The sequence below is a fragment of the Bidens hawaiensis genome, unplaced genomic scaffold, assembly GCF_021521415.1.
Source record: "Bidens hawaiensis isolate Kalapana, Puna unplaced genomic scaffold, B.hawaiensis_p1.1 tig00002236_1, whole genome shotgun sequence".
Lineage (NCBI taxonomy): Eukaryota > Viridiplantae > Streptophyta > Magnoliopsida > Asterales > Asteraceae > Bidens > Bidens hawaiensis.
The window spans coordinates 1,878,476-1,943,247 of NW_027491119.1; the positions used below are offsets into that span (position 1 = coordinate 1,878,476).

The 64,772-nt window shown below is 35.1% G+C and overlaps 5 protein-coding genes across 6 annotated transcripts; 3 read left to right on the top strand and 2 right to left on the bottom strand.

The window, feature by feature from the left end:
* Window positions 1–12,707: 12,707 nt before the first annotated feature.
* Window positions 12,708–13,359, bottom strand: LOC143612151 (germin-like protein 9-3). The gene has a single exon (XM_077086205.1). The coding sequence runs from the start codon at window positions 13,357–13,359 to the stop codon at window positions 12,733–12,735; it is 627 nt and encodes a 208-aa protein (XP_076942320.1). The 3' UTR covers window positions 12,708–12,732.
* An 11,776-nt stretch (window positions 13,360–25,135) lies between these two features.
* Window positions 25,136–27,428, top strand: LOC143611045 (protein HEADING DATE 3B-like). The gene is made up of 5 exons (XM_077085363.1): window positions 25,136–25,369; window positions 25,496–26,319; window positions 26,525–26,576; window positions 26,657–27,102; window positions 27,212–27,428. Exons 1-5 carry the CDS (start codon window positions 25,136–25,138, stop codon window positions 27,426–27,428), a joined length of 1,773 nt encoding a protein of 590 aa, XP_076941478.1.
* Window positions 27,429–27,835: 407 nt separating this feature from the next.
* Window positions 27,836–29,728, bottom strand: LOC143612160 (putative 2-oxoglutarate-dependent dioxygenase AOP1). Its single transcript, XM_077086212.1, has 3 exons — window positions 29,382–29,728; window positions 28,500–28,821; window positions 27,836–28,252 (listed from the first exon to the last, which is right to left on the bottom strand). Exons 1-3 carry the CDS (start codon window positions 29,726–29,728, stop codon window positions 28,007–28,009), a joined length of 915 nt encoding a protein of 304 aa, XP_076942327.1. The 3' UTR covers window positions 27,836–28,006.
* Window positions 29,729–41,933: 12,205 nt separating this feature from the next.
* Window positions 41,934–49,512, top strand: LOC143612860 (elongation factor G-2, mitochondrial-like). 2 transcript variants are annotated; one of them, XM_077086738.1, is made up of 17 exons: window positions 41,934–42,335; window positions 45,853–46,074; window positions 46,154–46,275; window positions 46,375–46,525; window positions 46,621–46,692; window positions 46,885–46,980; window positions 47,066–47,154; window positions 47,248–47,314; window positions 47,388–47,426; window positions 47,514–47,684; window positions 47,783–48,048; window positions 48,141–48,266; window positions 48,338–48,458; window positions 48,641–48,741; window positions 48,835–48,895; window positions 49,023–49,076; window positions 49,185–49,512. In XM_077086738.1, exons 1-17 carry the CDS (start codon window positions 41,949–41,951, stop codon window positions 49,284–49,286), a joined length of 2,247 nt encoding a protein of 748 aa, XP_076942853.1. In that variant the 5' UTR covers window positions 41,934–41,948; the 3' UTR covers window positions 49,287–49,512. The 2 variants fall into 2 exon arrangements, with proteins under 2 accessions (XP_076942853.1, XP_076942858.1); XM_077086743.1 differs by lacking the exon at window positions 41,934–42,335 and adding an exon at window positions 44,243–44,291.
* A 5,797-nt stretch (window positions 49,513–55,309) lies between these two features.
* Window positions 55,310–59,337, top strand: LOC143612172 (uncharacterized). The gene is made up of 7 exons (XM_077086221.1): window positions 55,310–55,440; window positions 57,605–57,653; window positions 57,739–57,982; window positions 58,539–58,691; window positions 58,784–58,889; window positions 58,975–59,089; window positions 59,273–59,337. Exons 2-7 carry the CDS (start codon window positions 57,606–57,608, stop codon window positions 59,309–59,311), a joined length of 705 nt encoding a protein of 234 aa, XP_076942336.1. The 5' UTR covers window positions 55,310–55,440; window position 57,605; the 3' UTR covers window positions 59,312–59,337.
* Window positions 59,338–64,772: the final 5,435 nt, after the last annotated feature.

The following is a 64,772-nucleotide window of genomic DNA, read 5'->3' on the forward strand; positions in this document are numbered from 1 at the left end:
ATCGACATCCGACTGAGAACATCATTGGCGATCCGTCCGCTGGCATCCAAACACGCAGTACTTCCGGTAACATTAACAAATGTCTTTTTGCGTGTTTTATTTCACAGGTGGAACCCGAGGACTACAAAGCCGCACTGAAAGACAAATCCTGGGTAGAAGCCATGCAAGAAGAGCTGTTACAATTTAAGAAGCTAAATGTTTGGAGGCTAGTAAAAAAACCAGAAAATAAAAGGCCAATCAGAACGAAATGGGTGTTCCGAAATAAAAAGGATGACAAGGGGGTGATCATTAGAAATAAATCCCGGCTTGTTGTACAAGGTTTTTGGCAATGTGAAGGTCTTGATTACGATGAAGTCTATGCACCAGTAGCCAGACTAGAAGCAATTCGTATCTTTCTGGCCTACGCCTCATACATGAACTTCAAAGTGTATCAAATGGACGTGAAGACTGCTTTCTTGTACGGGAAAGTAAAAGAAGAAATCTATGTCAGTCAACCACCAGGCTTTGAAGATCCATCTCATCCTGATCATGTTTACCGCCTTGACAAAGCACTTTATGGTCTTCACCAAGCACCTCGTGCATGGTATGCCACACTGGCTGATCATTTGGTGAAAAATGGTTACAAGAGAGGAATCGTTGATCAAACTCTTTGTCAAGAAGGTCAACGGTGATTTGATTTTGGTGCAAGTTTATGTCGATGACATCATCTTCGGGTCCACGAATAAGGATCTGTGCAAGGATTTCTCTGAGGTCATGCAACAGTGATTTGAGATGAGTTCCTTAGGGGAGATGACTTTCTCCCTAGGCTTACAAGTTGAGCAAAAGAAGGACAGGACTTTGATTCACCAAGAAAAGTACGTTCAAGACATTGTTCAGAAATTTGGTTTCAATGACTCATCATCTTTCATGACACCAATCGCCACGCGACCCGTTCTAGCTCTTGATCCATCGAGAAAACCAGGCGATCAACACCTTTACCGGTCAATGATTGGTTCCCTGATGTATCTCACTGCAAGCAGACCGGACATCATGTTCCCTGTGTGTCAGTGTGCCAGATATCAGTCCGACCCAAGAGAATCCCACATGACGGCTGTCAAGCGTATTTTCAGATACTTGAAGGGTAGACCACGTTTGGGTCTTTGGTATCCAAAGGAATCTTCCTTGGAACTTCATGCTTACACCGACAGTGATTATGGGGGATGCAACTTGGACAAAAAATCTACATCGGGTGGATGTCAATTCCTGGGAGATCGGTTGATCTCATGGCAGTGCAAGAAACAAGTCACCGTGTCCACCTCCACAGCAGAAGCCGAGTACATTGCCGCATCCAGCTGCTGCTCTCAAGTGATTTGGATCCAGCATCAGCTGCTGGATTACGATTTGAATTTCTATGGATCCACGATCAAATGTGATAATGAGGCGGCCGTTGCCATTGTTAAAAATCCGGTCCAGCACTCAAAGACTAAGCACATTGACATCCGAATACATTTTATTCGTGATTGTTATGATCGTAAGCTTGTCGACATAAAAAGGGTCCATACTGATTACAACTTTGCAGATCTCTTTACAAAAGCTTTCAGTCGTGCCCGATTTTTGTTTCTCGTTGAGTCATTGGGCATGATTTCTTTTGAGTAATTCTTATCTTTTAGGTTATAAAACTGTAAATATTTTTCAAATATGTCACAATTTTAGAGGGAGAAAATGTGTTAATCTTAACTCACCAAAAAGATTTTAAATTTACTTTTAGAAAAACAAAAATCAAGTCACTTGACTTAACAAAAAGATTTTAATTTTTATATACAATATTAATTTCATCCTTACTTCCAATTAAGAAAATCTTAAGAAAATTCAAAAAGTGTTGTCCCGCTTAAAGGGAGCTCCTTCATAAAGGGAGTCGGTTATTTTAAATTTGGAAAGTGATAGTACGTTGGTATGTAATAATTCTAGCGCGTTAAAAGAGTATAACAAAAGGCTACAAGATCATTCATAGATGTGTAGGTAGGCTTGACAAACAAGTAAGTGTCGGGTGATATAAACTTAAATTAATGTCGTTGCCAGTGGCTATCGTTTAAGAAGCGGTTGCATGATTCCGTGAAGTCATATTCATAAAAAAAAAGTAATTATACATGTCATACCCAAGCCTCTCTTTACCAGATTACAGTTTTCTTATGAAAGTCAGTGTCAATTTTAAATTTTCATTGAGTCAAGAAAAGAGTCAAGAAATCCAAGAAAAAGAAAAAGAGTCAGAAAAGAAGTTAGTCTTAGGAATTTTAACTTCTGCTTTATTTCTTCATTTGTTTTCGACTCAAGCCTTGGACTTTCTACGTTTGTAGTCATACAAGATCTGATTGTTAAGGCCCTGAGTCTTCTGCTTTGTTTTATTTTCTTTCTTTTGTTCAAGCCTTGGATTTTCTCTGCACGATAATATGGTATTATCCGACCTGATTGTGAACTTCTGCTTTATTTTAATCTTATCGAGTCAAGTGTGCAAAGCACAAAGTGTCATGAGTACAGTGTACAATAAGTCAAGAATGTTAATAAGAGTACTGTGATCAACTAAGAAAGGTTTAAGTCAAGTTGAGGTGATATGTTAACACAAAGTAAGCCTGAGATATGATGGAATCAGTAACATGTCTGATTAAGTGGGGACCACATAAGTATCATGCGTAATCGAACCTCAAATGTATCACTCTAGCATCAAAATACCTGTCAAGTTAAAAAGAAGGACAATATTTACAGTCAAGGATGAACTTGTGTCATAATGATTTCAAAATGGAAACATGATCTAGGGCTTTGCAAATAAATATGATTCTATGTTGTGATCGTTCTTTGTAAATTAGATAAAGAATAGATCTATGTAAATTAATTCTATATTATTTTTAAACTCAAAATGTTTTAAATTTTTTTAAGTTTACTTTGTTTTGTTTTTGTTTTCTAAAATATTAAGTACCTGTACAGTTCAATATTTTAAGTTTTATTTTTTTATTTTATTTTATTTTTTTATTTATTTTATTTCATTTTCATTTTATCTTATTTTTTAATCAAATTTTACTTTATTTTATTTTGTTTTGTAAAAGAAATCAATTCTGCAAATGTTGAACAAGTTACAGACCGACAAAAGAAAATTAGAAAAATAAACAAGTGCTCGGATTTGGTGGGTAAATGTTTTTCGGGTTTGAAAATGTAAATATTTTTAAAGACTGAGGACCGAGAGTGTATTTTTAGGTGAATACTCGCGATGTTTTGACCTTATCGCGAGATAGACTGACCCTATATAAATGGGAAACCTAAAATATCTTTCACTATTCACCAAACATTGTTACTTTTCTCTCTCTCTCTCTCTCTCTCTTCTCTTTCATTTTCAAACATTCAAACCCTAAAATCTCTTAAATTCTTCAACAATCCGGCCTTCATTATCAAACATACCTCTGAATCCTGATTATCCTCCCTCGGTATAACTCTTTGAACATCACCGTTCATCAATTCATTCTTGTTTCTGTGTTCTCACGGATCAAGACGGTGGTTCATATGAACCGTCGGCTTGATCTAGGACAGATCTTCATATATGGTGTTGATATTTGGATTATGAACTGTTATTAGGACTAGATCTTGTTGATCATCATTGTTAATTAGTTTTTTTTTTTTTATTGTGCAAAGTTTGTAGATCTAGGTTTTTGTTCAGATGTTCAAGGGTCCGATTGACCTAGTAAACCAGAAGGGTTTCTTTTCAAAATCTCCAGAAACTTAATTCGCGTATAGACGACCATGTGGAAAGAAAAAGGGGATCAAAAAGGGCTAAGTACAAGTTTTCGCATGGATGGGTTTTTCGCTTCGCTTGGTGATGCGAAGCGAAACATATTTCGGTTTCACTTCGCTTGGGCTCACGCAAAGCGAATGGATTGTCTGTTTCGCTTCGCATGACTCCATGCGAAGCGAAATAAGACCTCATGCGAAAAACCAACACTTAGCAAAATTTTCAGAATTTTGAACCTGAGGCTACTGGACTGTTTTTGAACAAGTGAACTGTTTTGACTCTTGGACTGTTTTGGACTTAATCTTTGTACATTATGGACTAATTAACTTGTGAATATACAAAAATTGACTTATCACCTTATTAAAACTAAAATATACATAATTTTTATTATCTAAAATTAAATATTTAAATTATATAATATGTAAATACTTAATGCTTATGTATATATCTTATTTGTTTTGTTTATTTCTTACTGATGATTCTCATAATCTTATGGCTTAATTTCAGGGTCATAATAACTTATGTGCTCTCGGGTTGCCAAAGGCAAGAGGGGACAAAGTGTTCACATCTATGGTCAAGGGGCTTCAGCAATCACCCCTTGTACATGCTATTACAGCCAACCCGGCTATTTATTACAAATGGGTCCTCGACTTCTGGGCTTTTGCTGAAATAGTTGATGATGCTCTATCTTTCTCCACCAAAGTTGCAGGGAAGAAGTTAACTATTACCGAATCAGATATCAGAAGAGCCTTAAAGATCAAAGACGAACCGACCTATGCTTATGAAAGAGGTGATAGGACTAAGTTGGAAGATTTTGTGAGAAGTATGGGATATGACACGGAATGGAAGAGTCTGGATAAGAAGCACCTACCACCTTACTGGAGATTTCTCTTCCATATTGTGACCCATTGCTTTGCTGACATACGTGGGGGTGTTGACAGTATGAGAGTGGATTGGGTTCGTATAATGTTTGCATTAACGAGACGGGAAGAGTTCAACTATTCAAGGAGGATATTTCTATGCATGTTTGCTAATGCTAAGAACGACTCCATGTGGCTTATGTACCCGAGATTTGTACAGATGCTGCTTGATGATTTGATCCCAGACGTTCCAAGGCCGGGGTCAAAGAAAGCCAAGGACAAAAATCCCTTCCAGAGCCCTTTTACGTCAATGAGATCAAGACTTCTATTTTTGGTGTGTTGTTAAGCACCAAGACCAAGGGACATCAATATGAGGGACCGCGACCAGGTCCTAAATTTGGGTTGTTTGAGGAAACGGAGCCTGCTGGGGATGAGGCGTCCGTTGAAAGTGAAAAGGAGGATGTGCCATAGGTCGGGGCAGAACAAAATTCTAGTGATGAGCCGGCCGAGGATCGAACAAAGGCTAAGCACGACTTGAAGAGGAAGGAAGCCGAGAAGGGCAAAGTTATAGAGCTTGAGGAGGAGGAAGAAGACCAGCCGCCCCTAAAGCGTTTAAGGAAGCTTGGAGACTCCCAGAAGTCAACCAAGTTTCTTGTCAAGACTCCCTCACAAGACAAACCATCTGACCAACCAAAAATCACCAAAGAAGCCCTGGCCCAAGCCCTCAAGACACTAGACGTAACCAAAATACAAATCCCTGCCTACAAGACACCAAAAACCAGAAAGAAAACCAAAGCCAAGAAAACCAAGACCCTACTCCACGACTCACCAGAATCCTCACCCGAACCTTCAGCAACAGACCAACCCATGTCAACATACCTGCCTCAAATACCATCCTTACCACCCTCACCACCACAACAACAAACCCAACCCGAACCTTCTCAAATCACAACACCACCTACCCAACCAACCTCCTCCATATTCACTTCATCAGTTTTCAGCTCACCAATACAAACAACAAGCTTATGGAGCAAAACCGTTATTACGTCCCCAACCCAAACCGTCACACCATCTATAACACAACCAACTCCACCCACCACTACAACTTCACCAATCCTTACCCAAGACATCACCCTACCTTTGCCAACAACCTCACCACCCATAATGTCCACCACCCACCATCCACCATTATCTCACCCAAACCCATTTCCCGAGGAATGTCTTCGACACCTCCAGTGTATGCCGATCCTATCCTCGATTGGACTTGGAGGAATCCAACACTAAAAGGGCGGAACGAGAGATTGTGCTCCTCAAGTTCATTAAGGAAATGAAACAGAAGGCGTTGGAGGATGAGGAAGAGAAAGCGGCTCTAAGGGAAAGGATTAGGGTGTTGGAAGAGCAAAAGGAAGCAAGCGATGCGCTTGCTGAGAATCAGAGATTATTGACCAACACTTTTCACACCCGAATCCAGAATCTGCAAGCGCTTATGAATCATGAAGCCTCTGAAAACGCAAACTTGAGAGCAGATAATTCAAGACTTGGAGACAAATTGGCCACTCTGGAAAGAAATTTGCCATCTACGAGTGCTCTCAGGACAAGTCTTAACAAGAAGATCGAAGATGCCACTCGGAAATGGGATGTTGAGAATGAGGCCACAAATTCAAGAGTTACAATCTTGGAGAATCAGCTCGCTTCATCGGCTTCCCTCGATTCACTCAGGGCCGAGATGGAGGCTATACAAGAAAAGATAAAGGAGCAAGATCGTCTGAATGAGCTACAACTCAAGACAAATGAGGACATGGTGAGTAAGTACCAGGCGGCCTCAGACCTTTTGGGCATTCAAGAAGATGAATTTCATGGTCTGGAGGATAGGCTGGACACAGTGTTTGGGACTTGGAGAAGGTCTTGTGAGACTTCTCAAGTCGGTGGTTCACAGCCTGCCGCAGGTCCATCTGTGACTATGCGAGGAGTTCAGGCTGTAGCATCAGAAGGTGAGGCAACTGTTGGTCAGTTAGTACAACAGGGCGGCCAGTCTAGCGGTGTTAGTGGTGGAAATGATGATGATGATGAAGATGAGAAAGAGGATGATGATGGAGAAGAAGATGATGACGACGATGAAGTTCATGATAGCTTTGATGAGAATGATGATAGTGATGATGAGGGCGGAGACGAGGGAAACGGAGGAGCCGGAGCAGCAGGAGGTGGAGGTGGAGATAACACTCAATCACCTCCACACACTCAATATGAAGTTCAAGACCCTGCTGCTCACGACTCGGCTGGCAAAGTCAGGGAGCATGATACACAGATCACTGACATGTATAAAGATTTGTTTCCTGATGACTTTGCAGGTGTTATGGATGACTTTATTGAAGCAGGAATAAACTTGGAGCATCTTATTGATAAGAATACAGAGGCGAGGGTTGAAGACGACTACATCAACTACTCACCCAACCCAGACACTCCTCCTGCTCAAGTTCAAGCTTCAGAAACTCCCACTACTTGTAACATCCAACTTTTTGTTAAATAATAAATGACGGAAAGTTTTGTTATTTAACTGTGTGTCGTTAAGTTAGCCGTGTGTTAAGTGTTTGGATAATATTTGGATTTGGAATTGTGAATGGGTTGTGGGGCCCATGGCCCCCTATATAAGCCTAACCACTCCACCTTTTCACCACTTTGTTACCTTGCACCCCCACACACACACTCAAGAACACACACACACACACTTTCTCTCTACATTCCGGATCCAAATCCGTGTAAAAAGAGGAAGAATCTCGTGTGTAGACATCATCAAATAACAAGAATCATTGTCTAGATCTACGTATTGTCCGGATCTGAACTCGAACCCGAAGCAGAGGTAGGTTTCGGTTTAAATGGTTAAGTTTTATGGTTAGAATCGTCATGCAAACAGATATAATGATAGATCGGGTTGTAAAATGTAAGAAAAATGTAAACTTGTTAAGTGATAACCTCTTGGGTACACTTAATATGAAAAGGTGGTCTTGGACTATGAGAGATATGGGTTTAGGATCAGGTGCATGGGGTTAGAATGTGTCAAAAGTTGGGAAAGAGTAAAAATCAGGTCTTGAGGAAGAGCCACGAAGTAAAATGGCTTAAAAATGGTAAAAGCGAATAAAGGAAGGCATTTCGCTTCGCTCAGCCATGAGAAGCGAAACAGGCATTTCGCTTCGCTTAGCCATGCGAAGCGAAACAGTTTCATGCGAAGCGAAACGCTTCCATGCGAAGCGAAACAGTCCCATGCGAAGCGAAATTCTTCCATGCGAAATTTTATAAAATTCATTTTCTGATGCATTTTTGTTAAAGGACTGTTAATGAAAATAAAATTTTTCATTATTTTCATTTTTGCGAAATAGTCCCCTGGCAGGCTCAACCCCCGCCAGGGGCGCTGCCCCTTGGACCCTGCTAGGGGCTGCCGCCCATAGACCCCGCTACCAGGGGCGTTGCCCCCGGACCCCCGTTAGTTGAGGGAGTTATTGACTTAGATATAAGAGGTAGTAGTAATGGATATTTGACACTCATAATGCGTTATACAGTTAGACGTGCACAGCTAAAGAAGGGCATTACTATTAACGGCAAGAGAAACCGACTTCAGGTGAGTTTCTAGCCCCTTTATCCGTTATGTTTTTGGGGCTGTGTGCATACTCCTTTGTGATAGTTGTTAATACACTTAACTTGAATGGTAAGTGTATGATATGTGTATGTTATATGTACGACTAAGTATTGAATGTTATTATGGAATGTTTATACGTATGAATATGTACATATACGTATATCCAGGACCAAGATATGTAAAGTATGCATGAATGAAAATGAATGCATGAACGAGTGACGTGACAGGTATGGTTATTGGAGACAAAGGGACCAGAACCTAAAAATATCTGAAACAGAAAGGACCAGACCCTGATAATATCTGAGATAGAAGAGACCAGACCCTGATAATATCTGAGACAGAAGGGACCAGACCCTAATAATATCTATGATGGTAGAGATAGAATAGCCTATGGTAAATTACAAGGCCTTATGAAAGAAAGTATGTAAGCGTGTGTGCATGTATATAAAGTTTGTATGAAAGAAGTAAGAGTAAATAAGGTATGAATACGTATCTTCGGATGCGTATGAGTAAAGATATGAATGTATAGTATGTTAAATGATTAACTAGAACTCACTCAGCGTAGCTGACTTTTAGTATGCACGCAGGCAAATAGATTGAGGCAGCTGGCTTGAAGAGGGACACAGGGCATGGACGGAAGAGATTGGCATCTACGAAGAAGTGTTAAGACTGTTTTAATTAATTATTTATGAAAAGACAATTTTCATGTTAAGACAAGAATGAATGTTTTGTAATGTGATGTTTGAAGTATTTAATTATTCCGCGAAGTTTTTAATTCACTCTGATTTTAGAACTGTGTTTATGAGTAAATCTAACACCAAAGTAGGGTTACCGGGAACGGGGCCTTACACTGCTGATCCCGTCTCCAATCCAACTGACGACTTGACACAGGAACCACCAAAGAGGAAGAGAAAGAATCACATTGTGTCAAGTCGTGCATGTGCCCGTGATCTCATCTATCCTTACCACGATGATTCACTGATTGTATATGCAAAGTATAATAGAGAGAACGTGTGTTGGGCTATTAGACAATTTAGTGGTGATCTGATTTATCTCAACCACCATGAGCTGAAGTCACTACCAGAGCTTGACCTCAATTATCTTCGAAAAGCTCTAGGTCATGGTGCTGTTGGGAGTACTTTGGATAGTTGGATCCCCAATTATCTTCATCATCAATCGAAGGTCGACTACAAAGATTTTGAGCCGAATAAGGGTAGGAAATACAAGAACCCAAGAGAGATGGACCCAGCCACCGGAGAGCCACGAACAATGTGGAGATACAGGGCACCAAAGAATTGTCATATCATCTACCATGGAGAGCCCTTTATTCCCAACATCCTCTGAGACTTCATGGGCTGGGAATTTGACAACACAACAGGGGAGGCCGTCATACGCTGCAAAGATCTGCCTGAGATACGCGTATTTGACGAGCACGAGCTAATGGGGCTGCATATAGAAGATATCAAGAAGCTCTACAATTCACCCCTGGGAACCGTCGAGGACATCGGTCGTCAAAACACAGACCGGATAGTGGAAGCCTTCAACAAATATGTTAGAAGAGTTGTTGAACTTCCACTACCTGAGGACGGCTGGCTGGATTACGACACCGACGGATTCCAATACTAAAGACTAGAGGGAGATTGTTAGGTCACTTTTTGTTTATATTAGTCTTTTGTATTAGTAATCATGTAATAGGTCATTTTGTTTACTTTGTATTTTAGGCCCAAGAGAAAAAGTGTAAAGAAGCCCATTGGGCATTTGATGTATCCTACTTCTCATGCATGCTTCCCTATAAATAGGAAGCATGCCATGAGAAGTGAAGTCAGTCGTTGATATTCAAAGAGAAAAACCTTTGTTATAACTCTCTCTTTTTCTCGGCTTTCTCTCTTTTTCTCTCAAATCATCGAAAATAACATCTCAAGATCCGAGACCGCTTAGGTGGCTTAGTGTGATTTCCGCTAGCACTAAGCTCGGTTGATCCAAGACCATTGTTAGATCCACCCACGTTGGGACCTACAGAGATAACCAAGCGAGTGAGTAACCCGTCAGTTAGATCCAAATAATAATTAAGAAACATTTTGCTTTATATTATTAAAGTGTTCAGTAGTCATTCGAAGTGGAATTTATCTGTAATCTAACAACAAATAATGTTAAAGCCAATTATCAGTGTGGACCTTACGCTTACGTATACATGGCCACAATTAAATATCGCAAAAAATAAAAAATAAGTACCAATATTATTTCAGTGTATTTTGAATCAAACCAATTAAAATTTTCATAATGACAAATATTCCAGGTGATTGGTCATGTTTCCAACTCATCGATCGATTTTTATACCAAAAAACCAAAATAACTTTTTAACGGTATAACTTTCATTATTAAAAGATTAAAAAAATAATTAAATCAATCTTTATATCGTATATTCGTATAAATTTAAACAAGAGTCTCTATTTTACCCATAAGAAACCCAATGATTTTATATCCTTCATAATTCTTTGTACCATGAAGACTTTGTTTCAAATATAGTTTTGTTTTTGCCTTTCAAAAACAAGTAGTCATGATGACACCGTATAGAGCTTTTTTCCTTCTTATTTGCTAACAGATCAACTTCGTGTAACAAGAGAAGGTTCCTAACAGAGAGCACATATATAGGAGGCATTTGACACCAAGAATTAACGAAGGTCCATACCCGATTAGCAACTTGGCAAGACGTGAGTAGATGGTCCGTTGTTTCTCGAGACTTGTAGCAACTTGTTGCAACTTGTATGTTCCTACTTGATCGGGTGTTTTTTATTTTTCTTATCATGGATAATGTAATTTGGTGGTGCCGCTAGCATCTGGCTATGTCCATGATTACACGCAATAAATAGAATTACAGAAACTTAAAAGTTAATTTCTTTTTATGAACAGCAAAAGTTGATCCTATTGATGTAAACAAAACAAGTCGAGATAGCACCCTTTCTAATAAAAATTCTTGGGATTATCATTATTAAATAGAACGTTATTACCAAAATTATGATTTGGGTTAATACGAATTATTGTTAAGAATATCAAGTACCATAATATCAAAGTAGTCAATTTATGTGGTTAATTATTATTATCTTTTAGTGATCATTGTCATGTGATGGGTAATGCTAAAAGACATGAACTATTTGAAAAGTTGGTCTAGAGCAATGAAAAGTTGGTGTAAAATTCAACAAGGTCATATGGTAATATTGTGGTATTAGAAAGTGAAGTTACATTAACATGACTTGTTAATGTTAGGTTCATAGTGTAGTCTCGAACTCTCTATTTACATCACGCTATGCACGTGAACCGTTGTAACTCAATAAACATGTTCGTTATTGCTTTTCATTTGTGTTCGATTGGTTTGTGTGTGTGGTGTCAGATCCTAACACTTAAATGATATATAAGACCAAGTTCTGGCTTAAGTAGGTGATAAGATCACCTAATGGGGGTTAAGTTGTCATATTGCCAAAAATAGAATTATGAAAAAAAAAGGATATAAAATAATAGAAAGTTTGTATGTGGTGCTCTTGACCAAAAATAATATAAAGTATCTGCGGGTGGTGCTCAATACAACAAAAGGGGCCCAAATTAGTAGCTAGGTATTACCATCAAGCTAAGGAATCAACTAATTAAGTGTTATATGTATAGAAGTCCTCCATTTGTAGGTGTTTTAGAATATAAAATAAAAAAAATTATTAAAAAAAAAAACCTTCAAATGAAGTAATTTACTTTTATCGATACCAATTGCAACCAATACTTGATGTCGATTACTTGATGAAATATATTCTCCAACTCTCGAGTGATTTAATCAAAAAAGGTGACACAGACCTATTAGGCCCCGCACCATGCCCAAGAATCAAGTTAGGGTTAACCCAAACACAAGCTCGCAAATTCCTCACAATTTTGTAACTCCTATATCTGTTGAGTTGTGTGAGGGTTACACTTCCATCTCCAAATCCATCAGCAAACATCATTTTAATTTCTATAACAATCCTTGACCACTACATCTTTTTTTGTCTATCCAGGTCAATGTTTTCTCTCATTACCTACGTCACAGGCTTGATGCACTTTTAATTAACCTACAACAGTCTTTTAAAAATAAAATAAAAAAATAATAATAATCCACAACCGATAGCATAAGAAAATGTTGAGTTCTAAGTGCAAACTCAGGTGTGTTGATAGTCATAAAACACATGGAAAATTAGAAAGATGCTCACAAATTAATACTCATCAGGAAAAACAAAAAGAAAACGCATTGGCTGAAATTAACTCATATATCATAAACTACTTGGGCCAATAACAGCATATGGGCTTCTGTTGGGCCGAGAACATTGGGCTGAAATTAACTCATTTTCTTATATTAATTTCTTATCAAAATGTTATAAAACTTTATGGTACACACCACCATTTTTATTCTACATGATTCAAGTCATACCATCAGGACCACAAACACATACAAATGGGACATGATCAAACACCTAATGCTTGAGTCCTAGCTCGATTTTCTGAACAGTCGGAACGTCGGTTTTAAACGACATTGCTAGCACATTTTCATCAATACCGGTGGTGAAAACCGACTTTGGCACCGAAAGCAAGCCCGCATTCGCACTTCCAAAAGCAGAAACCGCAATCGCTGATTGATTGTGGTTCCTATTGTACTGGAAATGCACAAGCCCTTTAGGAAACACAAACATGTCACCTTCTTGAAGCGTTTGGTTATACAACACGTTTGCGGTATCAACAAATCCAACTTCAAGTGTACCCAACATCACCAACAATAGTTCAGCCGCACGAGGGTGAGTATGTGGTGGGTTCACACCGGCTGGTGGGAACTGGAGGACCGCATATGACACACTTTGACCGTATAGTGCTGGAAACTGGGACATGGACGCTTTGAGGACCGTGAAATTTTTGGGGTCTTCGTTGTAGAATCCACTAAGTCCGCTATAGGTGAAGAAACTAGCATCCAAAGTCGAATTGATCGGCTTGATGAAGTCGAACAAGACGTCGGGGTCATTAGCTTGTGTTGTTGATGAAATGGCTAGAATTAAGAGTAGTGGTAGAAGTAACATATGACTTGTAGAGGAACTTATAGTTATAGCCATTTTGTATTTTATTAATTTGTTAGTGTCTGTTTTGGTAATGAGTTTATATAGAAATATTAGACAACTAGAAGTCTAGAATGACTTTGTAATTTATGTTAAGTTGTAATTAATATGATATTGTCAAAGAACAAGAAAATGGATATACTAAAACTTATGATTTGTTTAACCGGTAAAAACAATATATGTGACAGCATGCATGCGCGTTTGAGATTTCGATGATTAATCGATTAGAACATATACCGGTCATAAATGGTTTTAAAGAAACTAACGACATAAAAACAACCTTAGAGGGCGCCGTGGGCTGTGGCTCAGGTGGACCGGCATGTAGGAAGAACTTCTTTAGAGCTGTTTGTCCACTTAGCCACGAAGGTACCACTCTTGCAGTGGTTGAACTGACGTAAATAATTTATACTGATTTTTTAGTCATTGACAGTTGTAACTTTATTGTTGTTGTATACAAAGCAATCTCACTCGTATGATCATTATAGATTTCCATCCAACTTCGCTAATAATGAATGTATGTATGTTTTCATTTTTGATCAGAGTTTCACTCATAATTATCATTTGAGCGAAACCGAGTGGAAAATTAAGTGTAAATATACAATGCTTATATATATGAGTGCAATTGCTCTTGATCAACAAAAGAGAAAATTCAAAGCATCATTGGTTACATTGTTGATATAGACTCATCGGATGAGTAATATTAATTTGAATTATTGCACCATAAAAAAACTAACATACTTAGTTTATGTTTTTTTTCCCGTAAAAGTCTATTAACAATTTTTTAGCATAAAAACCAACATACTTTATATATTTTTTCCCTGTAAAAGTCACTTAACAATATTTTTCACATAAAAGTAACTCAACATGTTAAATTTGAGAAAATAATAATATCACTTAATTATGATTAGAAGATATCATAAAACATAATTTGCTAAATTACATTATATTAACGATAAAAGAAATCATTTGTTCATAACTTTCTAGCAATTTTAAATTAAACAAACCATTTCTATAGGTTTCTTAGTTTTGATTATATGCTGATTACGTCATTTATGATCAAGTATTTAATTTTAACTAGGATTTAGGATCCCGTGTTCGTAACATGACCACTAAATCGAACAAAAAAACATAGTAAAAGCTTGAACGCGTTGCGAGTCGACGCGAAGTCAGTCTGCATCAGGCTACGACATTGGAACTAAACAAAAGAAATAAATCCGTCAATGCCAAAATACAACAAATTATCATATGTAGAACCAAAAAAAACAACACGTTACAACTGCGAACCAATGCAGATTCGGTTAACATCAGCGTTGCCAACACAAAATCGTAAACATAAATTAGTACGCCAAAATAAATATTTTAATGCGTGATATCAAACGTTGAAGCGTGGATATAAAAGCATGCGACGATAGGATATCTTTTAATCATAAAAAAAGTTTCGTCATTATAAAGACGGACTATAAAAAATAGGAAAGCAAAGTTGAAATCATTTAATCGATAGATAAAACATGTAAAGTCGGCACTTGCTCAAGTTTAATGTTTAAAATGTAATTTGTTAAATATTATAATTAGTCGAAAGAAAAGTAAAATAAAAAGAGAGAAAACCATTTAGTTTTATTTGTAGGCTTTAGTGGTAAACTAATTAAACATTGGAAAATTAAATAGTAATTATGTGAGGAGGACTTTTTAATATATATAATAATGTTTTTCTTTTTTCAGAAAGATTATTTGTTATAAATAATAAACTTGTTGGATCAAAATGAAAAGGAATACATATATTTGTTATACAAACTTTTAAGGTTTCCATATGTTCACTTCATACTAAAAAATCTAGTAGAGCTTGTAGCTCACCTACTAAAACTGTATTTACGAACAAACTTGCGACCAGATATGCAGTTAAAAATTAGCGACCGATTCGCAACCGAAATCACATCAGTAACAAAATGATAACTACCACTATCAGTCCGGTCGCAAAGCGGGCAAAGTTTGCGACTATTTAAATTTGGTAGCAAATCAGTTACAAATTTTGTAAAAAGTAAGCAAGCTAAAACTAAATAGTAAATAATAAAACTCGGTCGCAAAGGTAGTTGCAAAAAAAAACAGAAAATTAATAAATGAAATTAATTTTATCAGCAATGTTTGTTGATTGTTTATTGGATTACATCGAAACAGAAGGCAAGCGGGCAACAAGCTGCGCCGCTACCCCTTTTTGAATCGCAAAACCCAATCTTTTAAAAACTATATTTGCTGATCTTGGAGTCATACATTACTATGCATGACCCGTTGAACACGGGTAAGTAGCTTCACAGCTTCAAGCGCGAGGAAACCAAAAGTGTCAAAAGCAAAAGGAATAAATACATGTTGGTTGTCAAGACACGCCTTTTCATGTTTTGCCACCTTAAAGCAGCTTTTAATGCGGCTTGACCGACAGCGAAACCACTGCTACCTAAACCCACCAAAGGAGAAATACTAAACCTCTGTAACTAAAGGATTTTGTACAAATCGGATCCCCTACCCGAACCATTTCATCCTCATCCTTCATCGTCATGCTTACAATTTCAATTTTGCTTTTAGGGTTCCGAATTTCAGTTTTGCCTTAATTGTTATCGCTGAAGGAGATGCATCATTTATACAATTCGTTGGTCTCCTCTTTTATCAGATTACTGCACCATTCTCGAGCATCCAAGTAATACAAGCTCCTACAGCAAGAGTTTGGCCTTTTCCTGATCTGAGAGGTGTCGACGCTTTAGAAAACATGTCAACAACTTCAGGTAAAAGTTTGAATTCATTGCTTAATGTCAAAATAAGACCCAATTCAACATACTGGATAATTAATTAGGATTTACAAAACATACCATATAATGTTTTGAGAATATTATATTTTTGATACATAGTCTTTTTGGGTGTCTTTAGTGAAACTTATGTGAACCTGGATTTTTGCTCAAATTTTGATCTGTGATGCTAATATGTTTGGACAATTTTAATATTTATGAGGGGAATTTATGAGTATGATTTGATAATATATGTTTTATATAATTATTTTTTATACATTCATTTATGCTATTCTCAGATTCAATCTCCTATGACTTTCTATATAATTGTTTTTTTAAGTAGTTGATAGATGACCTTCCAGTTTTGCGGATCTTCGTATGCACGAATTAAGATCATGGTACTGTATTAATCCCACGAATCTTTCACAATACTATGTCCATATATGGTTATATCAAGCATTTTCATCTTGATCTTAATTTCATTGACTTATTTACATATCTCTATAAATTATTTAAAATTCCAGGTAGACATGATACTTCTTCATGATGGAAGTCATGTTCTTGGTCTAGGTGATCTTGGAGTTCAAGGAATGGCAATACCTATTGGAAACTGGAGATGTATGTCAATGCTACTCGAGTTAATCCCGAAAGAATATGCTCTTATTATGCCAAAATTTTATCTTTTTTTTTTTAAATTAAAACAATCATGTTCATTGGATTACATCGAAACAGAAGGCAAGCGGGCAACAAGCTGTGCCGCTACCCCTTTTTGAATCGCAAAACCCAATCTTTTAAAAACTATATTTGCTGATCTTAGAGTCATAACATTACTATGCATGACCCGCTGAACACGGGTAAGTAGCTCCACAGCTTCAGGCGCGAGGAAACCAAAAGTGTCAAAAGCAAAAGGAATAAATACATGTTGGTTGTCAAGACACGCCTTTTCATGTTTTGCCACCTTACCTGAAGCAGCTTTTAATGCGGCTTGACCGACCGCGAAACCACTATCCCTAAGCCCACCAAAGGAGAAACCCCTGTTAAATCCACACACACGTGTTTCCCTCCTATCCATCCAAACACCAAAATGTCAGCCGGTCGAAGAGATGATCTTCCCTCCGACGGGTCAGTCAGGAAATTCACAGGTGCTTCTTTTTAACAGAAATTCCAGCACGCCTGAATATATAAAAGAGCACATCCCTAACCAGATCGTGTCGGTACTTGAACCCCAGGAGCTCTTTACAGTGCACTGCGTGCTCCCCATATGAGTCTAAACACGCTTTACGACAAACAGGACATATCTCATCAACCGGAAATAGAGGAATCATAAGGCGATACTTAAGGATACTATGATACTCCACTGGAGACATATGCTGACCTAAGCCATCTATAGGGATAGCAAGAAGAAAATCTTGAGCATGTGGTGCTTGTAGACACTCAAAAATGGCTTTTTGTCTGCTTGTCATGTTAAAGTGTGACTCCATGTCGTGAACAATTTTACTAAAAAGAGTGCTCGCCAATGCATGCTGGGCTTTAGAGGGGGCGGTCTCTTTGTTAGAGAAACTGCTAAAATCGAAGCTTGGAATCATATCACGAAGACAAGCCAGAGCACAAGAATAATCAGAATCCATCCCAAATATACCACTGTTTCGCAAAATGTGATCCTGAAGCACCCACGATTGGGCTCTCGAGGCCACAAACGCATAAGAGGAAGCCTCTACTGCCGAATACAACCCCAAACCCCCATTCTTAATGGGTAAGGAAGCAAGTCGCCATTGTAGGTCTCCAAAGAAAGGACCTCCACAAACTACAATGTCCTCGATCGCCTCACGCAATCCCTTGTCAAAAAACACCGCTGCCTCCATCATGTGTACAGGTTGGCATGTTCTCAAATCGAAGAAAAGTTTAGCAATACCCATACATGATCGAAGCAAAAGTAACTCACTCTGCGGGTCACCAAGTTTTGGGAGAAGACGCATCAAATCAACAGCATTAGTAGCTCTTTTCTTTGCCAAACCCTTAATAAACCCGGTGTCTTTACTAACAGCTCCTCCAAAAAGCTTCACCCCTAATAATGGTCTCCCAATGTCAGCAGGGAATAAACCGTCACGAGACTTCGTACCATCACAAGAAGGCCAAAATAGCTCAGTTTTCTTAATATTCAGTTCAAGACCCAAAGTTGGACCCGTCACCTTAATGATATCCAGCACTTTAGCCACCTCCATTGAATCAATGACTGTCCCATCATCAAGATACCAGGCATGAAGAAGAAGCTTGCAATTGTCTCGAATCTGATGCACAAGCGGGTGTAAAACCAAGGAAAAAAGGAGTGGTCCCAATGGGTCTCCTTGTTGAACCCCTGTGGCGGACCAAATTTTATCATCCCTAAGATATAGTCTTGATGGCTGCCCATATAAAAATTCCACCCACAAGGAAATAGAAGAGCATCTGATCCTTACCTCATGAAGTAAAGCTGATCTATTCATCATATTAAATGCATTAGAAAAATCAACTGATCCTAAGGATCCATAGGATTCATTGTGGATCCAATACAAAAATAGAAAGATTTGAGTTGTTTAGTCTTCGAGTTTTTATTTGAAATTTTTTTAATCCCATATGACCAAATATATCTGACAAGTCGCACTATATGTCAAGCCAAGATGCATCTCCCTCTCCAGGACTTCGAAAAGGTACTTTTGGGACACCAATAGGCATTAAATGAAATAAAAAAGAACTAAGTACTATATTTTACTTTGATGTGGAAACGTGTAAGCATTGCAAGAGACCCATCAGTGTGGCGCTCACTCAATACCCTGTTGGCGCTATGTAATATGGCCTCCGCACCACCTGACACACCAACCCCAAACTGGAAATCATTAAGGTATTTGGTCATTTCTTTGCCAACCCCTTCATAGCCACCTTAGAAACCAAACGCCTCCATATAGTACCCACTGCAATAGGTCGAATCCCGTTGTCGGGTTTTAAAAGCGGTGTAAGAGGAGCAGACGCGACAAACTCTGCCAAAGTAGACGGACATCTCCCTCCTAACCATAAATTAACCACTGCAGTGATAGCACATATGAGGTCAGTGGCAATAGCCGACCCTTCTCCACAAAAAGCATCCAAAATATGTTGCGCTCTCAAACCGTCCCTCCCACACGAAGGTCCTTTGGGAAACGATTTAATGCAACCAAGGACACTATCAACCTCTGCCACAAGAGGAGGCTCGGAATAAGTCATGTTCGGCATAGTCGGCGGCTTCTTGTACGGGTGTTTAGCTTCTAAAGCCTTTGTGGTATCAGTATTGTAAGGTACAACACCAGATGAGCATAACACCTTTACTGCAGCAGTAAAGTGACCATCCGCAACTTTTCGAAGACACTGTTTAACGTTATTGTTGACAAGATCCCCCTCCTTTTGAATATCCATGTCACCTTGGCCTAAGGACCTCAAACCAGAACCATTTAACAGATTTTTAATTAACATGGTAATACCGTCAACTTTCCCCCATGTAGCTAAAGAACTCATTATTGAATGATGTTGCATGGCTTTCCTATTCCCGGACCTGCTTTCGTGCCTTTTTGGATCTGAACACCTGTAAAGTGCAACGAGGAAGAAGTAACAGCCTAACCCACGCATCAACAGAATCTGGTTGAGCAACCACTTTATAGAGTGTTGTTTTCAAAGCTTGCGAAAAGGCCATCCGACAACTATAAGGGATACTCTTGACGGTAACGATAGGTGCCTTAAGTACACGATCAAGGAGGGAGACATCCAACACGAAGGACTCATGAACAGTTGTCTCGGGGCCCTTGATAAAAGGTTTCGAAATCCCAATAATGTGTGTATCCGAGTCAATTGCATGATCATTAAACTTCACAATGCCATCAGGGTGATGACAAGCACGTTTCAAGCTCTGAAGGTTCATGCAATCCCCACACAACCATTGATCCAACACCTTCAATGTTTCATCCACTTTCAAAAACAAGCCATGGTCTTATTTATGTGTCATAATATTTGCTCAAACTCGATTTTTTTTTAATCTTTTTTACTTTATGGTTTGATTCGATAGGCATGGTTTTTTTTTTCTGCGTGTCTATCTGACTCACCAAGTCTTTCTGAATAGGTAAAACGAAATTAAAATTTAAAGTAGAGAATTTTGCTATTTCAGTATTTTGTCATGTATTGATTCATGTTTCATCTTTTCAGTGGATATAGTGCTTAGAATGGATTTGAGTGGTTTTATTGATTCTATTTCATGTTTTTTCATTGTGATGTTTACCTTTTTCATGAATTTGGTGTTGGTTTCTTTGTATCATTTTATTTTATTATGATTGTAGACTATCATAATTTGGATGTGGCATTCGAAAGTAATGATTAAATTAAAATAATCAGATTAGATAATCAGTTATAATGGTGCTAAATGTTTAACTATTTGATTCTTCACAGAACTGTTAAAATATACGGTGATAAGGGTATATAAGTAATTTTGCTCTTATAATTTTTGCCTTAATTTTGTGGTTATTCGAGTATTAGTAACACCAATTTCATGATTTTGGTAATTAAGAAAAAAGAGAGTTGGCAATTATGATCATTTACTCATGTATGATCAATTTGTTTTTTTACATGCAAAAAACTAACCATAACTTTTCTTTACAGCATCATTTATACTCAATCATCAACGTTGCCATCGATTCATAACTAAAATCATTTGGAAATCATCACTGTAATTAGTTCATTAGATACCATCTTCAATATAAGATTTGTATCTACATGCCTTCATTATTGAGTGCTCGAATTAATATGTTTAGTTATTTCTATTCCCAAATCCTCTAGTTTGATTTAATGTTAACATATGATTTTAACATGTATTTGTTGGTTTTATGACTTTTATCATCCAATGATATGAGGTAAGTTAATTGTTACGTTTTCCTGATATATTACGTTACATTTTATACTTTAACAGGCCAACTTAGTCGAAAACAAATCTAACTAATTATCATCTTCATATAACAGCAGTTAGTGGTTAAACAGACCTTACATGGTTTTTAATTCCTTTTGCAAGTTTGGACCAGAAAAAAAAGTACTCTAAAGCATACATGATATACGAGATCAGTGTTAGTGTTAGTGTTAGTTTAATAATCGATAGTTCATAAGCTTGATAACTTACTCTAGCAGGGTGAGTTTTGCTTTGATTTGTTTTTGAAAATTGTTTCATATTATTGAATTATGGGTAGTATTTAGCTCTATGCTTGATTACATTTAAGCAATCTGTATAAGAAGATTATGTTTCTATTGTATTGTTTATTTATTTGGCACTCCATTTTACTGTTATTGTTGTTCTTTTGTTGAATTGTACTGTTTATTTATTTGATACTCAAGTACCAAATTAGTTCTAATGCATTTATGTATATAATGTCATTAATTTCAAGTACTTTTATGCATACTTATCCTAAACAAAAACTAGCCTACAATGTATAGCTGCTGAGAGCACTTGTGAATATTTAGCCTTTGCATGCCAGGTACTAGGATGCATTTTGACCAACGGTGGTGGTTCATTTTTTGACGCGGGTATTACTTCCTATGCAGGTTCTTTTTCCGACATTAATGCTTATCATGTAAGTACTCTTTTTACACCCCACCCCACACCACCACACACACAAGCTTTGATTTTGTTTAACTTTGATCTGCATAATCAGGGTTTGCTCAGTAAGATTGGTGGTAATGAAATTTATATGAATTTGAATTTTATAAGTTACACGGTTTGACCTCAACAGTCACAATGTTATTTCTTTCGTTTATGAAGGTTAAATTACATATAATAGAAAATAATAAGAAAAAGAACAAGATTAAGATACGTTGATAACAAATTTTTGGTGGTATCGCTTTTATGACCATATTTAATATGAGACAAAAGAAAAAAAAGTGATTGTGGGTCAACTTTGCGCGACCCTTTTGACCTGCACATTGATAGAAATTACCTCTTTTGATCTTTATCAATTTTTACCCATGAGGCTATAACTGAACCAAGAATGCTACTTGATCTTTGATGCATGATGACACAGTTTTCATGGTGTACATATAATCGGGAGGTCGAGGAAGATTGTTCAAATGTAAATTATAGTGGGGGATTTTGGCCTGTTATTTACCGCTGACCAACACAGGTGTAATCTTTACACTTTAGGTGTATACGTCACTTAACGAATGGTATTGTTTGATCTTAAAAGTTGACTTTCTATTCTTGGTCAACACAGGCGGACAACAGATGTTGGCTGATTATTACGCCTATTTTATTAGAAATCATACAGAGGAAAGTGAGATTGGAAATCCTCTCGAAGATCTTACAAATTTGTAATTGGAAAACATAATGTTGGTTCAGTTGTGAAATATATATATTTATTGTGATTTAATATTTTTTATAATTTAATATTTTTTTACCCAACCTCCTATATTATATATATGTCATATTTAAGTTATTTAAGTTACTTGCTTGCATGTTAATTTGATTTAAAATTTCATAGATCATATTTATATTTTTTAATATGTTTAAAAGATTAATATTTCAACCCGTGTATCACACGGGCATATAAGCTGGTGATTTAATAAAATCATGTGTCCTCTAGAGGCCTTAAAAAGGTACTATGCTGACTTAACTCTTTTAGAGATTATAAATGCAAATTAAGTTAGATATTTTAAGGTCTGATTCCATGCTAATGTGATCATCACCAACAGTAGAACTCATCTCTGGGCTGAATAATTTAATTAAAACTCTTCCCACGTTAATTATTTTCGCAACCGGAACCAGTCTCGTGTCATTATCATTTATTTTAATAATTCAAACATCAATTTTGTACAAAACAAACATCCAAATCCTCAAGATTTGTTACTAGATTACAAAACTAGCAAACACTTTAAACATCTTCAACAGGAAAGTCGATTTATCACACCCCACAAAATGATTTAATGTTGCAGTATTCGAGCTCGAAGTGTGAGTCGTTGTCATAAAAGTCAAGGTATCTAAAATGATCAAATGATTTAAATTTTATGTTAACAATCCTATTGTTCATTCCCTAAGCATTCTCGTCCTACCCCTTATCTATAAATTAAAAATTACACTAAAGCTTACTACATTTTCTTTCTCCATTTTAATTAAATAATATTTTTTATACATTTTATCATTACCTTTTCTCTTTCCTTCACTCACAACCACTCTCAAAATATATTAAAAAAATTATAGGGGATGAACAGTAACTTTTCAAATATACAGAAAAATCACTACTTTTTCTAAAATATAAAAACTCCTCACTCACAACACCCTGAATCACTCTCTAAATTATAAAAACATCACTCACACAAAATAAGGGGTTGGATGAGAATGCTCTAATTCGTCCTTCGATGACTACTCAATGATTACGAGAGTGAACTCGGTTGCTACTCCATGCCTATTATTACTACTATATATAATTAACAAGTTTTGTGCCGCAAGTGGCCTGGCCTATTGGGCCACTTGGCGGCACAATATTGGTCGGTGATTTTTTTTTATTTCAGTTACCATAATAAACATAATAGAAACTGACGAAATGTCAATTTTTTTTTGTTTTAGTTCCGGACCATAACAAATTTAAAAGGAGCCGACCGAGTTTGGGCAAACTCGCGGCCTTATTTAAAGCCAATGACTGACAACGCTACCCCCCCCCCCCCAATTGGTCGTTGGTCCACCTCAAGTTTTATATATTTTTTTCGCTTGTTAGTTCCGGTATCGTAAAGTACATAATAAAGACCGACCGAATTCGTATCAAATTACCGCCTCAATGCTCTGGACCGACAACGTTTGGGTTTTACCACCGCCCATGTTTGCCAACCAAATAAACATCGTCTTAAATATTTTGTTTTCTTATATGCTAATGTTTTATATGTTAATTTGACGAATTAATTTTTTGGGGTTTAACCCTCAAATTTTACCAATGATGTATATATCGTAATTAACGCAGCCGGTGGTGAACGAATTCATGTCAGCTCATCGTCATAACGCTCGGGTCGATCTTACCAACACCCGAGTTTCAACGCTGGGGTCACTGGGTAGAAAAACTAGTTATACATATATTAAACGCGATATGAGTACATTTTTATCGATATAAATATTAGAGAATATATTAATTATTAACCTTTGTATGAGAAATGCTATTTGATTAGCTCTTTGTGTTCCTTGTTTTTCGATAATTGTACGAATGTATGGTACCAAGTACTTATGCCTCTAGAGAGAGAGTAGAGAGAAAAGACTTAGTCGCACTTAATCTCTATATATAACCACAAATCACCTCAAAACATGTAAATTGTTTGAATTCAATCTCTATGATTGTGATGTGATCTCTCCCCATCAATTTCTCCATTTTTAACTCTCTACGGATCGTGCCCTGCTTGCGATGCGCGCATATAATGTATATATGTGTGAACCCTCGGGTGGGCAAAAGTAAAATTGCACTAATTTTGACGTTATTTTACTAATTTTGTGAAAATAACGTTAAAAGTGATGGAAGGTTAATCAGGCATCATGTGGTGGCGTTGATAGCCGAAAGACAAGGGTACATGCACCAATCAGCCGGCGTCCCGATGATTGAGTGCTATGTGCCTTATGTAATATGTCCAAGGCTTGATGCAAAACTACTATCGAGCCGGGGGTCTCACCGGAAGCAGCCTCTCTATCCCCATGGGGTAGAGGTAAGGCTGTCTACATCTTACTCTCCTCAGACCCTACCATAGCTTTGCTATTGGTGGGATATACTGAGTACGATGATGATGATGATGATGATGATGATGATGATAACTCTCTACGGATCACAATTTGGTCTCTTCATCAATCTGTGCCGTGTTCTTTGCTAACTCCGAATATTTCAGTGAGGTGTTGGATTTTGGTTCTTTGATTCAACCTAGATATTAAGAATTCATAATATTAATTTGATTCATTAATGTAAAATCACTAGAAATAGTGATATTGATATTAATTAATGGGAAACATGAAAGATGATCAAGGGAAGAAAATGGATCCTTTGTTCCCTAGGCTTCATATTAGTGATGCAGATAAAGGAGGTCCAAGAACACCTCCAAGGAATAAAATGGCTATTTCTCAACAGTTTAATGTGCCTAATTCGCAAAGGTGTATCTCCAGATCTGTATCGCCGGTGTTACCTCTTTCTACCAACAATGGAAGTCGTTTCGTTCCTTCGACATCTTCTTATCATGTGAGTTTAACTTTTAGTCTTTTATTTCACATTACCAATATAAGTTGTGTTATTAATGACTAAAAGTTTAAATTAATAGTTACTATAAGAGTGAAATCATGATTGTGTTTAACCAATGTTGTATAGGATGCAAACTATAAAAGAAGTACGATCTCAACGTTTGGGCGGTCGTGTGGATCAACAAGATTGGCTACAAGGCTTGATTCGTATCACTCGAGTGGTATTAATTTGAATATCTCGTTAACAACGGTTAAACAAACGATGGAAACGACTAGCTGTCAAACGTTATGCAACACCGGACATCCAAAACCTCAAGACTTCAGAACTGCAAGGAACAATAATACTATAGTCAAGAAGCTAGAATTTGATGATGATTATATGGTTCCAAGTTTTACATATGAGAATGGTCAACGTAATAGAGGGAGTTTCCCAAATTTAAGCGCGAATGTATATCAAAAACAGCTGAAACTAACCGATAAAGATGCAACAACCCATGATATAAGTACTACAACGTATAAAGACATGACTAGAGAACCCACGACATGTTATAATTCGGATAGAGGCCGGTTTTCAGAGATATTAAATGAAGGCGTTTCTTCCTCAATAAAGAGAAGTGTCTTGATAGATGAACAACAAATGTTATGTGATCCCGGTATTAGGTTGCCACTTAAGAGAAAAAGTTTTCAGGACAATATGGTTTACAAAGATGGTACAAAAAAGATATGGACCTTGTTGGGAGATAATAAGAAAATGGATAGAGATACTCATGAAGGTCTTGCTCCTATTAATAAAAGTGAAGAAGATCATGGTTCTTTACATTTAGGAGACGCTGAGAAGATTAATGATGGACTAGGGACAGATTTTCTTTCAGAATTTAATATAAACCCCGGGGAAGTTTCACAAATTATCAGTCGAGAACAATATTGCATGGCAAGAAGAACAATTATTCAGTAAGTATCTATAATTTATTATGGTGTGGAGATTTCATTAGTCAGAATATGATTAATGGATAATCGAAGACAATTTTACTACATCTTATTATACAAATGATTATTTGACCCCAGAACCAGTTTTACTAAACTGATTCTGAGGTCATAGTGCGTAAGCAAATTTACAAAGTGTTCATGAGTTTTCTCATTTGCCATGATATTTCAGGCAACAAAGAGTTTTCCAGTCACAACTCTTCGAGTTACATCGAATAATCAAGGTATATATGTTGCATGGTATTTACGTGAATACAATGCTATAATTGAATCGTTGCTTATACTATGAGGTTTAAACTGACAGGTACAGAAAATACTAGCAAAATCACCCGATCTTTTGATCGTAGACGCCTTTTACAAACTAAAGAAGTCGCCATCTGAAGACATGTTTCCACATCTTAATCATCAAAAAGGAAACAATGAGATTGAGAAAATATACAACCCAAATTTAATAGACCTCCCACCACCTCCACCACCACCGCCTACCAATGGTGGCAAACAACCACCGTGGTGCTTCCTTCCACAGCCTCCCCTAGGAAACCAATGGTTGGTGCCAGTAAGGTCACCGTCAGAGGGGCTTGTTTATAAGCCCCTTGCGGGACCTTCTCCGCCACCTGTTGGTCTCATGCCATCAGTATACGGCATGAGTCTGGCACCCTCTAATACAGACTTCCTCACCAACGGTTATAATATTCCAACATCTTACCAACAAGGAATCAGTGTATTTCCAAGCACTTCACTTTTAACATCGTATGGATTTCTGGCTATAACAAAACACATATGTTCTCCATTGATTGACGACGGTTTAAGTTATAACAAAATTAATAAAACTGCATGTAATATGGAGAGTGATTTGCAGGGAAGTAGTGGAAGCACATCTAATGAAAGGAAAAAAGATGAGCTTCCTCTTTTTCCAACACCACCCATGGTTCAAAATTCAGAAATGTCCAGAAGAAAAAGGATCTGATGAACCGATAAAGGTGATCAAGGTTGTACCGCATAATCCTAAATTGGCATCTGAATCAGCTGCTCGTATATTCCAGCTCATACAAGAGGAAAGGAAACATAATGAATAGGGATGTAATTATAAATTTAGAAATTATTAGTGTTTTATTTTTTTTATTTTTTATTATTACATTTTTTTTGTTAATAAGATTCTTTTTGAATTAATAATGCATGAAATTAATATAAGGTAGATTTTATTTTTAATTATCACAGTAGATATGTTGTGTTTTCTTGACTAAGGTTAAGTATATTAAACCTAAAAATTTCCAAATTTGTTGAACTATATATTGTGATTTGTGATGGTGTGTATATAATACAGTCTAAGACAATAAATCAATCTTTTTAATAACCTTCTTTAAAGAAATGATCAATTCAACATGGATATAATAAGAATTTAAGGTCTGACTCCATCTCAATGTGGTCATCACTAACACTATAACTCAATTTCTGAGTTGAATGATTTAATTAAAGATCTTCCCATGTCAATTAATATCATTTTCACAAAACGTTGACAACGTACCGGGGCCGGTCTCGTGTCATTATCATTTATCTTAATAATTTAAACATCAATTTTGTACAAACAAACATCCAAATCCACAAGATTTATTACTAGATTACATAGCTAACATGCAATAGGAAAACCGATTTATCACACCCCACAAAATGATTTAATGTGGCAGTATTCTTGCTCAAACTGTGAGTCTTTGTTATAGAAGTCAAGATACCCATAATGATCAAATGATTTATATTTTCTTAAATGTTCATCATCAACTAGCTCCTCTGGTACTGTTATGATCCCCTTATGGTATGCAAATAACCCTATTGAATATCTATACTCGTGCCCTTCCATGACTACTCGATGATAAGGAGAGTGAATTCGGTCGTTACTCCATGCCTATATACATCAACTTAACGCAGTATAAGTACATTTTTATCGATATAAATATCAGAGACGATATACTATTAGATATTATTACCATATTTGATAAATATTATTTTATTAGGTTTTCATTTGTAATTATCCTGTTATGGTATACGCTATATGTTATGATCAAGTACATATAGAAGTTTAATATAATCTTAACGTTTTCGTCGACTAATTCTAGCTTTGATCACATAGGGTGGATATATAGTATTCTTACCTTGAATGCATCACCTGCCATGACCAAAAAAGAGTAAGGAGGGTATTCAACCGGTATCCATTTGTTGTCCTTAGTTTTAACCTCTAGTCCTTTAACTTGATTTTGGCTGAGTATGGATATGAAGGACTTGTCTGTGTGAGATATGGAACCAATTTTAGTCTCCTTAACGGTTGGCGGTCGATATTTCATTACTCTAAGAAGATACGTCACAGATTCAGTATAGGATTCATGATACTTCTGCACTCCATAGCTTTCAAACACCATCTTCCTCACTGTTTCTTCAATTTCAGAAACTAGTTTTGCATAGGATTGTATAATGTTACTGTGAGAGAACCAAAACAATGGATTAGTATCTACTAAAATAGAGAATTAACTTTAACTCATTCATTAAAATCAAATTTATTGTTTTTTTTTTTACAATTTTTGTGTAACATGGAAATAACTAAAACCCTAAATCAATTGAGAAAACTTGAGATTATTTTAATGCGCTAAAAACTAACGAACGTTGACATATATATATTGTATGACGACAACATGTCGTCGCAATAGGCAACAAAAATCCAAAATTTCCGAACAACTATATAGAGACAACATGATGTCGCTACATGGATACGCTGCCGATTGTATGTTGTCATTGCTATAGGGCCAATGCATATATATATTTTTTGAACAACTAATTAATATTTTCACATGTCTCACATGAGACTAGAACTTACAACCTTTTTTTATTGAAAGCCAAACATATTTGTCACTAGACCAAGCTAGTGATGGTTTATACGGTCAACGTTGACGTTTTCTTGAAGTGAGATTTTTTTAATATAATAAATGTTTCAACACTAATTAAACACTAGAGTAATATAATAAGTGTTGTAAAAAAATTACCAAAAGTTGTCATTCCCAGAGGGCCACATGACATTTGTGAAGCTATTAACTCCATGAACACTTGTAGCATTCTCAATTCCAAGGCTTTCTAAGAGTGGAAGAAAAGGGATTTGGCCTACATAGCCATGGTAAGCTTTAGTTGAAGTGTTTTTTACTTTTGTTTCCATTGGAAGATCAAACAGGGTTTTTAAGGAATCAAATATTTCCTTATTGACTTCTTCAATCCCATCATAAACGACCAAAAAGCAACCATACTCTTCAAGTGCATGCCTCACTTCATTGCTTGTGTTTTGCTTCATGTCTACCATGTTAATCACAGGAATCTTAGGTTGTACAAATATGCCCATAATTTGTGTGTGTGTTATAGAGAGAGAGAATCTAAGGGAAAGATTTTGTTTCAGGTAATGTTTTTTTTTCTTCCTAAAATTGGTGTATTGTGAATATTTTGTGATACAAAAAGAGAAGGGCTAAGGGTATATATAACAAAAAATAGACGTGGTTGACGAGGGAGGTTTTATACTTTTATAAGTTTATTATTCTAACTTTGATAATGGTTTGTTTTTTAAAATTCATTTTATTATAATAATTAATTTTTTTCAAAGTTTGTTGATTGCTGAATAATAATACAATGTTTCTTTGTTGTGTCACACTCTTGCTGATCTAATGACTATAGCTACATTTCAACTACCACTCCTACACAATTGTAATATGTAAATTTAAGGCAAACCCGTAACCTAATAAAACTCTACTTTGTATTAAAACTTTGGCATTGATGTATGAGGATGTCCAAATTATTATTTTTGTTCGGTTTTTTAGAGTTCGGTCTATCATTCAAGTTGATCCGATGTTTGTCAAACCATTTGATTTTCGAGTTTCGGTTTGAGTTTATATATAGATCTAGTGTTAAGTTTTTTTCAACAGCAACTTTCATTAATGAAACGGCAAAACTAGTGAAGAGCTAGAGCCAACGAACAAGAAAAAACATTAGAAAGTAAAATTGCATCATTCTTGCTAACTTAATGACTTAAAAGACGGCGTATTTTTTATCTAAAGAAACGACAAAGACTTGATGTTCTTCATTATTTTAGTAACTACAACTGCCTTATTATGAAAAATAATCTCGTTTCTCATTTTAACAAGCCGCCATACATTGATAACTTGGAACACTTTTTTCTTTGGGTTGCAAACATGAACCGAGTTGTGTAAAATGAGAATATCTTGAACCGAAAAAGCGAAAATGAAGGAAATTTTGCACCGAGAGCTAATAGCATACCATACTTGATTTACAAACACTTGCCAAATCCGAGGGAGTACTATTAACTAAGATTGATATATTATATGGTTGGTGAAAGATAATGGTATAGATAACGGGAAGCCATAAAACATAATAAAACATAACTTTAGATACGTGATACCTAATGTAACTTTTTTCTAATCTTTTAATTCGATTTTATTATTATTTGGTAATCATCACACGTTTTTTATTTAGTAATTTAAAGCTTCTACTGGCTATCTGACAACACTAGTTAACAAACTTTATAGCAAAAAATAAGTTGTATTTCATCTAATCATGTTTTGGTGTTCAGTGTGTGGAGTGGTGGATCTATATGTAGGGTCCGAGGTACCCCTCAACTTTTTTGACGAAATGCAATTTTATGTATCGTATACATATCCCCAAAACTTCAACGCCCGTCACTTTCTTGGTATGCAAAAAAAATGTTTCTAGGATACTACATATATCCATGAATTTTCCGCATATCCATGAATTTTTTTTTTCTTAAATCCGTCACTGATCGATGATTATTAATAATTTAGGTCATTTGCCTACATAATTTGCTTTGTTATTTATTGTTATTGATTAAAATACATTCAAAGTTTATTGTTGACTTCTATAATCATTATATTTTGTGCATGCCATGTTTTTGGCTGCTGACCCTTCCCTTGTAACTAGTTAATGGTCACGGGTCATGTAGAAAATTTTGAAGCTACAAAAACGAAGTGCATTTGACTTAAGTTATTATTTAAAATTTTATAATTTTATGTGATAATTTTGATGGATTCAAAAGTGACTTTTCGAAATTTTGATTAAACATTTAATAAAAAGGTCAAATCTAGCTTTGTGAATCACGAAATTGTACAAAAATAATAAAATTATGTTGTATTTAGAAGTATATAAATTACGTTCAAATTATGTATTTTTTTTTGTCTTGAATTTTTATATAAAGATACTTTTCTATCATCAACTTTCGTCTAAGCATGTCAAATATGTCAAATAATTTTTATTGTAACCATAAGATTATAAAAATAAAATTTTCATGTATTTATAAGCATACAAAGTTTATATTGTAATTTTGGGTTACTAGATTTTATTAACTAGTTTTAACTTTGATTTGTTAGTGGGGATTAATTCCAACTTAGAAAACATTTACATATAGTCCTAACTTTAATAGTAATATTTTTCTCCAACGATCCCAAACTAATTAAAAGTTAGTCACATCCGGTTTTTTATAACGTGGAATGTTTACATGGCAAAAATGCGTCTCTTACTACAAATTAAGAGGGATTCATAATAAAACTGGCTTACATTTCTAACGAACACTCAATTGAATCTCTAAAAATTTACAGAGTTAAGTTTCAGTTAATCTAGTCTACATTTCTAATGAACACCCGATTTGCAGTAACATACATGTTTTTGCCATATATATGTAGGTCATGTCATAACAAAACTAACGGGGTTAACTTTCAATTAGTTTATGATAACTGGAAGAAAATACATATATTCAAAGTTAGGAGTATCTAATTATCTATAAACATTTCCTGTGTCAAGATTAATCCCGGCTAATAGGTTAAAGTTGAGATTATTAAAATTAAATAATCCTGTATTTTAAGCATAAGTATAATAAAATTATTGATACGCTGTAAAATAACTAAAATTATATTATATGACAATGGCTTTTGAAAAAAAAATGAGTTGAAAGGCATTTGTTATTGAGGAGTCCACAAAGCCAAGAGAGAATCTATCTGAACGTTAAAAACACTATCTAATTTATTTGTACATCGTTGTCAATCTTTAACTCTTTTAAGCAAAATACAAATTATACCTTAAATGCATCACCAACAAAGATGAAGGATGGTATTTCACAGGAATCATTTGTTGCATGCCCTTTATTTGAAGTTTTAACCTCTAATCCTTTCACTTGATTTTGGCTGAGTATGGTATGAATTAGGACCTGTCTGTGTGAGATACGGAACCCATATATATTAGTCTCCTTAAGCCAGAGCCAATCCATAGGGTGTGCCAAGTGGACGTCTGGACGAGACCCTACAGACTTAGGAAAAAAATTAAAAAGATTTAATTAGTTGGTAGTAGTTTTCTTAATATATATTTGAGTTAAACGTGGGTTTTCGTTAAAACACTCTCATCGTGAGATATATGGATCTCCACCTTTTTTTTGCCTCTCACACTAAGGTACTGTTTGTTTTTTCAGAGGTAAAATATCTGCGAACGACATCTGTATGCCTCCGTAGCAGGATAGGTGAGCCAAGCTCTACAGTCTGCTAGAAGAAAACTGTATGTTTTTAAACGTATGCAGACTACTAAAATAAACTGAAATTTTTAAATAAGTTGAACCATTAAACATAAACATCCATTAGACATAAACATCAAAACAACCATTAACACAAAAATCAAAACAACCATGAAGTGTTTTTTACTTTTGTTTTCATGGGAAGATCAAACATAAGGAATCAAATATTTCGTTTTTGACTTCTTCAGCCCTCCCATCACAAGCAACCATACTCTTCAAGTGCGTGCCTCACTTCATTGCTTGCTTCATGTCTACCATGTTAATATGGATGCAAATGAGCCAAGTCCGAGCTTGACTAAGAGCGTGTTTGGGATTGAGTTTAAAACAAATTATTTACTTATTGGCTTTTTAAAAAATCCAATAAATCATTTTTTATTTTAGCTTTTTGATAAAGTTAAAAAAAATGTTTTCTAAAAGCCACAAATTTGGCATTTTTTTAAATGGTTTTTTTAAAAAACCAATAAGTTGTTTTAAATTAAATATGAAACATGGTGTAAGCTTGAGTTTGGCTTATTTATATTACACAACGCTCGAGCTCGAGTTTGGCTCGTTTTGATTTCTATTTCTAAAGCTCGAACTCGGCTTGGATTAGGCTCGTTCACTGTTTATAAATTTTATATATATATATATATATATATATATATATATATATATATATATATTAAATAAAAATTATATAAGTATTAGGCGCATTTGGGCTCGTGAGCCGGCTCAAGTTCGATAAGTGAAACTCAGGTTTGGACTCGTTTAAGCTCAGCTCAATCAAATTTTTTTACGAACAAATCTCAAATAGCTCCCAAGCGGCTTGGATTATTTGCACCCATGCGTGTTAATCACATGAATATTTGGTTATGTAACAAAACCTACAATTTAAGAATAAGTGTTTGTGTGTGAGAATCTAATGTTAATCATGGGAAGACTTGTTTTCAGGTAATATTTGTTTATTGTCTGAAGTCGTTGCAAAAGAAGATCTAGAAGGATATAGATTAAAAAAAATAAAAATAAAATAAAAATTAGACGTGGTTGACGAGGGAGGTTGTATTATTCTACCTTTGATAATGTTATATATATTTCAATTCATTCTATTATATAATATAACAAAAATTCAAAGTGTGTTGATTATTGATACATTGTTTCTTGTCGTGCTCACTCCCTTGCTGACCTTATGATACCTACATTTCAACCACCACTCATAGAGGGAAAAAAAATATGCGAGCTTCAATCGTAGCGAAGGAACACGAACAATTTCATTCTTTAATGAGAGAATACTTGTAAGAATTTTCGTTTGGTCAGCTATTTGTGAACAACCGTTCATTCGTTTGTTAGATAAAAATTTGATTAATTCATGAAAATGAATAGTGTCATGTTCGGTTAGGGTGCGGTTCGGTTTGTTTACAGCCCTACCGAGTAGTGATGCTATATATATACAATTAACTGAAGATGATACGGATACTCAAACCGACCATGGATGAAGTGTTTGCCTGAGACCTTTCCACACGTAGCTAGTTTTTTATTTAATTTTATAGTAATTAATATTTTTATTTACAACTTACTTTTTGTTTATTACTTTTACGTTTACTTATCTCAAATTTAAAACATAAATGTAAAATATATAAGCAAATAAACAAAATAAAAAATAAAATTTTTAAAACTTATTAAAAATAAAGGTAACATTTTTTATATTAATTGAAAAAAGTGTGAAACTTAAATAACAAAAATTGTCATTAAGATTATAAAGTTACCGTTGGTAATTTGTTTGTAATACCTATCAGTAACCAAACTAGCGATGACAATATGTTTGACGGAATATATCTACTCACATGGATTCTTGTTAGTAACCCAATTCACCGTCAATTATTTGACAGAATTGTTAGTGATGATATTCATGTGTTTAGTACTGTAAGGACAAGATTGTTGTAGATGAAACCATCATGTGTTCATCAATGTTCTCCATCAACTAGTAGCAATTAGATCCCCGTTTCTCCATGTTTTCTCTAAGCACCAGTAGCAATTGAAGAAAAGAAGACGCGCCATGAATAAGTTTAAATAGAAACTAATTTCACGTTCAGATGTAAATGTATGCGTGATGTCGTGATCTTACTTGCAAGCGAAAATAGTTCTTATTGTTCTTACTAAAAAACTAAATAAAACACCAAAAAGAAGAAAACATACTTTTGTTTTTGTGATAATTAATGTTAATTCTTTTTCTATTTTTAATTCATTTTTATTAATTAATAATCATCCCACGTTTTCTACTTGGTAATTTATCTTCACTGGTGTCTCTATAGTCTATACAATAACACTAGTTATCAAACTTTAATCGCTATAAAAGAAAGTTCTTTAGGTTATTTGACTATCTAATTCGACTTAATATTTATAGTTATTTATTTAATAGTGTCTTTTAGGTTGATCTATTATTTTTTTTTCTCAAAAGTTTGTTGACTTCTATAATCGTAATATTTTTTGTATGCCATGTATTTGCTGACCCTTCCATTGTAACTAACTTAACGACCTTGTAGAATAGAAGCTACAATTACGGAAATGCATTTGACTTTGAGTTATATTTATTTCTAAACTTTTATTATAGTTTTCAATCATAAATTTTGATAGATTCATAACTCATAAGTGATTTTTCAAAATTTTGATTAAATATATAATAAGAAGGTCAAATCTTTGTGAATAACTTAACTATATGAGATACTTTCAGACGATAAATATTTTATTTTATGGAATTTCTTATATAATAGTAACCAAGCTATCATCAAATTTTCTAAAACTTAAAAGAAATGCATGATGTGATTGGCGGACTCGCCCAAAAGGCAACACAAATCATGAAGACACCAACTTTGGTGTTGCTCGACAAACACCGAGTCGGCGACCATTCGGCCATCGATGACAGTGGAGATGTGCTCGAGCCATCAAAGTGATCGATCATTGATCGAACAACTGTTGTGCACGTTCCTAAAAACTTGCCATAAAAACCGAAAACAAACAAACTTTTCATATACCATAATGTAAACACCACTCCTTGATCAATGAAATATATACTATTTCTAATACATATAAGTAGTGGTGTGTAAAGTCGGTCCGGTTCGGTTATAGAACTATAGAAGAAAGCTTAACCATGACCGAATGGTCGGTTAACCATAAGTCGGTTAATCGTCGGTTATGCTTCGGTTTGGATTAAGTTTGGTTAACTCTCCATTGCATTTTTTATGTTTTTTCCCTTTGTTCTAGTTAAAATTGATATGGTTATGATGTAAAAGACGGATATAGAGTCATAAAAGTTAAAAATAATAGAGGAATGAAAGATGAATATAGAGATATAAATATAGAAACAGGTGAATAAGAGAGAGCAATAGAGCTATAATATTTGAAAAAAGCATACACATACTAGGTTCGGTTTCGGTTAAAGTCGGTTAACGGAGACACATTAACATAACCAAAACCAAATGTCTAGTTAATCATATTTACTTAACCATAAGTCTATAACCATCGACTTTGTTCAATTATGAATAATTTCAGTTAACAATTCGGTTTTCGGTTATGGTTCGGTTTTTATCACCCCGGTATAAGCCTATTTGATGATAGATATACTAAACGATGTAGCATTGGGATTGGGCCTAACATCCAACCCCAAAACAAACATAGACCATATACTACATACAAAAATTTAAAATATTATCTCCAATGTTGATAATATTTTAGCAAGTGATGCATGCTTGTACAGGAAGGTATTGTTTGTGAGTACTGTTAACTCATTATTGATGACGCTTAACTAGAGGTGTAAATGAGCTGAAGTTAGACCAAGCTCAGCTTGTTTTGATTTCGACTTACAAAAGCTCAAACTCTGCTTATTTCGAGCTCTGTTTTTAAAGCTCGAGTTCGGTTCATGGATTGTTTTTTCAAGCTAATACTCTCTCGTTTACTATCTATTAATTAGTTTATATATGTTTATAATATATTTTTATGTATGTCGAGAAAAAAACCTTAAACGAGGCTAATTAGCCTGGCTCGAGATCGTGTAGTACCTTAAAATAAGCCAAAGCTCGGCGTGAGCTCATCTGTGTAGTGTGAAATTAATACATAGAAGTCAAAAATAGGTGAAATTTAAAAACACACAAGGCTTGTGAAGACTCAACAAGCCTAAACAAGTTTCATATACAAGGCTCAATCACCGGCTCGATAATTATACAAGCTTTAGTTGAGGCTTGGGCTTGAGAAAACTTGGCTTGTTTCAAGCTTGATCTGATCTCGAGTGACTATGATAATATGTGTATTAATAGGAAGAATACACGCCTATAAACGAACATACAGTCACCAACGACACATAATAATTAATTGAAATACAAGTAATAAAATTATCATACATTGTCAATAGAATACGCTTTACATTACAACTACAAAAGTTAAAAACGAAACACTAGACTAATAAATCACCAACTTGTAAAAGCTTCTTTGTATATTAAAATTACTATGGTATTGGCTAGTATACATTGTTTATAAAAATAAAAAAAAAATCCTGAAGTCGTCTCTATTTGAGTATGACTTAAGCTTGCATGAGGAATCAACAATGGGGCAGGCATGTGCAATCTTAGTGTCTCATCCACCACCATTTTCAGTATGACACTTTTGCGTTATCTAGTTGGTCTAACTTTTGTAGTCTACCCATATTGTTCAGTTTCACTTGGCAATTTCTTTCGCTCTTTTTTTTGTTGATCTCGGACATTTCCCATGTCATCGGTTGTGACATCTGCCCTGATCCGACCCGACCCAGGTACCCGTTTCTCTGACCCGATCTCTTTCTTTTATAATTTAATATTTATTTATACTTATATTTTACTTTTAATAATAATATATAATTTCCTTCCCGCCTCTTTCTCTCTCTTTCTTTCCGCCGTCCCCTCCCTCTTCTCTCATTCCGCCTTCTTTTCCCTCTTGTCGCCGTCCCGCCCTTAAGCCTTGTTTCCCTCAACCCTTTGCTTGTCCTTTGGTTCTTCCCGCCTAAGGATGTCTGCAGCTCCACGCGCCAGACTCCTTACATGGAAGCCTGCGTGAAGACATCTTGTTCCTGCGATGCGTGAAGAGAACTCTTCTCGCAGCGCTAAGAATGCATGTTCTTCCCGTGATGCGCTAAGAATGTATGTTCTTCCCGCGATGCGCTTAGAATTCTAGTTCACACAGCACGCTAAGGATGTGATTCTTCCCGCAGTGCGCTAAGGATTGTTGTGCCAGCCTTCGCGCTCGCGCACTCAGCCTTCTCGCGCTTAACCCTTGTATCTTCTGTTTTATCCAGCCTGTATGCTTTTGTGTTGCCTTTTCTTCTGAGCTGTTGACCTAACCTATCTAATGTCTGAATAGTTACTTTCGGCGCAGCATGCGTACCAACCCCATTGGTTGGTAGAAAAAGTGACTGACATTATCTTTTGAGATCTGCTTTTGCCATGCTTGACCAGTACCTTTATCTGAACCGCCCATGCTTTTTACTGTTCCCTGTCAGCTTTATCTTGCCCCCTGCAGCTGCCATATCTTTTGATATCTTTACTTTTCAGAACTTTTTACCGTTGATATCTTTTCTTTTACTTTTTGAGATCTTTTCCCCTTTTTCTAGGGTTTGTGTCTCCTAGGGTTTTCCTATATATAATAATAATATTTTCATAACACATCACACACAAACACTTAATCTCTCCTGTTCTCTTGCTCCTTGCTCTCTCTGCCGTCTTCCTCTCTGCCTCCGTCTTCCTCCCTGTTCTGCCCTGCTTTTCCGGTAATATATATATATTATATATAAATAATTTACTTATTAATTATGCTAACTTATTATCAAGACTTAAAACAGATCGTTAAAACAATAATCTTAATTATAGGTTAACTTTGCTTGTTTAAGAGTTGATTCTTGCATATCTTTCACCGCATCGTTTATCAAGTGAGTTATCTCGTATCTAATCCCTTTTTATTTTAAATGCTTTGGGATGTTCATGTGTTCATACAAAACTTGAGTCTTAAACTGTTTATGAACTTTAGTCGCGCAGTATCCCATGTGTTGAGGACGTAGACTTGGCTGTTTATTTGTATGTGTGGATCATTAACCGTCTTGTCGGTCTATTCCGCAGTTTTCATGGTACCATTAGATGAACACGGGAGAACTATCGTTTATGATTTTCTCTTTTGTTTACACATGCACAGTTTGTCTTGTTTGTGAGCTCAATTGTGAGCACTGGCAGTCTTATGAATCTTAGAGTTGGTCCCGATCAGATTACACCCTTGTTGAAAACCAGACATACACATGTTGCGCGCAGATTTTATTGTTATCTATGTATTGTATTAAACTTGATTTCTCACCAACACGCAAGTGTTTGACGTTTATTTTAACACATGTTCAGGTTTGCAGTAGCTGTTTTGGAGCTTGTGGACACGTAGGACGTTTTTACTTTTGGACCTAGAATTAAAATGTATCAGGACAAGTTAATGATGTTTGAATGTTATAATTTATAATATATTGATTTATGTTTGATTTATGTTCTTTATTTTCCCCGCTGCGCGTGCGCGATAAAATGTGTATTAATAAATATTGACACTAATAGTGTCACGAGTAATGAAACAATATGTGGCGCCCCGATGTATAATCCGCCTTTGGTCGGGGTGTTACATCGGTCAACGTCACAAAAGTTGGTATCGATACCTTCTGTAAGTACGTCCTAAAACATTATATACATAAGTTAAATAATATATTTACTTTCTATAAACAAAATATAATGAATCTTTACCATCACAAGAGCTTTTAAATCTACATGATTCAAGCGATAGCCATAAGCCTTAGGTGCTGTTTGTATTTTCAGAGGTAAAATGCTTGCAGTTTGTGCACCACATCTGCAGATATCTGTAGAATAAGAGGTGGACCAAATCTCTGCACTCTGCAAGAAGAAGACTGTTTTTTTTAACGTCTGCAGACTGCTAAAACTTTCAATATAAGCTCTATACCAAAAAACACAAATTATCTAGCAACAATTAAAAATATATAAATCCAAATTTTATACCTCTGAACTAGCAAATTATAAAGCTTACATTAACAATTTTTCACGTGAATGTTTTTTCCTCAAAAAGTTTATTCAATTGTTTTTGAAAGTAGATAGTTCATACATATTGAATGAAACGAGCCAAAACTCAAGCTTAAAACAACTCACAAGCCGATGACATAAACCTAAATTTTCTACAAACCTTTTTCAACTAAAAACTTTCGATAGACTTTTTATAATCATTAACTTCTTACAAACTTTTTTCAACTAAAAACATACTTGAACAATTATGCAAAATTATAATTGAACAAAAAAAACTAATCAATTAACAACTCAATTGAACAAATCAATTAACAAGAATTCAATTAGCAAAAACTTAATAACTTAATTGATATCTGATAGAAATAATGAGTTTGGAAGAGGTTGGGAGACTATGGTCCAAGTCTGCACCAAGAAGAAGGCGCACAGACATTTTTTAATGAAACGTCTTCGAAAAAACAAACAATCTACAGAGGGCAATGTCTGCGCGTGGTCTGCGCGCTGCAAACAAAAGAGGCCAGGAAGATCTTTTGTAAAAAAACAAACACCACCTTAATTTCTTTGAAAGAAACTAAGTCTTATTTGAGTGTTTGCTATAAAACTTCATAATGGTAATCACCATTTTCACAAAATCTAAGGAACACAAATAAAAAAAATATACCTGAGTAGGAAGTGGCAACTAGAGGTGCACAAACCAATTTTAAACCCAAAATTAGTTTGGGTTGAAACTGGTTCGGGTTGGTTAACAAAAGTCAAAACTAGTTTATAATCAATGTTGGTTCACGTTTAAACAGGTTTCTTGACCAGGTTACGATCGGTTTGGTTTGGGTTTTGATCAGTTTCGCTTCGGTTAACTTGTTTGGAACCAATTACAAACCGGTTCCAAACCTACGGTTTCAGTCGGTTCCAAACTTGTTTCAACATAATCTGTTTCAAACCAATTTGATTTTTAGGTCGATTCAGTTAGCTGGTTCTTTGTTTAAGAACGACGACTTTCTTGTATTTAGGCTATCACAATTTCTAAATTTAGAGAGTGTTGATGCCACACTTTAACCAGACTATGTTGTCTTAACCAGGCTCACGCGGGCTTCATAGTTTGGCTTGGACGTTCCCTTGGAAAACCATACGCGGGCTGCCACTTGACATTCGTTGTGCCACCACAGAACAGAACTCTCTGTCATAACTCATAACACATGGTAGAACGAAAATCTGGGTGAGCTCGGAATTCGAACTGACAACCTTGTATAAGGCCTAGCTCAAATTTATTTATTGCCAATATATATCTATCCAAAATGACATAAGTAGAGATCAAGCTTGGTCTGGTTCTTTTGCCCACGTCAAGTGGCTGACCGATATAATATGTTTTATCATATATTTTTTTTAACGACTAATTTGGATCACTCACGGCCACTGGAGTATCATCGTGTCACCGCCAAGATACCATTGGACTAGAAGTCCTTTGGTTATTTATTTTTATTTTTTTATCATCTTAAAAAGATATTTTTATAACCTGCCATTTCATTTCATAATAATAATATTTTATCATCTAATTAGGGTTGTTCACGAGTTGAGCCCGAGTCAAGCCAGGGTAGTTTCAAGCTTGCGTTCGAAATATAACGTGGCAGCTCAGCTAGGCTTGAGTTCGATTTTGAAGCTAAACGAGTCGAGCCTGGGTTGATTTCAGCTTGTACAAAAATAAGCCAACAAGATTCAGTTTGTTTCAAATCAAGTTTTCCTAATTACTTTTATCAAAGAGTCACGAGCCCTAGTTTTAAACCGCGAAATTTTAAACAGACAGATATTTCTTAACCCGTCATTTTATTTCATAATAATAATAATAATAACCCAGCCGCCTTCTTTCATCATCTTCTTCTTCACTTCAATAAACCAGTTAGGGTTTATCAATCAATCAAAACCCTAACACCATGTCTAGATCTCGATCCTCCACAACGCAGTTACTATATACCCTACGCTCATCAATCTATCAATCACCGTCGCCGTCGCCGGCCACCGCACTCCTCCACCTCCGCCGCTACGCCGCGGCTCCAAACGTGAGAGTGAAGGACGAGAAGGATCCGTGGTGGAAGGAATCGATGGATAGAGTACGGAACATCGGGATATCGGCGCATATTGATTCCGGCAAGACGACGTTGACGGAGAGGGTGTTGTATTACACCGGAAGGATTCATGAGATTCATGAGGTTAGAGGCAAAGATGGCGTTGGCGCGAAGATGGATTCGATGGAGTTGGAACGGGAGAAAGGGATTACTATCCAGTCCGCCGCGACTTATTGCACTTGGAAGGATTATCAGGTGATTATATCGGTTTTCGGTTTATTCGGTTAGTTTGTAAATACATGAAATGGATGCGTAAATACATGAAATGAAGTTATATAGTAATCTAAATAGTTAGCATGAAAACGGTGAGAACCAATTTGCTGTTATTATCAAGTTTGTTTTTATAAGTGTTTGCTGTTATTTTTTATTCGTATTTGCTGATTTCCGATTATGAGACGTTATGAGTATTTGTTGATTTACATTTTGTTGTTATATTAGGTTTTTTTTCTTATGCTGTTATAAAAAATTGCTATTATCATTTTGTTGCTAATGTTGATTTTTTTGTTGTTATTATTATGTTTTTTTGTTATTATAAAACATTGATATGCAGATTGGTATTGTAGTTGGTATTGTTTCCTACGTTTTCATTTTTGACAGATTGGTATTATTTCCTACATTCTTATGTTAAGATCATTCTCTACATGAACCTTTCTGTATATAAATATATGAAAATATGAATGTTCGGTTTGGTTAATTTCGTTTAGCCGAGGGTAAAAAAATCAATTTCGGTTAACCGAGGGTACTTTTTTATTGCACTTGGAAAGATTATCAGGTGATAATATCGGTTTATTCGGTTTGGTTAGAAAACATGAAATGGATATATAAATACATGAAATGAAGTTATATAAATATATGGGATGGAAGTGTAATGGAGGTATAAAAGCTAGTAATATATGAAAATATAAATGGTTCGGTTCGGTTAATTTCGGTTAACCTAGGGTAAAAAAAGAACATCAGTTTTGGTTAACTGAGGGTACTTTTTTATTGCATCTGGAAAGATTACCAGGTGATAATATCGGTTTATTCGGTTAGTTTGTCGGGTTTCGGTTCAGTTAGTTAAATACATGAAATGAAGCTATAGATGCCACTTCATTGTTGGTTTTCGTTAGGCAGTGGCGGGGTGGGAAATGACGAGTAATTGGATGGGAATTCATATGTAATTTTGAATATATATATATATACACACACCGAATTTTATATATAAAATGTTCGTTTCGGTTATTATTCGGTTAGTTTGTAAATACATGAAATGGATGCACAAATACATGAAATGAAGTTATATAAATATATGAAAATATGAATGTTCTATTTGGTTAATTTTGTTTAACCGAGAGTAAAAAAAATCAATTTCTGTTAACCGAGGGTACTTTTTTTATTGCACCTGGAAAGATTATAAGGTGATAATATCGGTTTATTCGGTTAGTTAGTTTGTCGGGTTTCAGTTCGGTTAGAAAACATGAATTGGGCACATAAATAGTTAATACATGAAATGAAGCTATAGATGCCACTCCATTGTCAGTTTTCGTTAGGCACTAGTCGGGTGGTGGGGTGGGGAATAACGAATTAACGAGTAATTGGATGGGAATTCATATGTAATTTTGAATATATATACCAAATTTTATATATAAAATGTTCGTTTCGGTTATTAGTCTCGACCACATTAACCAATCGGTTTTCAATTTATTCGGTTAAATTTTTGGTTTTCGGTTCGGTTAATAACCAAAAGCAAATTTGGGCTAGAATATTTGCTTAGAAATACATGAAATGAAGTTATAGATACATGAAATGACAATATAAGTATATATGAAATGGAAGTGTAAATACATAAAATGGAGGTGTTATAGCTAGTATGAAATTATGAATGATTAGTTTTAGGATTCATCATGAAATTGATTTAGTTTAGATGAAGTTTATATATGTAGATCAATTTTTGGATTCATCATGAAATTGATTTACTTTAGATGAAGTTAATATATGTAGATCAATTTTAGGATTCAGGTTGTGTGAAGTTAGGTGAGTGAAAGATGTAGTGGCTAGTTTTAGTGCATTTTGAAAGAATATAACATGTAAGAGTATGATTTAGGGATGTTTTGTTAGTAGTTTTGATAATTGTTTGTAGTGGCTACTTATTGCACTTGGAAAGATTATCAGGTGATTTCGGTTACTTTTGCTAGTAGTTTTGAAGATTGTTTGTAGTGGTTTTGTATATAGAATTGAAATGAGTTAAGTATCTCTAATTACATAGAAGATTGTTTGTAGTGGTTTTGTATAAAATATAAAAATAACTTTTTTTTCACGCATAGAAATCTAACAAGTATAAGGAATGTAAGTATTTCTAATTATATTACACACAGATTATTAAATTTATCAGATTTCGTGCTTTTCACTTGTAGGGGTTTTAGTTATATACAAAAGGCTTCTTCTGATTATCCAGTATCCAGCGTTCAGCCCTAATAATCTAAATTCTAAAAATATAAATTGAACTTGTTTCTAAACTCACTATGGACACGACCTCTTGCCATTTTAATTTTTAAGTTTTTTTTAATCATTTGGCTAGTTTCAAAATGAATGTTACAATTAATTATGATTTTGGTAATTTGGCATTTTGATGTTCTATAAGTTTTATGGACTTATGCTTTTTGATGTTGAAACAATTTAAGTTTGTAGAAGTTTTGAAAATAGAATTAAAATGAAATATTTTTTTGGTTGAATTTAAATCAACTTGAACTTAACCGAATCTGAATTTTTAACTCGAATCGAATCCTATTTCAGCTTCAAACTTTCAAGGTTGAATTTTTTTATTAACTCGAGTAAATCGAATTCGATTTGTTGAACACTTTACTTAAGAGGTAAAATGTTTGGTCTTTCTATAAGGCTACAGTTTTAGTGAACTTTCAAAATTTAATGGTACGCTTCATGCTTAAAAAAAATAATTGTCCAAACTGGCAAACCACCAAAGCTGAACCATTTTGGTCAGTGCATTCGACGCAGCCCACCCAGCTGGTTTAGTATAGTTTCTCCAGAAATGTTACTTATTGGTAGAAATGGACCGAACCAGATCACGCACATCCCTTGTGCGATTTAAGGCCTTCTAATCTGTAAACCTCTCTCTGTGTATGTATTCAGATATTTGTTTAGCAGGTTGCAAATAGCTACAATGTTGGTCACTTCTTAACAGTTAAAAGAGTAGTTTTATATAGTCACTAACTCAAGCCCACTCTCTTTCTTTTTATTTTCTCATTATTTGTAGAGTTACAATATACATTTGGTTAGTTTTATAAATAATGGAAGAAAAAAATCAAAGAATTAGATGTTCTGGCTGTTGATATTTTCAAGAAATTATGTATCTGGTACTTTATTAGCAGAATAGCAGTTTTATTGAAAAGTTGTTTCGTGGGTTGGAGTAGGTACTTTGAGATGCCTTCTAATGCTTTATAGCTTCAATAGGGGATTTAGTGTACACGCAAGTAAAGGAGTAAATACTTCATTTAAATATACTAAACATATGGAATGCAAATGAATTCAGATGATGTGAGCACACGAGAAGTAAAAGTCTGATTTTTGCTTTTAGAAGGCTTATTTTTGTTAATTGATGAATTTTAGTTAATCCCTGATATACATTTTGTATTTATGCTTTGTAACTTCGATCACTTATCATTTATTCTCTTTTGTTAGCTTAACTTTGTTTAAACAAAAACTTATATTATTGCAGATTAATATAATTGACACTCCTGGTCATGTTGACTTCACTATTGAAGTTGAAAGAGCATTGCGTGTTCTTGATGGTGCGATCCTCGTTCTCTGCAGTGTTGGTGGTGTGCAAAGTCAGTCAATTACTGTTGATAGGCAAATGAGACGATATGAGGTTCCTAGGGTTGCGTTTATTAACAAACTTGATCGAATGGGAGCAGATCCATGGAGGGTTCTTAATCAGGTATAGTCTTTCATCATCATGACATCATCATAGCATCATCATTCAACCAATGTTAATGTTTATTTTCATGTTAATTAAGGCAAGGAAAAAGCTTAGACATCATAGTGCTGCAGTGCAAATTCCAATTGGATTAGAAGAGGATTTTCAGGGTCTTATAGATCTTGTGCAACTAAAGGCGTATTTTTTTCATGGTTCTAGCGGGTTCGTTTTGTAATCGTGATAAACTATTGACTATATACATTTATATATATATATGTGTTTATAACAAGAATGTTGCCAATATTATTTGTATTTTGGCAGTGAAAAAGTTGTGACAGAAGAAATTCCAGCTGATATGCAAGCAATGGTAGCAGAAAAGAGGCGCGAGTTAATTGAAGCGGTTTCTGATGTTGATGATGAACTCGCTGAACTGTTCCTCAGTGATGAACCTATATCATCTGCTGATCTTGCGGTATGCTGGATTAAATATGTTCACTTTTTTTGGAACAAAAAAGTCTTACACTGATTAATATAAACGCTGTAATTATATGGTTTATTGTTGAACAGGCTGCTATTCGTCGGGCGACTATAGCAAGGAAATTTATACCAGTATTTATGGGTAGTGCTTTTAAGAACAAGGTAATCATACTTTGCTTAGTATTTTAGCTTTTGATTATATTAATATCTTTTTTCCTACAAAAGAAAATAATATTTTTACGTTGTAAAGTAATTAAAATAGCCCAGCGTGTCTGATTTAGCTAAAGTGAATATTAAGTGTTTTTTTTTGACAAGTATAAATCCAATTGTTTTCTTTTAATTTCCTTTATATAGGGAGTACAACCGCTTCTTGATGGTGTTCTTCATTATTTGCCTTGTCCACTTGAAGTTGATAATTATGCCCTTGACCAGTCAAAGAAAGAAGAGAAGGTATTCAGTAATATGAAAGAATTTTTATATATTTAAATAGCCTTAATATGTAACTAACTTTTTTGCATCAATTGGAGTGTTGCAGGTTAAGTTATCGGGAACGCCAGCTGGACATATGGTTGCATTAGCTTTTAAACTTGAAGAACGCCAATTTGGTCAATTGACTTATTTAAGGTAAACATTCATTAAACACCACCTGTTAAAGTTTTATATTCGTTTATCACTCAAAACAACTAATGTAGTAATGTCATTTCATTTTTAATGAAGAATTTATGAAGGTGTACTCAAGAAAGGTGATTTTATAACAAACATCAACTCAGGGAAGAAAATTAAAGTGAGTTTCACTGTTTAGATCATAAAATTAGTTTGTATGGTTGATTTGTCGTTCAACGTAAAATATGTCGCAGGTATCTAAACTAGGCCGAATGCACTCAGATTCTATGGAGGTATAGATTATTTAAGTACAGTCCTTTTTTAAATATAATTATGATTGTTTTTTTATGTTCATTTATCGTCTTTTCATGTAATATTAGGACATCCAAGAAGCTCACGCAGGCCAAATTGTAGCAGTATTCGGTTTGGATTGTGCATCGGGAGATACTTTTACAGACGGGTCTGTTAAGTACACCATGACTTCCATGAATGTCCCAGAACCCGTTGTTTCATTAGCAGTTTCACCAGTTTCAAAAGATTCTGGAAAACAAGTACGCAATTCTGAATTCCAGTTTTTTCTATTAAATTAACACTTAAGTGAGCTTAATTTTATATTTTTATGAAATTTGGCATCGTTTATTTACATCAGTTTTCAAAAGCTTTAAACCGGTTTCAACGAGAGGATCCTACATTCCGTGTTGGATTAGACCCCGAGAGTGGTCAGACAATCATATCTGGAATGGGAGAGTTACATTTGGAAGTTTATGTGGAGCGCATTAAGCGGGAATATAAGGTTGATGCGACCGTTGGAAAACCTCGTGTCAACTTTAGAGAGACAATAACACAGCGTGCAGAATTCGATTATCTACATAAGAAACAAAGTGGAGGTCAAGGTCAATACGGAAGGGTGTGCGGGTAATAATTTTTTGCAAGTGTATTCTAAAAATTATATATTATTGGTTATCTGTTTAGTCCTCTTTAAATGTTTGGTGATTAATTAATAACAGGTACATGGAACCACTTCCCGAAGGATCAGAGACCAAGTTTGAATTCGAGAATTTGATGATCGGACAGGCTATACCCTCCAATTTTATCCCGCATATTGAAAAGGGTTTCAAGGAAGCCGCCAATTCGTAAGCATCTTCGTTAAGTATGTGCATTATTGTTCAAATTAATTCAAGAATGATCATGTTTGCATTTGCAGGGGTTCGTTAATTGGATTCCCTGTTGAAAATATTCGCGTTGTTCTGACAGACGGTGCATCTCATGCTGTGGATTCTAGTGAACTTGCTTTCAGATTAGCTTCAATATACGCCTTTAGACAGGTCTTTGTTTATTTATTTATTTATTTTTCAATTTTCACGCCTATTTATCAGTTAATATAGTTTTTTTGGGAAATAATTTTTTCCCAAAATTGCCCATTCTTACAGTATGTTCTGTTTATTTGATTCTTCCAAATGTTAATTTAATGATGTAGAAAAATTAATTTTGTGAGTTGATGAAACAGTGTTACGCAAAATGCAAACCTGTAATATTGGAACCGGTGATGTTGGTGGAATTGAAAGTGCCGACAGAGTTTCAGGGTACCGTTGCTGGGGATTTAAACAGGTAAAACAGCCTATACTTTTCTTATTTTGGTATTTTTGTCATTTAAGCACAAGTTTAACTATATAATATACAAACTTTTATATAATTATACAGGAGAAAAGGTATTATTGTTGGAAACGACCAGGAAGGAGACGACTCTGTAATTAACGCTCTTGTAAGTAAACCATGCCCCGTTGTAACTTGCAACCTCATAAGAAAATATTTTAAAAAAGAAATTATAGCTAATGAATTACGTTTGGTTGTAGTATATCATTCCGTTTTTTTTTATTTTTGACTTTCAGGTTCCACTGAACAATATGTTTGGATACTCGACGGCTCTTCGATCCATGACACAGGTTAGTTGTAAAAATTAATATTGTGTTTGATATTTCATATATGCTCAATTGCTCATTTATAAAGCTTGATTTTTGAAGTTAATAATATTATTTTATATTATTTAACAGGGGAAGGGTGAATTCACCATGGAATACAAAGAACACTCACCGGTTTCTAATGATGTGCAAACACAATTGATCAACGCTCATAAACCCAAGAACGCCGAATAATTTAAAATTGCAGCAATTTTTTTCTAGGAGATAACTTATGTTGAGTGAGAATTGCTTGTTATTTGTTGAGACCGAAATTTGGTCAGTGATTTTGTATAAGCGAATAAATCCTCATAGAACACATTTGATTCAGTAAGCGATTATACACACGGGTATCTATCTTGGATTGACATAAAGTATAGTGTAGGACTTTTATCTCGTTGTACGTTATAACTACTTGTCGTATTTACTTAAGTGACGATGAATCTTGAAATATCTGTTATAATATGCGTAGTTGTGTTTGTCTATTTATTCCACGAAATGACATGATGTTTTATTCATGCATAAAGTTATATAAATATTTTTGACACTTGTGTCGGGTGTTTTTGGAAAAATAGAATGTATATAGAAGGTATGTTGCCTTTTGGTCACTGTTGGTCTCAACTATTGAATTGATTACTGATGGTCCTAACTTTTAACGTATTTGTTTCTAATAGTCCGCGACTGATAGAATTTTAACGCCGTTTGTTTCAGGTCGTCGAAAAAACGTTTTTTTTTCTTTTTTTTTTCCAGAAAAGTCAAATTTGTTGTTGGAAAACACCACCTGAACAACGCCACCACCACCAATTAACTTACTGCCAACCAACTACCACCACTTGAGCACCATCAACCGATTTCGACGATGGTTCTAGAGTTTCCGGCAATCTCAATAATTGAGGCTTGTCCCTAAACGTCCAATACAAATTTACCAAGATGTTTGGGACGCAAATGTTGAGTTTTCAGGGAAAAAATTGGGTTTTCCGGCCAAAAACGTTTTTTCGGCGACCTGAAACTAACAACGTTAGGATTCTGTTAGTCGCGGACCGTTAGGAATAAGTACGTTAAAAGTTGGGACCGTCAGCAGCCAATTCGTTAGTTAGGACCGGTAGCAACCAAAAGACGATAGTTGAGATTAATAAAAACAAATATCCCTTTATAGAAATTGAATTTAAAAGTGTAATATGAGTAGCAAATAACAGGCAAACAAACACGACAAATCTGTTTCTAAGAGTGTCACATCGACGACATCTCTTCTTAGCCTTGTTAGGCAACTTAAACTTGTCATTAACACGCACCATTTCGCCTTTTCGGCCAAGATGTTCATTACAAGAAAAAAAAGGACTTTGCAAACTAGCATTCATAGACCAAGCAAAAATGTATAGCAAACATAAGTAGACTTAACTTGCTTTCGGATAGAATGCATCGTTCGAAATCATAAATAAATGTAATTCCCTTAACCGCTCCTAACCAGAATTCACCGCAGTCTCCAATAAATAAAACTTTTTTCCACACAGAATGCATTAAGAAATACCTGAAAATTATTAGTTATTTATACGCAAAGCGAACATATATGCAAAACGAAGGATGGAGTCTACACACCTCAAGAAAAGTAGATCCTGCGAAGTTCGCTATGGGCAGCTGTGCGCCTACAAACCGGACACTTAGCCTGAACATCAATTGCAGATCTTATGCGACGTTTACAAAACATGTGACCGCACTTTGTGGCCATCTGCTCAACTAGCGGACCCATGCAAACCGGACACTTCAAGGTAGGAGGTGCCTGCATTAGTAGAAATAAATCCATAAATCAATGAACATATGTATATGCATGACTAGGGGTGGCCAATGTGACCCATTGGGTCGAATGGATTGTAATAAAATTTATATAATGGGTCAGAATGGGTCAAACTAATAAAAGAAAAGGATTGAAACGAGTCAAAACGGTTGACATTTCCTTTTTTTCTTTTTTCTGTATGAAATGAAAAAAACGGAGGACTTTTTAGTTTTTTTAGTTTTTTAGTTTTTGATTTATATTTTAAGTTATGATTTTTAATTATTTTTTTTTAATATTTTAGTGAGTGTTTCTGAAATCTCAACCCATTTTGACTCATTTCAGAAACCCCTCATTAAAAAAATTCAAAAATCATAACTCGAAATAAAAATCAAAAACTAAAAAAGTAAAAAAACTAAAAAGCTTCCTCCGTTTTTCTCGTTCCATAAAAAAAAAGAAAAAAAAACTCAAGAAATGTCAACCCGTTTTGACCCGCTTCAATCCTTTTTTTTGAGTTTGACCCATTCTGACCTATTATATAAATTTTATTACAATCAATTCAACCAATGGGTCACATTTGCCACCCCTATGCATGACATCAGAGAGTTGTGTTATAAGCATCACCATAGAACTCCCAGTTTCTTCCGAATGCACACTGATGTCGACCCGTGGCTCTGGTGACTCAACTCTACTTCTTACGTTGCGCTGCAGGTGATGATCATCGATTTGCACTGCCATTTTACAAGTCACAAAACATAAGAAATTATAAAGATATTCCTTGTTTTAAACGGACAACGTGCTTTGTATGCTTTGCAGGTATCACTATTCGATAACAAGAGTTTCTAAATCATATGAATCATTAAAACTGAAAATGTAGCAAGTAAGAACAAGTGTTTACATGATTCCGAATCAATCCCATGAGTTGTTCGAGAATCGTAAGCCTGACAAAAGACAGATACTTGTTAATTTATAATAATATAAATACTTGATGCAGAGATATAATAAATAGGGCTGTAAACGAAACGAACGAATACGAACAAGGCCTTGTTCATGTTCGCTCGTAAAGAACATAATGTGTTCACGAACACTTACCTAACAAGATTTTATGTTCGTGTTCGTTCATTGAGGAAATTAGTGAGTTCACGAACACAAATAAAATCGGCAGAGCCTAGAGATTGAGACCGATGTATTCATCAATGTGAATAACAAAAGCCTGTAAACGAATTGAATGAACACGAACAAGGGCATGTTCGTGTTCGTTCATTTAACTTTAAAAGAACACGGGCACTTAATCGAACAAATATTTATGTTCATGTTCGTTTATTTAAAAATGGACATTTGTGTTCGTTTATGTTCATTTGCTTAAAATCTAAACGAACATAACTGAAAAAAGATAAACGAACATATGTGAACAACTGTAAATGAGCACAAACAAACATAAACGAACTTAAATGAACACAAATTAACAAATATAAAACATTTAAGCAGATGGCCTATCCAGATAATATTTAACTATTTTTTGTTAATACATAAACGAACATAAATAAATAGACATAAACGAACATAATAAAACGAACATAAACGAACGTTCATGAACATAAATGAACGAATGGAACATGTGGTCATGTTCGTTCGCTTATTAAATAAACGAACTTCCAGCTGAACGATTCATGAACAGTTCACCGAACATTCGGTTCGTTTACAGGCCTAATAATAAATAAAGGGTAAATCTTTACTAAACGGACCGGTCCAAGATATGGCATAAGATCAAGCTCATCATCATCGATATAACTAACAAGATCATCAATGCTATAACCACCCTAGTTATAACTAACAAGATCCTCTAAAACATCAACTGTATCCCAGTCATCGTGGTCTTCGGGTTCATCAAAACTATCAAATCCCGCCACTGCAGTTGGCCCAGACCCTTGCAGCTGCTGCTCAACTGGAGCCACAAGGACATTTGGTTGATTAACCCGAGCCATAGAATTAGCTGAACCTCTTTCGACCTCATCATCACTAACAACTTTGTCGTTGAGATCCACGTTTATTTGCCTTTGCTCGCGCTCGCCTTTAACAAGTAATCACAAGATCATAATAGTTTATGGCATTGCATATGTTCAAGATAAGTATACAATATAGGCCTGTAAACGAACCGAACGTTCGGTGAACTGTTCGGCAGGAAGTTCGTTTATTTAATAAATGAACGAACATGAACAAAAGATTTGTGTTCGTTTAATTAAATGAACGAACATGAACACATGCTTCGTTCATTCATTTATGTTCGTGAAGTTTCGTTTGTGTTCACTTATTCATGTTCGTTTATGTCTGTTTATTTATGTTTGTTTATGTTTGTTTACATATTAATATAAAATAGTTAAAATATTATTTGGACGTCATCTGCTTAATGGTTTTATATTTGTTCATTTGTGTTCATTTAAGTGCGTTCATTTATGTTCGTTTATGTTTGTTTGTGTTCATTTGCATTTGTTCATATACATTTGTTTATCTTTGTTCAGTTATGTACGTTGTCTTCGTGTACTGTTTGTTTAGATTTTAAACGAACACGAGCATGCTCATTTTTTAAATAAACGTACATGAATACAAAATATATGTTCGATTAAATGTTCGTGTTCGTTCGGTTCGTTTACATGCCTAATACAATATATTCAAAAGGGCTGCTTGGACCACCTTGTGCATGGTTCTGAATAACCGAAGCCGCCCAAATGCCTGGTGGCGGTACAGTATTGAGATCAAAATGCCAGCACTCCCCTATAACAAGTAATCAGTAAGATCATTACAGTACATTGCATTTATTTTTATTTAAGATAAGTATACAATATACATAGCATGGGACAAGGGAACTTTTTTCTTTTTTTTTTTTGCCATTAAAAAAAAGTGACAGGTAACGGGCAACAAGACAAGCTGCACTGCAACCCCTTTTTGGATAGCGAAACTCAACCTGACTCGATGCATATACGAAGAACGGAAAGAGAGAACAGTATCGATCAAGTGTGCGTGTTTACCTGACTCGGTTACAACAAAGTGTGTACAAGGTCTACTTCCAAAGCTGCTAGCCTGTCATAATATAATTGATAAAAATTTAAGGCAATGTGTTTTGGTATATAAGTGTATGTAGTGAGAATATGATTTGATTATGATACAGAACCTCATCAGAGTGACTCAGTGTGGTCATGCCTGCTTATAACCACCAAGAAACAAGTTATCAGAATTAATAATAATAATAATAATAATAATAATAATAATAATAATAATAATAATAATAATCAATCAAGATAAGTATAAACAGTTACAACATATGTATAGATTATTATTTTAATAATTTTAACTAAAAATGTCATTGGCCGATAATAATCTCAAATGAGTTTATTCCAACCGGTGGTCTGATTTTTTTTAAAAAAAAATCTATTCTCATTGGTCTCGGTAAATAAAACTTAACGGCATTAAGTTTTTTTTTTCGAATTTCAAACTAATGTTTTAGGGTTATTGACCAGAAGGATGCAAGTCGACTGACGTAAAAACCATATCGAAACGGTGATCCAAACTGCTTGAATTTTGTTAATTGGAAGTTCAAAGTTTAAACACCCGAATTGAAGCACAAATCAAGCCGTTTGGAGCACCGTTTTGAGCTAGGTTTTACACCAATCGACCCGTATCCTCCTCTCGATCAAAAGCCTGAAACAAGAGTTTAAATTCGGAAAAAACTTAACGCCGTTAAGTTTTATTTACCGAGACCAATGAGAATAGATTTTTTTTTAAAAAAAATCAGACCACCGGTTGGAATAAACTCATTTGAGATTATTATCGGCCAATGACATTTTTAGTTAAAATTATTAAAAAGTAAAGTCCTTATCACAAAGCAATTTTTTATCCTGCTTTAATGGTTTTTTTTTGTTTTATTATTATTAAATTTTTTTTGCATTTGTTGATTATTTTAATGCTTTTCATCTTAAAAAATGTAACCTTTTTTTTACTTTTGTTTTCTTTTTCTTCTAGTTCCGGTAATGTAACGAATGTAATCAAAACCGTTGAATTGGTGTCTGCTCGTCACCATAACGCTCGTATTTTACCGACTAAACTTTTTTGTACCATAAACTATACGAGTATTTTTTTTTCTTAGTTCATGTAATATAACAAACGTAACTGAAACCACATTAATATTATTTTTTTCAATTCAACGTCTATAACTCAGTATAGTAATTAACTTAACCCATTTCAGCTGAACCAATCCGTGTTAACAAGTACAAAACTACCCCGGGGCCTGGGCTAAACTCCCACTTTTTTTCTTTCTCGTCTCAGATTTTACCGACCAAATAAACGTTGTTTTAATTTTTTTTGTATCAAGCTTTTTTGTTTTAATTCCAATACCATATACCAACCGAATTAACACCGATTTAACGAACTTAACCGATACCAACCGAACTAACTCCTTTACAAAAACTCCTTTTATGTTAACTTCCCGCTTATTTTCTCTCTTCCCGTCGTCTTTCTATCTCCGGCGACATTAAGCCACCGGATATTTTTCCGGCAGGTGATATTATTATCGTACGAAGCTCATTGAAGGTCTTTATTCTCTCTTTATTCTCTTTAATTTTATTATATCTTCTTCATTTCAGTTCATATTCTCAACCGGTTCATTTTAGGGTTTAGTGTTTCAATTAGATCTTAATTCCGTTAATTCTGTGTAGGTTTTTGGTTGATTTTAATTTTTTTAATATTAATTTGCTCTAATTTCATTGTTTCGAGACTTTGCCCTAATTTCATCAGTTTTCACTTGTTACTTTATTTTAAATAATAATAATAAAAATAATGATAATGATGATGATGATGATGATGATGATGATGATGATGATAATAATTAGAGGTGGCAATATGAGTTGGTTGGGTTGGATTTGGGTGATGGGTTAGGATTGGATTTTTAAAATAGAGGGTTAGGATGGATATGAGTCAAGATGGGTAAAGTTAATCCATCTTGACCCAAGTAAAGGTTAAAATGCAAAGGGTTTCAAAAACCCCTCAAAAAAATATTCAAAAAATTTAATAAAAAATTAATAACTCAAAATATAAATAAAAAACGCAAAATGTAAAATAACTAAAATGTCATCGCCGTTGTCCTCGATTCATTAAAAAAAAACTCGGTTTTGTCTCGGTTTTTTTCGGTTCGATTTTGCTTTTTTTTCGTTTTGGTATCTATTCGGTTTCAATGTTTTTGGTTTTTGTTCGGTTTCGTTTTCTCGGTTTCACTCGGTTTAGGATGGATATAGGTCAAGATGGGTAAAGTTAACCTCTACCTTGAAACAAGTAAAGGTTAAAATACAAAGGGTTCAAAAACCCCTCAAAAAAATTAATAAAAAAATAATAACTCAAAATATAAATCGAAAACACAAAAAGTAAAATAACTAAAATAATTCCCCCGTCTTTCTCGTTCATAAATTAAAAAAAAAAAAAAACTCGGTTTTGTCTCGGTTCAGATTCGGTTTTTTTAGTTTTTTGTCGCTTCGGTTTTGCTTTTTTTCATTTCGGTCGGTTTCGGTATATGTTCGGTTTCAACGATTTCGGTTTCGATTTCTCGGTTTCTATTCGGTTCCGTGGGTTTTGTTTGAAATAAAATTGGATAAAACTTGTTTTAATCCATTCTAACCCATAAACAAACCCATTCTAACCTATAACAAAAAGTCACTGGCATTTTCTCAACCCATCTTGACCTTCTTGTAAAATTTTTTTGATCCATCCTGACCCATCTCAATTTTAAAAGTTATCCAAATTGACCCAAAACCACCCAAATGGGTTTGTTTTGCCACCCTTAATAATAATAATAATAATAATAATAATAATAATAATAATACTTAGAATCTGCTTGAATAACATTTTAGATTAACAATACTGATTAATTATAGTTAGGGCTGTAACTGAACCGAGCTGAACCGGACAAGGCCTTGTTCGTGTTCATGATCGTTTTTTAAGGTTTTGTTGGGCAAACGGACGGTTCAGGAACATGTAATCGAATGAAATTTCTGGTTCGTGTTCGTTCATTACGGAAATGAACTTGTTCTTGAGCGGTTCACGAACATGTAATCGAACGGAATTTAATGTTCATTCATTACGGAAATGAACTTATTCTTGAGCGGTTCACGAACATCTAACCGAATGAAGTTGCTTGGTCGTGTTTGTTCATTACGAAAATGCACTTGTTCTTGAACGGTTCACGAACACCTAAGCGAATGAAATTTCTTGTTCGTGGTCGTTCATTATGGAAAGAACTTGTTCTTGTACGAACACGAACGAACGCAAAAATGATTTATTTAATTTTGCTAACCAGAATGGTCAATGTCAACAGTTCAGTCTGGCTATTAAGTTTGTGTAGGTGTTTTTGTAACATTCATACTCATATGCATATATCTTTTGTAGTTTATAAATTTGTTTAAATCTATAGGATAAGACTAGAAAAGTCACTAATAATATAAAAAACCATTAATGTTCAAAAACATAAACATTAGCGGATATAAACAGGCGTTAACAAATACCTTATCGAACGTTCACGAACACAATTGAACGACATGACCTTTCTTCGTGTTCGTTTATTTAGCTAATCGAGCGAAATTACTTGTTCATGTTCGTTCATTTATTAAATGATTGAGCATAGACGACCTTCCCGCCGAACAGTTCATTTACAGTCCTAAGTCCTAATCACATTAAGTTTAAATATTTTAAATGTGTTTGCTTTCAGGATGGAAACCACAGAATCAAGTTTTTCGCAATACGGCATTTCCGACGAGGTCACCTGTTCTTAAAACCTTTCACAATCATCACATGTTAATTAATTTCATTAATGCTGAATATACCAAACATTTTTAATTCCAGGAAGGTGACAAACTTGTTGCAGAAGTTGTACGCTATGTTCTTTTTAAAACGCACCAGAACTCCGGATGTCCAATAAAGAGAGAAGAGTTGACACAGCTAGTCACAAAAAGCTATCCCAACCGATCGCTTCCGGCTATTGTTCTTAACAAAGCTACTACAAAGCTATCAACGATATTTGGATATGATTTGAAAGAGCTGCAACGGGCCCGCCCCTTGTCAAATAATCAGGCCCGTGCTTCACAAAGTGAGCAACTTTTATCAAACAAGCCAAGCCGAGCTCAACTAGGCTCGATCTCGGCTTGTTTCTAGCTTATTTTTTTAAAGCTTGAGCTTGGATCGTGAGTCATTTTATCAAGCTCGGGCTCGGTTCATATATTATTTATTAATTAATTTTTTATACTTTTTTATATGAGAAAAAACTTAAACGAGCCAAAGCTAGGCTTGAGCTCGGCTGTGTAGTTTGAAATTAATACATTGAAGTCCAAAAGAGGTAAAACTTAAAAATACACAAGGCTGCTCGACGAGCTTAAACGAGCTTCTTATACAAGGCTTCAGCTCGGCCTCGATAACTAAACGGGGCTTCCCATACAAGGCTCGAGCCTGGGCTCGATAACTAAACGAGCATTATTTGAGGCTCGAGCTCGAATAAGCTCTGTTCGTTTTGAGCTTTTTATCAATCAGATCTAGAGTAGCTCGTGAGCGGTTCGGCTCGTTTGCACTCTTATTATCAATCCAACTTATAGTTTATTAAAAACAGAATATATTCTGTTAAAGATAATTAAATAGTTTCTGTTTTTTAGGTTCTGCAGATTCAAAATCTTACATCATAACAAGTCAGTTAGATCCCGCAATCTATACGAAACACATTGAAGATACCAAAAAATCACATTTGGCTGGACTTACATTTGCTGTTATTGGCATCATTAATCTCGCTGGAGGCAAAGTTATTGAAGGTATGTTAACTGCGCCATGTAACCCATGATTTATGTTACTTATGATACAAGAAAACATTTAACTGATGTTAATTTTTGGTTATGGAATGTAGAAAGTCTTTGGCATCATTTAGGGCGGCTGGGTTTAGCCCAGGATGATGAGAGAAATGCTGACTTTGGGAGCACGAAGCAGGCGCTGGAAACACTTGTTCAGCAAAGGTATTATTATTATTATATTTGGTTGATATAAATAAATTTTGCAAAAGGAAGCTATTTTCTTATTTTGTAAGTTGGTTTGGTGTAGATATTTGCAGAAGGATAAAAGTAATGGGCCTGAAGGCTTAACTTTGTATTATGAGCTTGCGGAGCGAGGTTTGCAAGCAGCAGCTAGTAATAGCTTTAAAGAATGCGTAACACAGGTATCGGTATTTTAGGACATTAGTGCTTTGATTGGTTATAATCATCTGTTATATTCATCAAGATCATTATATTGTTTTTATATTCGCTGTTTTTTGTGTGCATTACTGTATTAAGGCCTTATTGTCTTTTAATTTCTGAATGATTTGTGATGTTTTACATAAAGTACCATTTTTTTATGGCAGATGGTGATGAGCGAGGCTACTACAATAGAACTCGACTAGCTGCGTATGGCTTTTAGTTTGGTGGATCTAAGTATGTCTATCCTTGAAAATATAATCAACTTTTAACTCTTTCGGTAGATTCTGGAAAGGTGTCTGTTTTGCTGTTTTTGTGCTTTAAGCAATAGGAAAGGGAATTTAGTGTTCTCTCTAATCTTGATTAAGAACTTGAGCAGGCAAGATTATACCGCATCTCCTATGATTATATGTAGTTAAAATATTACAAGCGGATGTAGGGTGTAAACAAGTCGATTCACTCATTAAACCATGTGTAGTGAATTGGCGCCCCACTACCCATGCATATCCATATAATTTACATTCGCACCCGTTACCACACTCACGCTCTAGCGCCTTAACGCTCCATCAGAATGGTGTTTAGCGTCAATGCTTTGATGATGTGGACTTGGGCGTTAGTCCGCTACACATGGTCTTACCAGTCAAACTTTATCATTAGGTATGGACAAAGTCACAAAACCCTCCCTGAATGTTTGAAACCGTCAAATTTTAATAATAAGTAAAGCTCTGGCTCATTTATTAAACAAGCTTATTTTTTTGGCTTGAGATTGGGTCCGGGTTCATTATTCTCTGCTTGATTGAAGCTTTAATCGAGTTGATCTTGAGTGACTTGATTTGTTCACAACCATATTGAAATTCTCCCTGAATGTCACCCAAAAAACCGGTTTGGCTTAAATCCGTTTGGAATCGACCCAACTCGCCAGTTCGTATGCCGGTTCCGTTCCCTCAAACTGGTTTGGAGCTGGACTGATTTGAGAAACATGACCGGTTTGGACCTGGGCCGATTTGAGAAACATGCCAAAAAAACAAGTTTTTTTTAAAAAAAAATCTCAAACCAGTTTCAACCTGATTCAAATCAGTTTGATTCGGCCGAACATTCTTGCCTCCAAACCGCAGTTTCAACCCAATTCAAACCGGTTTGATTGGGCCGAACATTCATGCCTCCAAACCGGTTTTGGCTGTCTTAACCAACCGGACCGTTAGCCCGAACCGGTTTAGGATATAACTCGTTTTGTACTAAAGTTTTGGGCCAAGGTCCAATAACAAAAATGCTTTTTACAAACAAACCTTTTAAATTTAACTACATAAAGTACAATTATCTTGTCATGATGACATGATTGGTTGTACACAGTGACATAAACATTATTATCACTTTCATCAACCACATACTTACATCAAGTACATGTTTGATTTAGAGTAAGAGACAAACAGAAACATTATTTTGTCAGTACAAAAACATCAATCAAACATTCTAATTTCTACGCTCCCCCAAATGAGGACCAACAGTAATCAGTTCGCACTTCTGGATCTTGAGATTTCTCCTTCCTAGACAAAAGCCCAAATTCCAAAGCCGGACCTTGCTTTACGTCAGTCGTCGTCATTGTCGTTGTCATCATCGGTTTCGTCATATGACCGAATCGGTCCCACATACGGGTGTCTGGTACTGGTAATGCATTATTACCAGCATTACCAGACCCCGGTAAATAATAATCATTTTGATTAAAAAGTTGCCCGGAAAGATAAGTTGCTCGGTTTGCCGCAATTAAGTCATAAAGCGCCGCGCTGCATCTTGACGACAAGTCACTAGAAGAATTCCAAGGTTCGGGTTTTGGAGATGACAGAAGAGAGAGAGCACATCCTAGCTTCGATTGTGGAGGTGGTAACGCCCCTAGTCGTCGCTGAGTCGAAACGGCTCCCTTTCTTCTTCTCTGATTATGTCCTTTTAACCGCCTTCTACAACTCCTCTTGGATTCATCAAACTCCGTCACATCATGAAACCTGTAATCATAGTATTCAAACTAAAGACTGAATAATAACTAACAAACAAACCTAAAACTTTAATAACAAATATTGATAACTTTAACAAATAATAAACCCGGCTTAAAAGCCCGTCACTCCATGAAACCAGTAATCATAATATTCAAACTAAAGACAAAATAATAACTAAAATCATTAAAAAATATTTAAAATATAAAAATAATCATATAATAATCACTATAACAGATAATAAACTCCGCTTACCTGCTACACTGCTGACAAAACCGTTGTTCAACCCCCAACACCAAAACACTAGGAGCCTTTGAATGAACCTCACACACCTTATGCTTCCTATAATACTCTTTGACACTACCAAGCGCCACATTGCACCCATCCACCTGGCATCTTGCCACCGACGAATACGAATAAGACCGTTTGCTTCTTGTACCTGCGATTGACGATTCGGGAACAATAGTGTCATTGCAATAGTGTCTTTTCCCGAGCTTCAAGCACATGACATCCCACGCATAGTTTGTGGTGTCAACACCACTGGTATGACCGCCCCTGATTTTCCACTCGGTTTCCATGTGTAGGAATGAATAATAATAATAATAATAATATGAAAGGGTTTAGTGAGAAAGATGAGTGGTGGTTTATGAGTATATAAAGATGAATGGGTGGCTGGGGTGTAAGTGGTACATAAAGGAAAAGCTTTTAAGATGGACAGATTGACAGTTTGTGTTTGTAAAAGAGAGAGCAATTATTACCTGTAGATATTTCTTCATTGTATTGATGTTGTGTTTGAAAATAATGTTACCAATGTCTATGTTTTGTCATGAAGTAGCAAGTTGACTGATTGGAAACTTAATTTAAGGTGTGTTATATAAGAAATTTTAGATAACCAGGGACGACGTGTGTTCTAACGGTATCAAGGTGTGTGTTTGTGAGAGTTTGTTTTAAGTAAGGTTGATGGTTCAAGTCTAGTGATAGACAGAGATGTGGATTTAAGAGTTGGACTAGCGCCTTAAGAAACCCCTCGATGTTCACCTTTAGCATTAGAGCGAGAAATGGTAGCATGTCATTTGAAAGACCAACATAATATGTTATCACATAACATAATAACGATATCTAGATCTACGAGTATCTCAAAAGACCTCCGCGTTCATTGTCAGAGTATGCCTAGACGAGAAAGGTGTTGGGTAAATACTTCTTTGTAGAGCATTCATTTGTTAAGAGCGACCATATTTGCCCTTGTTAATAGATGACGCTCTGTGAAAGAGCTCATGCCTAGCACGTTGCCATGTCACTGGGTGTGGTGTTCCACGTTGTGGCCTAGCGCCACATCAGCCACACGTGGACAACGACTACACCCCAATGCTCCATGGCCTTATAGAGAAGTGACATAGCCTACCCTTAATTTTCATTTATAGCATTTCATAACAATATACAATATTATGACTTGGATAAAAAAGATCACTCCATTATTCTCTAGAGACAGACACAATTACTTTGTCTTGGATTGAGATTTACTTTAGCAACAAAAGTTAAAGTTAACATTATTAATATTATTATTACTATTACAACTATTACTATTTACTATTTACCGGTGAATCATATATTTTGATTATTAAAATTTTATTTATCTTTCTAAAGTAATATAATATATTTTAACTTTTTTCACAAGTAACGTTACTCTAAATTTCGAATACAAACGCGCGTCAATGTTTCTACGTATGATTCGACATAAATTTTATTTAATACCGAACTCACCCAATAAGGCACATGGGTCACATGTAATATGTAGATATTTTTCTTCACGACAACTTAAGTTTGCATGTATACCTACTTATTTCTATATAACGTTTCAATATGAATTTTATTAAAACTAGACCAATCATAATGTGCTTACAAACTTTAGTAACATTATGTTTTATCAACGTCCCATCACGACACACAGGTTAATGTGTATCACTCATGCCGCAACGCGCACGGTGTGTACTAGTTGTTGTTATTATTATTATTATTATTATTATTTATTAGTATTTACTTATCTATATATTATGATTATTAAAATTTTATTTATCTTTCTAAAGTAATATGAGATGTTATCCTGAATGAGTTAATTAATATACATGTAAAATCGGTGACCGTTCCACGTGAAGATAATGAAACCAGTTTGAATGATAGCGACCAGTCATCAACTAGTGCTCGGTTTGCATACTTCACATGCATCTTTTCTAATATGACGTCAGTCTTTAATATTTACATAAGCACTCCACTACGTTTACAATTTTGCTTTCTAAAACATATTGGTATATTCATCTCCAATGGTGGAAAACAAATGTTGAATATGTGAAAAATTAAAAGCATAATAATACTATTATATTTAGAATTATATGTTCAAACAAAAACATGAATGTGAATGATAATAATTTTAACTTTTTAAATGTTAAGGAAAAGAAGTGACTAGACGACGCATGGTATACTTTCGCGCAAACAAGATATGTCGTCGCTTCTTTTTTATTACATTTGATGCCGTTTTTCACCGAGAAGACGTGTTTCGTGTCATGTTAAGGTTAAATACCATCAGTTTTGCACTACTTGGAGCAAGTAGAGCCACATACCTTGTTAAGCTTTGTGTTCTTTGTCATTGAATTATCTCAATGCATAATGGTCAAAATCAAGAATTTATAAAAAAAAAAATTAATGACTTAAGAACATTATATATTTATTGTTGTTAATTTCTTTAGAGTAGGGCCTTCATAGGTTAATTTATTCGAACTTGTCTTGTTTTGAGTGGTTGGTCTTAGCATTTAAGAAGTTATCTCATTTCAATTTGTCTTTGTGAGGTTTTGAACTTTTGATTGATGAATTTTTTTTATTTTTATTTAACTTATTATAGCTGAAAATAAACAAATTTAATAAATGAAAAGTAAACATGATTAAACTACACTTAGTATAGTATGTTTCCTGGCCTAAAGCTAAGGCAGACGCCTCCGGTCCAAGGGATAAAAGATTGTAGAAGAAATAAATACCCCAAGGGCGAAAGCCCATATATTGTCTATGTAAGCATGTTGCCTTCTCCCCAGTATATAATAAATAAGAAGCATCCAGAAATAAGGAGGGAATAATTGATTCACATTTACTTGTAATAATTGATTTATTCATTCATTTTTATTAGAGCATCTATAAACACATGAACAATACATAAATACATCTCTTTGGTATTCTAAGATCATATATCGAATCCATTCCGTAAAATCACTTGGGGTTCCAACACTTTGTGATATGGAGTTAATTGATCTAATAAAATATCCTTTTTATATGGCGTATATAAAACCAAAATGCACATGGATATATGCATCGCACCATGTCCTTTTAAGACATTCATTCTCTAAATTAAACAAAATTGTTATAACATTGGTGGTATACAATTACAAGGAAGGGTTATGACAATTACTTATATGCAGTAAAGCTATTTTGAGGTCTCATATTATGCCATCAATTAAGCAAGCTAATATGGTAACTAAATAATATAAACGAGTAGACAGGAGGATATTATGCATGATATCTTTTATAAATTGATCACATCCTCTATGGTGTTCCTAAAAACCAAAACGATCCAACGTTTTCTAATGAAATCTTTTAGCGTGATAGGCTCGCATAAACTTTTTGTTTGGATTCTTTTTTG

Bases quoted from the DNA above. Each gene is read 5' to 3' on its own strand.
- LOC143612172 (XM_077086221.1), top strand. From the start codon at position 57,606: ATGGAAACCACAGAATCAAGTTTTTCGCAATACGGCATTTCCGACGAG. The intron at 57,654-57,738 runs GTCACCTGTTCT...TTTTAATTCCAG, and splicing joins AATACGGCATTTCCGACGAG to GAAGGTGACAAACTTGTTGC. The intron at 58,692-58,783 runs GTATGTTAACTG...TATGGAATGTAG, and splicing joins TGGAGGCAAAGTTATTGAAG to AAAGTCTTTGGCATCATTTA.
- LOC143612160 (XM_077086212.1), bottom strand. From the start codon at position 29,728: ATGGGCATATTTGTACAACCTAAGATTCCTGTGATTAACATGGTAGAC. The intron at 28,822-29,381 runs GTAATTTTTTTA...GTTCTCTCACAG, and splicing joins TCTGGGAATGACAACTTTTG to TAACATTATACAATCCTATG. The intron at 28,253-28,499 runs GTAAGAATACTA...TGATGTATATAG, and splicing joins TGGCAGGTGATGCATTCAAG to GCATGGAGTAACGACCGAAT.
- LOC143611045 (XM_077085363.1), top strand. From the start codon at position 25,136: ATGGGAAACATGAAAGATGATCAAGGGAAGAAAATGGATCCTTTGTTC. The intron at 25,370-25,495 runs GTGAGTTTAACT...AATGTTGTATAG, and splicing joins CTTCGACATCTTCTTATCAT to GATGCAAACTATAAAAGAAG. The intron at 26,320-26,524 runs GTAAGTATCTAT...ATGATATTTCAG, and splicing joins GCAAGAAGAACAATTATTCA to GCAACAAAGAGTTTTCCAGT.
- LOC143612151 (XM_077086205.1), bottom strand. From the start codon at position 13,359: ATGGCTATAACTATAAGTTCCTCTACAAGTCATATGTTACTTCTACCA.
- LOC143612860 (XM_077086738.1), top strand. From the start codon at position 41,949: ATGTCTAGATCTCGATCCTCCACAACGCAGTTACTATATACCCTACGC. The intron at 48,267-48,337 runs GTAAGCATCTTC...TTGCATTTGCAG, and splicing joins TTCAAGGAAGCCGCCAATTC to GGGTTCGTTAATTGGATTCC. The intron at 48,459-48,640 runs GTCTTTGTTTAT...TTGATGAAACAG, and splicing joins CAATATACGCCTTTAGACAG to TGTTACGCAAAATGCAAACC.